Source organism: Mirounga leonina, unplaced genomic scaffold, assembly GCF_011800145.1.
Source record: "Mirounga leonina isolate KUSES-001 unplaced genomic scaffold, KU_Mleo_1.0 Mir_151, whole genome shotgun sequence".
Taxonomy (NCBI): domain Eukaryota; kingdom Metazoa; phylum Chordata; class Mammalia; order Carnivora; family Phocidae; genus Mirounga; species Mirounga leonina.
Genome location: NW_023270377.1, coordinates 50,992,509 through 51,053,456, shown reverse-complemented (window position 1 = coordinate 51,053,456; position 60,948 = coordinate 50,992,509). Strand labels below are relative to the sequence as shown.

Below are 60,948 nucleotides of genomic sequence, written 5' to 3'. Positions count from 1 at the left end.
TGATTGCTTGGGAAGTCTCCCAACAGACTTCCTTCTGTTAAAATGTGGCTACTTCGGCCATCTCTGACCTCCCAGCGCCAGCTCGAGGACCCACCGGCAGTGGCTGTGGCCGCTGCCCCCCAGCTCCGGCCCCTGTGCCCAGGGTGCTGGCCCTTTGCATAAAGGCTGCGTCCTCCACGAAGGTGGGAGCTCTCAAGGCGTGCAGAGCCAGCCGTCTCCTGCATATCATGGAGCCCTACTTGTCCATTTCCATTCCCGGTGAACTCAGCAGCCCCCGGGCACTGGGGACTGTTGAAAATCTCGTTTGTCTCATCCTAGATGATAAATAGGCTCCTTGGAAACAGACTTGTCATTTTTCTCCATTCAATGTCTAACCTGGTGACTGTCACATTTTTGTGCCTTTAATAAGTCCTTGTGGATGAAACATAATTGAGGGGGTATATTTTCTACTTCAGTGCTAGGAACTTGAGGCTTTGGCTTTGTTCCTTCTGGTAAAATTGAACCCCCCCAACCCCACCCCCGAACCCATCATCAGAGGGGCTGGCTAATGAGGCACACACACTGTTTCTGATGCTTCTGAAGCTGTTTGAGGAGTTCTTACCATTCTCAACCCAACCCAGCCTGAGCGTTTTCCTCTTCCTCTTCCAGGGAGGTGTGTGCTCATCAGCCAGGCTGTGTCCTCCCTACCTATGTCCCAAATCCTCTGCCCGGCCAGCCACGTGTCTTTCACTCCCTAGCATTGTTTCCTGTGGGAAAGGGGGTGGGGATTTTTGACTACAGAGGCGCTCATTCATATCTTAAAATGTGACATTAAGGAAATAGAAGCACACGTTTTGCATCAAATTTATTTCTACATTTAGTGTTGTTGCTCTTTGGTAAGGGGTTGTAGATATAAAGTAAGTGTCCTAAGAGCTTTATGAGTTGAAAATAAAAAGATGTTAACCAGGTCTCACATTCATACTATCCTGGGCCATTTGCTCAGATTTAATTTCTTTTTTGTTCTTAGAACAACTTTGTTTTAGACCTTAGAAACATTGTTGGCTCTTCTACACCCTCATTTTCATCAAGACAGCACCTTCCCTTTCTCTATTCCTCTGGTATCTTTTTCACAGTATAATTCACTTATCTGAACTAATTACATCCTTAGTTTTATGCTCAGGAGAAAGAATGAGTTGATAGTTACCTCAAAGCTTTTAACAATATTTTGTCTCATTTTTCTACTTTGAGAAATAGACAAATGTAATTAGTTAAAAGAAATTTCAGTATTACATAGTAAGACTGGCCATATAGTGTGGCAGTGAACAACATGGGCTCTCTACCTCATGCTAGCTGTTTAACCTTGTGTAAATTACTTAACCTCTCTGTGGTTTAGGTATTTCATCTGTAAAATGTATATAACAGTAGTACTTATTTCATAAGGATTGAATGAGCTAAGGAGTGTAAAGAGTGTAACATAACTCTGCATTCACCTGGCACATAGTAGGTGCTCCATCAATGTCCATTATGGTTTTTGGATGTACAAAATATCAAACAGCTTCTGAGCATCTTTGTTCCTTTGAAAAGGAACCCTATTTCCCGGACATTCTGACTAGCCTTGCTCTTTCTCTAGCTCTAATCTCGTGATTAAGTGTACCTACTTCACCCTCTTACAGGGGGCTCATTTCTTTAGTTTGCATAAGCATTTCCAACCATAAATGAATTTTTTAAAATGCTACTGAAGAATAATAAAGCAGTAGGTAACTTGTGTCCTGGAAAAGCCTCCTTATAATGATATTGCAGAAGCATCAGTGCTTCGACCCGAGTCCCGGAACGCGTTCTTATAGTAACCTCACGAAGCTATCTTTTATTTGCCAAGTGTTTGAATAAATCTCTCAGTCATTACTAAGTCCTCAGTGTGTTTAACCCAGTTGAGGACTGCTATTCTGGACCACACATGATGGACGAGTCTCTGGGGCTCACACATGCTGCTTTTCTTTCTCTGTTGGCCACTGCTGGGTGTATAACTGTTCTTAATCATGGACATTCGAGCCTCAAAACTTGGTTCCCAGAACAGGCAGCAGCAAGACCGAGGCAACAAAATTCTTCTTTTTTTTTTTCCCCCCGATCATCACTTTATATTTTGTGTAATTGTACTCTTTAATACCTAGATCTATCATCTATATCGATTTCTGAGCATCACTTATTTAAAAGTATTTATGGATTTATTGGTTTCCTAGCAATAATTCTTGGCGTTTAGCTTTGAGAAACTGTTTGGAGAAACCCAGGTAGGGTGGATAGAGTAGCTATGCTTCAAGATAAATCATTTGAAATGCTTTTCATTCTTAAATACATAATTCAGGTATTGGAAAGAAATTGTTTTTCTCTGGAAATGTCTCTTGATTTCTTGTTGTCTGGACCGCTCCATTTCTAATTAGCATAGGTGATCTTTATATCTTAATTCCTTTTGTTAACACACACTCAAGGGAAATGCCCTTTACTCAAATCGAAACAGTGGCGTTGTTTTATCTGACCTAAGAAATCTGTGCAAGGGGAGATTAGTGCTCATGCCCTTCCTAAGAGGTGAGCAGCCCGGGGTAAGCTGGTAGTAGGTGTTGTTTTGCAGGCAGCCCTAGGAGCCTCGGGGACAGAGGCAGGTGCTGGTGCCAGACATTAAGGATGACAACCATCTTCGGTACTCCGCCAGAGCTTGTGTTAAAAGGTCACTCTATAACCCCTCCAGAAGGGTCCAGATGAGGAAGGAGCTCCATCATAGGGAGAAATCCATGTATAGAGTGTCACAGTTTGTTTGTTTGTTTAAGATTTTATTTATTTATTTGTTAGAGCACGAGCAGGAGGAGTAGCAAGCAGGCAGAGGGAGAGGGAGAAGCAGGCTCCCTGCTGAGCAAGGAGCCCCATGCAGGACTCGATCCCAGGACTCTGGGATCATGACCTGAGCCGAAGGCAGACACTTAACCGACTGAGCCACCCAGGCACCCAGGTGTCACAGTTTTGACTGTAGCACTGTGTGACACTCAGCTGCCTTGTGACCCTTGGGAAGTCTGTGCAGCACTGAATGATCAAAGGCTTTGTGACATTCTGAGAGCGTGAGACACCCCTTTCCTACAGAGGAAATAGAAGGGGAAGAACATTCTAGATAAAGGAGGCATCAAGTATAAAGGCCTGATAGAGGTGGCAGTCGGTGAGGTTTTCAGGAGCAGAGCTGAGAGAGTTGGTGACTAATTAGATAAGAAACATGTGGAAGGGGGTGGATTTTTTAAAATGACCCTGAACCTGCTAGTTTGGAAGACTTACTACATAGTCATACTGTCAATCAAGAAAGGAAATGCTACGAAGACAGGGAGTGAGAGAAGGTGAGAGCTCAGTACTTCTGTGCCTTGTCATCTCCGTATGAGATTTCTCTGATTCCTTAAAAAACTGCAGGGCAAGAGATTTTATTGAGAAGAATTTGCTCAAGGTGGCAGAACTAAAGTGGCAGAATCAGGGTTCAAACTCGGCCCTATAAATGTTAGCCAGTGGCCTTTTGTTACACCATAATGAATAGGAACATAGGCGACCCTATCTTAGGAAGGATGCTTCTTTTGCTGCTAGTACTGAGCCCCAAACCTAAAAATGATCCTATGTACCGAAATGCCAGGAACCCAGTCACACTTTCTCAATTTGCATCAAATGCTAACTATTTAATTGAAGAGAAACTTACCCACACAATCGAATCACTATAAATACAGCACTGACGTCCTTCCTTACCTTGTGCAACATGCTGTCTCCGACCTGATGAACTGCCTCAGAGCCCAGATTGGCTCAGGTCCAGAATGATAATGGGCTGGAGGGGGGAAACCCAGCAACCTTATTTCCATTTCTCATTACAGAGAGCATAGCACCTATGTTATCCAAGATCCAAAGCCGTGTTTCTTAAGGTGTGGTCCCACAATTCATCTGTCCTGATAGCTGATTCTATGGGTGCTTAGGCCCCACTCCAAATGTACTGTAACAGAAATTACTGACAAGTGGTCCATGAATCTGCATTTTAATAATATCCAATATGATTTTCATGTACCCTAAAGCTTAAAACCACTGGTCCAGGAGTCTGTAGATAGGTCATTGTTGGAATATAGTGTCATTGACAGTGAGGGCATTCCTCCTAGGGTAAAAGCAAGAACATGCCTTGAGAGATGTTTTTCCACGACCATCTATCGTTCATTTTCTTTTAAGATTTTATTTATTTATTTGAGAGTGAGAGCGCACAAGGGTGGGGGATGAGGCAGAGGTAGAGGGAGAAGCAGACTCCCCCACTGAGCAGGGAGCCCAACTTGGGACCCCATCCCAGGACCCTGAGATCATGACCTGAGCCAAAGGCAGACGCTCAACCGACTGAGCCACCCAGGCGCCCCTCATTCATTTTCTTATAGACATTCTGAGATAGATAAGAACACAAAAAGTCCTCATTTTTATTTGCTTATGATCATTGCTGCAGTCAAGATACCTATGCTGTAGCAACAGTGTGTAAAAAGATGCCTTGGGGCGCCTGGGTGGCTCAGTCAGCTAAGCATCTGCCTGGGATCAAGCCCCAGGTCTGGCTCCCTGCTCAGCGGGGCGCCTGCTTCTCTCTCTCTCTCCCCCTGCCTCTCCACCCTGCTGTGCCTCCTTTTCTCATTCTCTTTCTCTAATAAATAAATAAAATCTTAAAAAAAAAAGATGTCTCTTGCTGGTTAAAAGGTTATGTTCTTTAGTGAGATGGGTATATCATACTGTGTTGAATTTTCATGGCATTGTTCTTTAATTTCTGTAGCTGTAATCTGCAGTGCTTTTTGTTGGAGTTAGCCAAGAATATTTTCCCCCAACTAATGCACTATTACAGTTCTGTGCAGTGCTACCCCAGTACGATGCTCAGTCAGTGAAAGTGGAAGCAAAAATATGTCCTGAGGGAGCACAGCATGCCACCATCACTCTGATTTCTCGAACAGTGTCATAAGGCACCAAAAATGGCCAAGAATAAACAAAGCAAACTGTTTCTGGGAACAGCTTTGTGGCTCCAGAATTCCATTATTTCTGTATTTACAGAGTGATCAATAAAACAATTTGATTGATGCACCTATCCATGTTATTAAAGGTGTGAGATGTTGATTGAAGACCCTCAGCCAAAAACATGTTGTGCCCAGAAAACTATACTTCGTACTAATAGTGAGTCCTTTTCAAGAGATCCTCCGCTGAGCATCTGATCAATATGCATAGTAGATCCACTCTACTCACCAGGGGAGCCCAAGTCCTACCTTCCCCAAATAACACATTTTGTTCTTTGTGATTACGATGGTTAATGTGGGAATATTAGCCAAAGCGCTGTGACATGGAATTGGTATAAAATCTCAAAGAAATGAGAACCTGATTTTATATTTTATGAATAGTTTCTGCTTAAAACATACAGCTGAAAATTTGAAAAACTTGGACAACTTGGCATTTGTCTCTACAACATTAAACAATTATAGGTTACCCTGTTATGGGTTATTTAAGGTATATGCATATGAAAAGATATCATCAAATGAATGACACACACAGAAGTACTGAAGACAGTAAAGTGACGTGGGGGTGGGGAGAATGGCTCTGCTGGAATATCCAGAAGGCTGAAGGGAAGAAGGGGTTATTGAGCTGAAACTTGCATAAAAATTAAATGAGGAGCAGAAGATGGGAGAAGACAGTGGTAATACCTCTAACAATAAAAAAAGTGCATCTGGTAGGTGATGCACTGAGAAGTAGTTGTAGGAGAACAGTTGCATTGAAAAGGAGTGAGAAATAAGTCTGGAAAAGTGAATTCTTTTTTTTTTTTTTTAATTTATTTAGAGAGAGAAAGAGAGAGAGCACATGAGTGGCGGGGAGGACAGAGGGAGAGGGAGTGAGGGAATCTTAAGCAGGCTCCACACGCAGCACAGAGCCCGATGCAGGGCTTGATCTCATGACCCTGACTGAGATCATGACCTGAACCGAAATCAAGAGTCAGACGCTTAGCCTACTGAGCCACCCAGGTGCCCCTGGAAAAGTGAATTCTTGAAAACTTGTAGGTTCTGTGAGACTTATGGGGCACATCCAATACCTTCTGTCCCGGGGTCTTCAAAATATTTGCTCCTGAGAATTAAAGTACCAGTGTACAGATGAGAGCCCCTCTCAACATCCATGAGCTTACGTACCTCACACAAAGATTGAGTGGGGACATGGTGCAGATGGGGACTTGCGGTACTGCTGTCTCCAGCCTGCTGGGAAGGTGCACACGTGGGTTGTGTCTTTTTACAGTATCAACTTTATTCAATCACAAGGCAAGAGTAACATAATTGTAAAGCAGGTTCAGGATTTCAAACTCAGTGACATTTCACTACACTTATTTATGTATTTAGTAAGTAAGTAAGTAATCTGTACACCCACCGTGGGGTCAAGCTCACAACCCCGAGATCAAGAGTCACGCTCTTCCACCTGGGCCAGCCAGGCGCCCCTCCCTATACATCTAAATTGGCTTCCTGTCCATCACACAAAGCAAAGGTCAAATACAAAGTCACATAACAAGATGAGCAAGGGACAGGAAGTTAACAAACCAAATGTGAGGTGGGTCCAGAGTGCACAGTGGAAATGAGGCCTCGGTTCTGTCCTTCTGTCTGGAACAGCTCCCGGCACTTACTGCTCCTTCTGTTCAAGCCATGGAGGATCTGTTCTGTGCAGAGATCACTCGGGCAGAGCCTTCGGCAGCAGTTGCCTTTCTGATGTGGTCAGAAGGGAAAGGATCCACGTCTGGAAATTCTGACAGTTTGCTGCAAAAGTTCTCCCTCTTTAAAAGAGCTTAATCAGTCTTGGGCCTGTGCAGGCCTCTTGTGGTTCTGCAGGTTATCAGTTCTGGGCGTCTTCAGCCTGGGCTGGTTTTGGAGATATCTGGTCTTAGCTGCAACGCCCTTGGCAGCTTGCACCGCTGCCTGACATGAGTGACTCCATCTTGCTGTCCACAACAGCAGAGCAAATCCCCTAACGTTGCACAGTCCTATCAGGCATTCCCTCTCTGGCCACTGTACCACCCGAGGGCTTTGCTGCTTCCTCTTACCTCCTCCCAGGTTTTTCCCATCTTGCTGGCTTCCCCTTCCTCCTTCACTCTGACCTTTACTCATTCCACCCAAAGGGGAAAAAACCCAAGAAATCTCTCCCGTCACCCTACACAGAGCAGCTTCCCCATCCTCACGTCGTGTTCCCTGCTCACACCGTGCTCTGCGCCAAGGTGGGGAGGAACACACAAGCACGACTTTTGCCTGAAAAAAGACAATTTCTCCCAAGGAGAAATTCTGATGCCAGATATTAAAGTCCTACGAAAAGATTAACCTCATTCTACCTACAATGCCAAACGAGGAATAGAACAAAACATATTTTCTCCTGTTCCTCTTCACCTGCTCCTGTACCTCAAGCTCTCTCCCTCCACTAACTTGGACGTTCTTCCTACTTTCTTTTTCTAGACGGCGGTCATTTTATTTTGGGTTATCAGGGTCCTCTCTATCTCTGTCTCCCTCCTTCCTTCCTTCCCTCTCTCCCCTTCCTCTCTATCTCTGTCTCCCTCCTTTTTTCCCTCTCTCCTCTTCCCTTTTCCTCTCTCCTTTCTCTCTCTGGCGCTGAGAAGAGAGCTATGAAACTCTCCCCTGCCAGGAAGAGTCACTTAAGACTTGGTGTCCTTTAGGGCGCCTGGGTGGCTCAGATGGTTAAGCATCTGCCTTCGGCTCAGGTCATGATCCCAGGGTCCTGGGATCGAGTCCCGCATCGGGCTCTCTGCTCTTTGGGAGCCTGCTTCTCCCTCTTCCTCTCTCTCTCTCTGTCTCTCATGAATAAATAAATAAAATCTTTAAAAAAAAAAAAAAAAGACTTGGTGTCCTTTAAAGGGCTCCCTGGAAGCAACTAATATTCATTACTTGTTAATGACTTCTTGCCCAACATGATGTGGGTTTTATATTCACATGCATCCTCTTATTTAATCATCTCTATAATCATGCAACAGAGGTATAATTATCCCCATTTGTATATATGTGAGAACACAAGATGGAACCCAAATGGAAAAATGGTTCTAAGACAGTGCAGCAAATTCAAGACAAAATAAGGATTTGAAACCTACTCTGTCTCCAGGGATTTGAAAGTAAGTTCATTTGATTCCTAACGACTTTCTACTATTTCAGCTTCTCTTCCAGTTTTTCCTCGGTCTTTGGCTTGAGTGAAAGAAGAATTGCAGCTGTGTGAATGTGAGCATAACCACTAGCATGTCATCTCTGAAATTACTATTAAAATTTAAATCCTTGAACGAACATGCCTCATGTTAATGATCCTTTTTATGCATTTCTCTGTACTGAAATCACACAAAGCACTTAACCAGTTTATCTTTGCTTTTCCATTTTCTAAGACTTTTTTAGAGCATATCTTCTATTACTCAGTTCAGACTCATTCCTCTCAGCTTTCACATCCATTCTCAATATATCCTTAAAACACTATGGTATTAGGTCCTCCAGAGAAACAGAACCAATAGGATGTAGGGAAACACATAGATCAAAAAGGAGAAAGGTTTATTTTAAGGAATCAGCTCACATGATGTTAGGGAGCCTGAGAAAGGCAAAATCTGCAAAGGAGGTAGGCAGGCTGGAGGCCCATGGAGGAAGTGCCTTTTCTGGGGATCTCAGTCTGTTTTCTCTTAAGATCTTCAACTGATTGAATGAGGCCAACCCACATTGTGGGGGTTTATTTGCTTGACTAAAAGTCTACTGATTTAAATATTCAGCCCATCCAACAAATTCCTTCACAGAAGCATCTAGAATAGTGTTGAGCCAAATATCTGGGTACTGTGACATAACCAAGTTGACACATGAAATTACCCCTGAGACAACCACTTACCCCTGAGCTGCTGCTTTTACTTAGGTGTACATTTGTGTGTGCAGGAAAAAAACAAAAACAAAAAACCAAAAAAAACATCCTGAAGTATACACACAGATTCTTTGCAGCTAGAGAGGATTTGTCACCCTGGGCGGTGGGGAAGGAGAGGCTAACTTTTTCATAGTACCATTCTGTATCGCTCAAATTTTGTTCAGAATGCATTAGGATTACCGTTACCTATATTTTCAAATTAGTTTTTAGTTAAAATAACTCATACATACTGTTAACATAAAATAATACTAGGAAGCTAACAGGGAATTTCCCAGGCCTCTGTTCCGCCCCTCCCCACCTCCTAATTCCCAGTTCCCACAGACATTCATTTTTAACTCTTTCATTCTGGTTTTAAACTCTGTTTCCAATAGCACATTTATACTGCGATTTCTTGGCTTTCCAGTGTGAGACATTATCTCCTGATAGGACGTTCTATCGTAGAACATGGAGTTACTGCCGCCCCTCCCCGAGGCCCTCTCCGGGTTTCCCTCATTCCATTCTCCCCAGACCATGTCACATTTGGCTTAAGTATCTATTCAGTGTTAACATTATTATGGCAGCTTAGAAGTCTTCCACAGCAAAGCAATGTAGTATTGTATGATTATATTTCCTTTCTTATACAACTTTTCTCCCCTGAGAATTCCCTAATTTTATATGGTTTACTTTTCTATGTTCTTACCGTTAACTCATTTTCAAACTGTTCGGTAGATCTCTAAAACTCTTTCTAGAATTTAGCACGTAGCTAATGGATCAGTTTCCATTTTCACTTCAAAATCCACACTCCTGGACGCTGTCTTCCATTCCAGTCTGAATCATATACTATTTATTATTTACTAATTTCTTCCCTGTTCATTTTATCTGAATTAGTTTTCTGGAACTCTTATTAATGGATATGGGAACTCCTCACTTGATTCTGTTGTTTTCTTATTTCTTCTCTGTTAGTTTCAGGGTTTTTCTGAGGTATTTTTGTTTTGTTTTCTTTTTTTAGAAACACACTTGTTACCATTTAATGAACCTCCCTCCTCAGGGCTTCAAGCTACCAGGACACAGCACCCCCCCACCCCCCCCTTACCCCTAATCTTCTCAGCTCTTTTACTGAAGAATATAGCCTTCACGAGGACAGGCTGTCTGGGGAGCCATCCCTTCCCTAAAACTCTGCAGTAGCCAGATCACACCACATCAGTGATAGGAGCAGCTCAGTCTTGTTTTTAGCAGCATTTACCTGTGTCTGCTCACTGACTGAGGTCCATAATTTACCATGGTTGACAGGTGAGCAGAAGCTCTGGTTCCTTTTTCAGTGGTCATGATTCATACTGACTTTTCCAAAGTAACCCGGGTGATATTTGTTGAAGTTGACCCTGTGGTGATGCCTGCCACCAGCCTTACCCGGGCCTCCTGGGTGCTTCCCGTGCTTGCCGATGAGGCCGTGGCTCACGTGGCCCCAAAGTTTCCGGGTCTTCCTCAGTCAGGATGGCATGTTGGCAGCCCAGATGGAAAAGCCATTTTTATTTTCTAAGCGACATCTTCCACATTACCTCCCGACCTGTTGTTGAATCTTTTATATCTGTTATATTTTTTAGTTTTCAAGAACTCTTTCTCTGTATGTTCCTTTTTCCGGTATCCTCTTCATGAATGCACTCTCTTCTCTCTCTCCTTGTGTTCTTCTTACTGCAGTGCTTACTCCATTGTCCTGATTCTTCGAAACTCTACTGTTCCTGCTTATTTGCTTTGGTTTCTGTCTTTCACATCAGAAGCTTCCCTTAAATGCCACGTGATTCTTGACTGTTCATATCTAAGAGTCAGTGACTAAAAAGCTGATTGGAAGTTTTACATGCATGGTTGTTCTTCTTGACCGTGTGGGTTTCACTAGAGGATGATAAGGATTTTCAGTGGTAAAAACGGGTGAAAGGGCCAGTATATGTAGGATTTTTTTCTTTTGGGTTTAGTTTATTAACCAAAGGAATCCTCCACTTTTCAGTTAGGAGTATAATCTTGCTTGCCAGCATCTGAGTACAGAGTGGAGTGTGGTGATGGTAAGGAATAGACTATTACTGCTGTTGGTATGCAGACACTTTCTTTAATATCCCTATTTTCCATAGATCTCTCACCCTTTCTTTAGCTGTCTGTTGTCCTGGAAGCACTTATAGTGTGAGAATAGTGGAGGGTTGTACAGGGTGTGGGTGGGAGTCCAGGTATCTAAGTGCCAATTGGACAAACTTAACTTTCCATGCTCCATTCCCAGGCTTCTGCCTTCAGAGGTACCAGAAGGTTCCAGTTCTGAGGCCTTCCCATAGGCAAAAAAAAAAATAGGTAACTAGAATTTAGTTTTCCTCTTACGTTTTCTAACTTATGTTTGATGGCTAATGCAAAAATTATAACACCGTTCGGTGTGGTTTTAAGTGTATGCAGAGAAAATATTTAAGGCAAGTATAAACAGAGGAAGAGAAAGTGATGTTATAAGGAGGTTAGTTTTCTATATTTCACTTGAACTGGTAAGAGGTTGACACTGGTAAACTGTGATGTTATATGTAGCTGATGTACACTTAAGATAATCACTAAAATGATGTGCAAAGAGAGACACAATAGATGAATCAAAATAAGATTCTAAAAAATGTTCAAGTAACTCATAGGAAGGCAAGAAAAGGAAAAGTAAGAAATTAAAAACAGAAAAAAATTAAATGACAGACTTATACCTTGTCATATCAATAAATACACTAAATAAAAGCTCTACACCAATTAAAAGACAAAGATTGGCAGAGTAGATTAAAAAACATGACCCAAGGGGCACCTGGGTGGCTCAGTTGGTTAAACTACTGACTCTTGATTTCAGCTCAGGTCATGATCTCAGGGTTGTGGGATGGAGCTCAATGTTGGTCTCCACACTTAAGATGCTTTTTCTCCTGCCCCCCTCCCCCCTCACATGCACACTCTCAAACAAAAGAAAACAAAAACAAAAACACATGACCCAACTATTTAGCTTATAAGAAGTTTACTTAAAAGGTAATTATATGGGCAGGTTGAAAGTGAAAGGATGGAAAAAAAATCTACATTATGCTAACGTTAATCAAAGGAAAATAGGAGTGGCTATATTAACATTGGATAGACTTCACAGCAAAGAACATTATAAGATATAGACAGGGACATTCTATGATGATATAAGTGTCAGACTACCCAGAAGACCCAGTAATCCTAAATATGTATGCACTAGACAGTGGAAATGGAAAACGTGTGAAGTAAAAGCTGATAGAACTGAAAGGAAAAAGAGAAAAATCTACAATTATAGTTGGAGACTTCAATCCCCCTTTCTTACCAATTATTAGAGCTAGAAAGATCAGCGAGGATATAAGAAAAACTCAACAATACCATCAACCAATAATGTCTAGTTGATATTTATAGAACACCCTATCTAACAATAACAATACAATACATATTTTTAATTACCCATAGAGCAAAAACCAAGATGAACGAAATCCTGAGCCATAAAACAAAATCAACTTTTGAAGAATTGAAGTCATGTAGCATGTGTTCTCTGACCACAATAGTATCAAAATAGAAGTGAACATAAGAGAGATAGGAACATTTCCAAATACTCAGAAACTAAACAGTATGCCTATAAATAATCCGTGCATCAAAGAGGAAGTCTTAAGAGAAATTTAAAAAAATTCATTAAACCACATGAAAATAAACATGTAACATACCAGAACTTCTGGGACACAGCTGAAGCAGTGCTGAAAGGAAAGTTTATAGCATTAAATATTTACATTAGAATATACTAGAAAAGAGGAAAAGTATTAAATCAGTGATATAAGCTCCCACCTCAAGAAACTAAAGAAAAGCAAAATAAACCCAAAGCAAGAAGAAAGGAAATAATAAAGATAAGAGCAGAAATCAATAGTATTGAAAAGAGAAAATCAATGCAAATAAAATAGCTGGTTCCTTGGAAAGTTCAATAACATTTACAAACCTCTAGGAAGACCGACCAAAAAAAAATAGAGAAAAGACACAAATGATCAATATCAGGTGGAATGGAATGAGAGATATCAGTACACACCCTACAGATCTCAAAAGTACAGTAAGAGAACACTATCAGTCACACTACAGACATAAATTTTCCAAGTTAGATGAAACAGACATATTTTTCAAAAAAAAAACAAACTACAACTCACCCAATGAGAAATAGATAACTTGAGTAGCCCTATAACTGTTAAGAAAATTTAATTCGTAATTAAAATACTCCCAAAAAAGAAATCCCCAGGCCCAGATACCTTTACAAGAAAATTCTACCAAATGTTTAAAGAAAAAATTCATGCCAATTCTATACAATGTCTTCCAGAAAAGAGGAGACAAGGGAATAATTCCAGTTTATTTATACAAAGCTAGTAATAACCTGATACTAAAACCAGTGACAGAACAATAGCAACAACAACAACAACAAAAATACAGATAACTATCCCTCATGAATATAGACATAAAATGCTTAACAATAAATATTAAATGAACTTGAGAAATATCTAAAAAGGATTCATGACCAAATGGATTTCATTCCAGGTATGCAAACCTGCTTCAATATATGAAAATCAATCAATATAGTCCACTATATTGATAGACTAAAGAAGAAAAAAATCACATCATATCAATTGATGCAGAAAAAGCACTGGACAAAATGTAACAACCATTCATGATTAAAAATCTCAGAAAAATAGAAATAGAGGAGAACTTCCTTAGCTTAATAAAGATAACCCATAAAATATCTACACTTAACATCATTCTTAATGGTGAAAGATTGAATGCTTTCCCTTCAAGAGCAAAGCAAGGATGTCCACACTCACCATCCTTATTCAAACTACTTCCAGCCTGTGCATTAAGGCAAGAAAAGGAAATTAAAAAAAGGGAATGCAAGTTGGAAAGGAATAAAGCTGTCCATACTAGCAGATGGCATGGTTATTCATGTAGAAAATTCCAAGGAATCTACAAAAAACTTCTAGAACTAATAAGTTTAGTAAAGTCACAAGATATAAGACAGACATACAAAAATAAGTAGATTTCTATATACTAACAAATGAGACCGTGGACATTTTAATTTTTTTTTTTAAAGATTTTATTTATTTACTTGAGAAAGAGAGAACATGAGAGAGAAGAGGATCAGAGGGAGAAGCAGACCCCCGCTGAGCTGGGAGCCTGATGTGGGACTCAATCCTGGGACTCCTGAGCCAAAGGCAGTCACTTAACCAACTGAGCCACCCAGGCGCCCAAGACCATGGACATTTTAAACAAGCCATGGTCCATCCATATGATGGGATATTACTTGGCAGTTAAAAGGAATGGACTGGGCGCCTGGGTGGCTCAGTTGGTTAAGCGACTGCCTTTGGCTCAGGTCATGATCCTGGAGTCCCTGGATCGAGTCCCGCATCGGGCTCCCTGCTCGGCAGGGAGCCTGCTTCTGCCTCTGACCCTACCCCCTCTCATGTGCTCTCTCTCTCTCTCATTCTCTCTGTCTCAAATAAATAAATAAAATCTTAAAAAAAAAAAAAAAAGGAATGGACTATTAGTATGGACAACAACTTGGATGAATCTCTGGAGAATTGTGCCAGGTAAAAAGAACCAATCGCCCAAAGTTACATACTGCATGATTCCATTTATATAACATTCTTGAAATGATAAAATTATAGAAATGGAGAACAAATTGGTGGTTTCCAGGGGTTAAGAAGGCAGTGGGAGTTGGAGAGCCCTGGGCATGGCTATGAAAGGGTAGCATGAGTGGTGCTTTTGGTGATGAAATGTTCTGTATCTCGACTGTATGTCAATATCTTGGTTGTGATTTTGTGCTACAGTTTTGCAGTATGTTGCTATTAGGGGAAACTGGGTAAAGGGTGCACAGAATCTCCTGTATTCTTTCATATAACTGTGCTTTAATGTACAATAATCTCAAAAACCTAATTTTTAAAAATTAAAAAACCATGTTGAAAAGAGTATGTAAATTTAATGGAGAACTACATTTGTTATGTTGTTTTCAAGTGTCAGCGCGTGTAGTAGTGAGCAGTGATGCGTTTTGGGTTTTTTTTGATGCATTTCTGTCCAAAAGCTATGAGGCTGGACTAGCCTGGTGAGAATGTCTCACTTTGTTGTATTGCTCCTTGGACACATCTTCTTCCCCATACCTTTGCCCAAACAGAACCTGTCTCTTCTGATTATTGAATATTCTAAAATATTCAATAATATTTTTCAATATTTCAAATGTTAGGTTTACAGCATGCATTCATTCAGGATATCTTTTACCCTCAACAGGATATAGTATCGATTTCATGCCGAGTTCCAGAAACTATTTACTTGTAGGTTAAGGTCTAAGTATTTTACATATTTACTTATTTCAGAACTTTTTATAAAATTTAACACCTGCAAAAGTACCATATTAGAGTTCTCCAGAGAAACAGAAATAGGACGTGTGTGTGTGTGTGTGTGTAGGTAGGTAGGTAGGTATGTGGGTACATAGGTTTTTGTTTATTAAAAGGAATTGATTCACTTGATTACGGAGGCTGAGAAGGCCAGGGCCGGGTGTAGTTACAGTCTGAAACTGCAAGGCTGCGACCCAGGAGAGCCGATGGTATAACTGTAACTGACCCCAGACTTGTTCTGCTCACTGCACGACAGGCCGATGAGCCAAGAGGCAAAAAAAAAAAAGCAAAAAACCCCCCAAAAACCCCAACTTTATTTGGAAAGCTAGCAAACCGAGAGGATGGCTGACTGTTGTCCCAAAGAACCACCTGCCCTCTGCAGGAAATCCAAGCTGTTTTATGTCTGCAAAAGGGGAAAGAGGGAGGGGGGGTTGGAGTCATAAGGTGACAGACGTATGTAGACATCTGAGGAAGGTTGTGCAACTTTATCCTTGGTGACCTTTGCATATGGGAATCTGGTCATGTTGTTCCTGTAAATCTTAGCATAGCATAGTTCATTTCTGTACATCCTTTTCTCCTTGGGCAAGGTAGGTTTTGGGTAAAGAGTGGTTTTTGCACATCTCATCTGTACTGTGCCTACATGCAAGGCTAAAAAGTTTTTTAAACTACAGGTCACAGCAGCAAGGGAAATAGAAGCAATGTGGGGTCAGATATGTTAAGTTTCTCCCAGTAACTTCCAGTCTGAATTTGGGTCTGAAGGCAGAAGGCTGAATGTCCCAGCTCAAGGACAGGCAGAGAAAATTCTTTCTTACTCAGCCTTTTATTCTATCAGGCCTTCAGTTGATTGGATAAGAGGGTAATATGCGTTACTCATTAATCTTATCTAGAAACACCCTCACAGGCCTACACAGAATAATATTGAACCAAATATCTGGGTACGCCATGGCCCCATCCAGTTGACACATAAAATTAAGCTGATTGTGACCTTTGAAATCTAGTCAATACTATGAATATCAACAAAAGAGGAGTATCAACAATAGAAAGGTTTTATGGGTCATGAAAGAAAAGTTGGGCATTCCAGTGCATTCCACTTTTAGGAGGGTTGTGGGCAGAAGCAGCCTGTCCTAGCCCGTGTCTCACCTGCACTGGGCTTCTTTCCTTTGGTGATCTTCCACATCTGCCCTTCTCCTGTCCTCTGACCTCAGTTTCTCCCAGTCTTACCCGAAACCTGTGGTTTTTTTCCCTTTCTAAACCTATTTTCCAGCTTTCCCTGAGTACTCGGGATTTTCTCCAGGACCTCTTCGAGATTTTCATTTTGTGGGGCTCCCAGGATAACAAAAATGAAAGCACTGCCAACTCATGTATATTTAGCAAATGAACGTTTTAACACAACAACTTACCATGGACCTTATTTTTTAGGTTTAAAATTTATTTAGTTTTGGATGGGGTATATATCCACACGGTTTAAACTACAAAACATCTCCTTCCCACCTTGGCTTCCAATTCATCCAGTTCCCCTCTGTGGATGTAATTTTTCTGGCTTCTTATCTGTCCTTCCATGACAAGATAATCTATTTTATTCTTTATGTGTGTGCCATAATTTATGTAAGCAATTCTATTGACCAACAGTAAAGCTATTACAAATAATTATAGACTCTTAGGCCAGCATATCTGTAGGTTCTATAATGTGGGACAGTTCTCTAGAAATTCACCCACCTTTTTTTAAACAGGCAGTTGTTAAATCAACCATAGAATTTTCATGTACTTGATAAATACAAAAAGCAAAAATGGTTTTAAGTAATGTTTTAATTTTATTTGATAACATCCTATGAATTTTATGAGGAAGTAGATCATAAGACCTGGAAATTTTATGTGTACTTGTTTTTCCTTCTTTTCTTCTTTCCTTTTTTCTTTTTATATTCTCTCGTCTGTTTTTCTTTTTCTCCTCCCTTTCTTCCTTTCTTCTTTGCTCCTTCCTTCCTTCCTTCCTTCCCTGTCTTCTTCCTTTATTTCTCCTTTTCATTTTAAAATATCCCAACAGCTACTGTTTGGTTTTTATTAATGGGCCGATTGAGAGCTATGTAACCACTAGGTGGTGGTACAAGAACATAGGGAGAAGTATTTTCGTAAACAGACGTGGAATTAGTTTTGATTTCCTGCTCAGTTTTTAAATTGCTATACACTTGGGTCCTTAAATACCTCCTAGGGGATGTCATTGTGATTGCTGTTTAGCAGTTGAGCCGACATAAAATTGATGTTGGGCTTTACAACAGCTGTTCTAGACCACTTTATGTTGATGTTGAGACTTTTTAAAAATGCTCGTTGCTTGAAAATGTTAACTCTTCAGTAGGAATCTGTTAAGTTTTCTGAGTGATTTGAAGGGCTTGCTTATATTTCTGACCGATTTACACATCTTACAATGTTACAGTGGAGACTACTTAGAATTTATAATCCTGCTTTATTTAGCTGACTGAATTTTCAGTAAAGAAATGACAGTTTCCTAGCTACTTCCTATGGAAACGACAAAAGGCATCTGCTTACTATGGTTTTACCCTATCGACTGCAATCTGGTGTTTTATTCAACCTCGCAACATTGATCTTCATCTAAATGAGTCAAACATGTATTTAAAATGATTTTGGAATTTGACGTAAAAGTTATCTTCTGTGGGTTAGCTTAATTAATTTTTGGAAGTCTACCTTGTCCCTTTTAATACTCTGAATCTCCGCTTAGAAATTTTGGATTGGTTAATTTCCACACACACACACACACACACACACATACACACACACAAAGGAATCCAGCATAAATATTGAAGGATCTCTGCTTACATTGGAAACGTCTGATCATTTGCTTTGACCTTCTGCTGAAATTCCGTGTAACGTATTCAGTACAGGAATGTGGTTGCAGCTACCTGAGAACATTCTGCTGGAAGCCAGCACGTGTATGCGCTCATCCTATTTGGGTCCCTGTTGGATTCATAGAAGTATATATACAACGGCTCTCCTCTGTCACAGCACGTCTTGTCAAGTGGCAAATCCACATCTTCCCAAAAAGTGACCTTATAACAAAGTTCCTATTGACTTGCTTTGATGGGTTGGTTATTTTTGGATGAGCATCGAGGTCCATCACCTCATTTCCATAGCTATGGAGAGTTCTACATATCATTTTTACTAGTGCTTGCTGGGTTAGCACATGAAGAAGCAAACATTTTAGCTAAATATCTCACAGGTTTTGATGATAGTAACACTGTCTTACCATTTAACATGTGTGGTCTTCCTAATGAAGTACTATGATCTGGTATCCAATAGTGGTCTATTAGGACATCACACCGGAAGCCTTCATGTAAGGCATTTGGTGTTTAACTAAAAGGAAAAATGGCTTCTTCATACCTGTTAACACATTAGGAAAAAAAAAGTAATCATCACAGGGTTCAGTTCAGTGGAAGAGCACTAATTTGAAAGAAGCCTCCCTTAGATGATGAAACTGTTACAACATTGTTCTAGGAAATAAAATCAACTACAGCCGATTGCTTGGTTTTATTAGGAAAGATAGCCCATTTTGTGATCTATAATGTTTAAATCAATTGAACGACCCTGAAATCTCTCCCCTGAAATGCCTATTACACAGCTTGCAACCTTTTGTTCAAGAGATTAAGTTTGCATCTCCTCACATGATCTCCTTGTAATTGGAAAACTTTCATTTTGACAGAGAAGATGTGCCAGTATCCCTGTGAGCTTTGCCGCGAGCCAGTGCAGAATGCCATCTGGAGGATGCATGCCCAGGCCCTGCAACAGCCTCCTGTCGGCTTGTATCTGGAACTTTGCAACAGAACAACTAATAGCATCTTAAGCTCCATTTGTCTAGCTTGCTAGTGCTCTTGGCAGAGGTCATAACCAGCAGTGGTTTTGTTGATTTGCTCCATCAAATGTAATTAGGTGAAAGCACTCACCGACGGAGGCTCTGATAATGGCATCAAAGCCTCAGGCTTAAACTTACCCATTGTGTCAAATTTAAGTTTAGATCAACAAAGACATAAGAATTTCATCATCGGGACAATAGAACTTAATACTTTTTAAAGATGCTTATTTGAGGCAACAAGATTTGTTTTTCTTTTGGACTTCATAATTATTTCCTTTATTTTTTTTCTGTTTCTTTTATTTTCTTAGTCACTGGCTTCCAGTGAAGTGGTTGATCTTTCCTGCAAGATCATGTGATAGGTACACAAGCCATCCGTCCCTGCCGAACCTTACCTTTGAGTTCATGATGGAAAATGATAAGCCATTTTTCCAGTTCTGTCAAACAACTTTGAACTCTATGAAACTCAACAGTTTCGTACTTGTAAGGGGAGCGGTAACATTATTACTGGGCCTTTAACTCTTGCTTACTGGAAAACTCCAATAGTGCCAGAAGCCTCTTTATAAATGAGTCAGTTTCAGGCTCTGAGTAAGCTAAAGAAACCATTACTTGGGGTTAAAGTTAGGGCAAGGCTGGGCCCAGAGCATAAGATAGGCTTTAGCTATTATTAAGAGCCATAAAGAAACTACAGAAGTTTTCTGCTTACTGCAGAGAAGGAAAAATTCGGCAGAAGTAAGGTTGATCAGTTTCATGCATAAATGTTGTCGAACAAGTCAGCAGGGGTCTGTGTTGGAGAGGGAGAGTTTGGGCCTGGTCTCAGCAGGGGGGTAGCATTTCCCTGGAATGGTTGTACTCAGGGTCTGGATGAGGCTCTTTGAAGAACTTAGCAGAGAAGTTGAGTATGATGTCATATGTAAAGTAATAATGATATGTGAAATGCCTTTTTTTATCGACTTCTAAATTTCCTCTCACTTTTATGGGTTCTTGACTATACCTCCGATCTAGATCTTACAAAGAAATCACTCTGAGATTTCCAGGGGATGGCAGTCATTTCTGTGGACTTTGTACCTCCTCGTGGAAGCTGTCTTAGTTGGAGCTTTCCAGGTATGCTGCTTTGGATAAAAGCAGTAGGCATATGTGAGAATGAGGTTAAGTAAGTGTTTATTTGAGGATTTAATATCGTATAAACTCTAGGAGTAAAGCAATTATCATGCTGTTAATTTCATATTCATGTATGGCTTATTTATTTGTTGTTTACCTCTCTGCATAATGAAAATGCCATGGAAATCTGCTTCTTCTGGTGCTCTAATTTTAAATGAAGCTAAATGTCATGTATAATTTTAAGTTACAGATTGCTAATTCCATTCTATTTTAAATACTCTATGAGAAGCCCTTTTGTTCTTCCAGAATCCTTTTTCAGAAGAATTAAAGCATAATTGTCTAAGTAATTATAAAATAGGTAATTAATGGATTAAGACATGAATCTGAGGCAGTATAGGTAAATTTTGAACCATATAGTTATCTGAGCCTTTAGGTGCGTGTGTGCATGTATGTGTATTTCTAAGATTCAACACCTTAATTACTTTTCTGACAAATATAATGTAGTCAGAAAATAATAACACACTGCCTCTACTGAGAAGTTATTTGTATCTGGCCTACTTGTAATCTGGTGGCAGTCACTGTTTGCTGAAGTGCTTCGGAAAGCTCCAGGGTAAGGCCGTTGTCCTCTGTTTACCCGACATATTTTTAAGAACCGGTCACTGGCAGAATTCTAAGTTCATCTTCTGGGAATGTGATTTAAAAAGGACAGGAAAGGGAAGGGAAGGAAAGGAGGGTGGAAGGAAGGGAAGGGAAGGGAAGGGAAGAAATGCAATCCATAACCAATGCATGTGAAGCCCCTCTCCAGTCTGGGAATCCATTCAAGTTACATGCCTCAGATTCCACTTCCTGACCCATCCTGCTCTTCTCTGCTTAATCCTAGATCCCTATCTGGAACTAGAGTGGTATGCCATCCAAGTTCTTCTAAGTATTTTATTAATGGGACAAGCATCACTGTGGGCCACCAGGTGCATAGATAAGGTCCCGACCCCTGGGTGGCTGTAGCCTGACTAAGAAGATAACTTACAGATGTAAAATATTGAGTCAATAATACCGCAAGTCAGTATACATTTAGATACTCCAAAGGCAGAAATGGTTGAGAGGAAATGCATTTCTGAAAACACTTAACACAGTCCGCAAAGCTTGCTATGTGCCAGTTGTTCAATTTCCATTGTTATTTACAAAAGTGAAGCTTTGAATTAAGAAAAAAATGCACCATCTGCCTACCCATGTAATAATGCTTGGTTTTATTCCCAAGCATATCAACCACTGGCTTGGCATTTTAACTAACTGAAGCACTTTTTTCATTAGAGTGTGTCTGTGTCTACAAAGGGCCTTTTCTTCTGGTTGCTCATTTTCATATTCTTGCACCCTTACTCTGCCTTTTGCAGGACTCGAAGCCTTCTCTATATAAAGTATGGCAACCTTGTCAAATGTCCTCTGCATTCTAGGTACCTCAGGAGCAGGCTACACCTGATGCCTCTCTTTGGCCAGTTACTTAGTCAAGCAATTCCTTTTTATCAACTGACTGTATAATCCATATTATACTGAGTGCCTGTTTTCTGTGGACACACAGGGCATATACAGCCCTTTAAGGATACAAAGAAGTACACTCTGATACCTGCCCTTGACTAAATTGCAGTCAAAGGGAAAATACATATAAAAATACTCCATTTTAAGCAGAATTTTCTAAGTGCCAGAGTGAATGCTACACACTTATTCATTCAGTCAGTCATTTACTCAACAAATATTTATTGAGTGTTGTGATGTGTCAAGTACAGTGTGATTCACTGGAGATATAAACATGAATAAATCATACATGGTGCCTGCTCTGGAAGTGGATACCATCGTAGAAGAAAATTTTGTTACTCAAAGCGTATCCACGGATCGGCAACACAGGCATCCTCTAGGAGCTGGTGAGAAATGCAAAATCTCAGGCCCCATCCAGTTCTATTGAATCCATATCTGCATTTTTTTAAAGACTTTATTTATTTATTTGATAGAGCAAGAGAGCACAAGCAGGAGGAACAGTAGGAGAGAGAGAAGCAGACTCCACGCCAAGCAGGGAGCCCCATGCGGGGCTTGATCCCAGGACCCTGGGATCATGACCTGAGCCAAAGGCAGATGCTTAACCATCTGAGCCACCCAGGCGCCCTGTATACCACATCCGCATTTTAACCAGATGCCCAAGTGACTTGAAGTTTTAAAAGCCCTGGCTACAAGGAGTGTAGAATGCTTTGTGAGGTAGCTGAAATAAGAAGGAGTCACCAAGGCTTCTAAAAAGAGGAGGGAAAGCAAATTTCATCAGGTTAAAGTCCCTATTCTGTTGGGCTACTATAACAGCGTGCCATAGACCGAGTGGCTTATAAACAACAGTTTATTTCACACAGTTCTGGAAGCTGGGAATCCAAGATCAAGGTGCCAGGAGATGTGGTGACTGATGAGGGCTTGCTTCCTCTGTCGTCTTTCTGTAACCTCACGGGGCAGAAGGAGCAATGGGACTCTCTGAAGTCTCTTTATAAGGGCACTAATCCCATTCATGAGGGCTCTGCTCGCATGACCTAAGCACCTCTCGAAGGCTCTGCCTTCTGATACCATCACACTGGGGAATAGGTTTCAACATGGATTTTGAGGGGACACAAACATTCCGCTGTAGCAGAGGGGATTAGATATAATCTGAATACGATTCAAAAAGTGAAATTTTGGAAGCTAGCTCTTTAATGATCTTGTAATTTGTGATGATCCACAGAGAGTAGTGATTGATAAAGTATGATAATATGAAATTCAAAGCTGTGAGGAAGGAGAATGGCTTAGATTCTAGACTCTAGAAGTAGGGATGGGTTGCCAGTGGTGATGCAGCCTCTGGGAGCAGGACTTTCTTATCCAGAGCCTGTGGAGATAACCATTAATACACTCAAAGGTGATTTTTAAATTAATTTTTAGGCCTGATGTTTTTTGAATCCCCAAATTAGAGTGACAGTCAAAAAGCAGATACAAATCAAGGTATAACATTTTATATATACACCGATTTTTCTAAAACACATCTAATTTAGTAGACCTTAGATATGGGAGAAAAGGAGGTATTGGGATCAGTAGCCTTGCTTCAAAATTAATGGAGGATGTTACTCAGGGGGAAAAGACTGTTTACATCTTTACCTAGAGTTCTATCTTTGTAATCAAGCGAGGTCCTCCACAAGAGTATGAGAAAATGAATTTTATCTGTAGTGCCTTTATCTACTTCAGTCATCCTTTCTGTTACCTGCCCCCCCAAACTCTGTGGTCTTTAACACATGAGAAAATGGGGCACATGGGTGGTTCAGCCAGTTAAGCGTCTGCCTTCGGCTCAGGTCATGATCCCAAGGTCCTGGGATCGAGCCCCGCATCGGGCTCCCTGCTCGGTGGGAAGCCTGCTTCTCCCTCTCCCACTCCCCCCTGCTTGTGTTCCCTCTCTCGCTGTGTCTCTCTCTGTCAAATAAATAAATAAAAAATAAATAATAATAATAAAAAAAAACATGAGAAAATGAAGATAGCATTATGGCAAAGGCCAATTAGGGTAATACAGGGAGGGACTAATGACCCAATCAAGTACGTTGTTTTAAACCACACTGTGCCACGTGGTTTCTGCCCTTGTGTAAGGTCCGTCTTCTACACAGGAATCCTTCCATTCTCAGGTTTGTAAGAATTTGAGGGGCCGACTCCAGTCAGCCTTATGACAATCAAAAAAGTTTACATTTGCTTATTGGGCTCTTAAGACTGCCTCAGCAGATGATTCTGTTTCTGAGATGTTTGAAAATGACATCCATAGCTCATGTTTTATGGGTCTTCCATGAGCTTTACACACATGACTTATCTGCACACAGACCCGAGCTGACAGGGAGAAGCCTGCAGCTCTCCAATAAATGACAGACTCAGTCAGTGAGACGTAGAGCCCAGAGCCGCGTGCCTGACAAAGTCTACTTTACAAAGCTCAGAGAATACCATTTGAAAATTTTCATTGCTGCTGTTTCAGAGGTACCCGCAGAATGGTGAGAAGGTATTGTTGACTCTGAATAGAATATCTCAAAACAACTTGATAAATTGAGGATTTTAATTTTTAGCCATAAACATAGGAAGCTGGAGAAGTAAATGTGGCTATGTAGGGGTTTGGAAGAAGAGTTTTCTAGCTGGAAGTAAGGTCCATAGGTGACGTTTTTGTAGCAAATTGAAGGATGAATGGATCTAATAACTTGGAGTAGTATCTTTAAAGTGGAATTATTTTATTATAACTTAGATAGACTCTGTTTTGGGATGAGCACTCTCTACATAGTCACAGAAATGTCCCCTCTCGTCAAATGAATTAGTAGCTATGTTGAGCATTAGTAAATGGATAGTGTTTAAAGGCCAATAAGACGTGTCATTATTTTGAGTTCCATAAGAAAGCATGTTGCACTACAAATATGAGCTATGTGGGCGGGTGAGTATTTTGCTGGTGCTATTCTTCAATATTTAAGGTGGATTTGATATTTTACTTAGGAAGATCATCTTGGAGCCATATATGATAAATTAGGTGGTCAATTTCTAGCAAACTGTTTTAGGTCAAAAGAAAGATGGAAGGAAGGGTGAATGGAAGAAAGAGAAGGGAAGGAGAAAAGACCCTGTAACTACGAAGAACAATTTTACACTTATGTATTGAAAATTCTTGCTTAGTCCCAAATGGTAGCAGCACTGGCCTCACAATCCCTTCCAGAGAGACTGTGATGGCAGCAAACAGTTGAATATACATCTTCCAATGCGTTTGTCCCAAATAGGTTTCGTTGTTCTTCAAAGTCAGATTTAATGCATATGAATTACTTAATTTTAGCAAGCATTCCTCAATTATTATTTCTGTAACGAAAACCACACAAAATACACAAGTGAACTATTTCTCTCATTACTGATAATAGAAGTTCTAATTTAGTTTTTATGTATGAGAATGAGAATTTACAACACATCATGTAATTGGAAAGTAACAGCAAGTAAGAATATCTTTTTAATTCCTCAAAGAATCACTGCATTTTATGAGGTAATTTGTTAAAATCAACAAATGCCATTTCTGAAAATATGTAGAGTCCATTCTTTGCTAACAGACACTCCGTGGCCATATTTTTTTCCTATCTACATGGGACATCCTTTGCCTGAGACCACATCAGCTCTGTATTTTGTCTTTTTTTATGCTATTATTCGGTGTCATACTTCTTTCCCACCGTGTCAAAGTCCCACCAGTGAGAATGACTCAAAATAGCTTTCCCAGTTAAGGAAAATCAAAACACAACAGAACAAAAAACTGGCTGCGTCGTGACTGGCTATTGGAGTTCAGCCAGTGAAAGAGAAAAATTTGGTAGCAAAAGTGGCACCACGTAAATGATTATCAGTGGAAAAAATGTCACACATCATGTGGCCTCTGTCTGTTCATTTAATGTGATGCACTTGAGTGTAAAAATAATGGGCTCTGTCAGCCTTATTAATTATCTATGCTTGTTCTGGAAGTCAGGATTGTGAAATGCCTCCGAACCACCTGATGTAATGGGCCATTTTAGAGCTTTACATGCAAGCCTCCTGCACAAGCAATTGCAATCCCAGTGGCTAGCTCATCTGCAGTTAGGGATGTTGTACTGAGCTGGACTCACATAATAGCGATATTGGCCGCAAGATGACGGAATAATCAATCTTTCTGTAGTGGATTTCTTTAGCTTGGTGGGACAAATTTCCTAGTTAATGAAACCATTCTGATGCCCGGGGCACTTCTTGAGCTCAGGCTGCCTCTGTTCATCCATTATAGTTTAAATATACGGCATTTATGTTAATGGTAGAAGCAGATTAGTCTGTTAAAATTCCTCATGTGCACTTCTTTGGTGTATTCTTTAATATGGCCCTCAGAAACCTGGGAGACAAGCTAGCCAGATAGCGCTCTAACACTGGGAACTATTAATACCTTCATGTCTGAGAATTTACTAATAGAACATTTTAAGAGGGAAATGTTTGTGGGTGAGATGGCTATGAAGAAAGATCTGGCTGCTGAGGGCCATTGCTTCTTTCATTCTTCAAGCAAGCTGATCCATTTTGGGGTGTGTGTGTGTGTGTGTGTGTGTACATTTACACTATGAACTGCTGAAGGATAAAGAACATGTCTCTTTTTTCTGCCCTGGATCTTGGCACCGTGTTAAGTACCCAATGGCTTTGTAATACTTGTTTGTGAGGGGATGGGTGTTCTAGTGAAAATACATAAAGATTGAGATGATAATGATGATTATTTATTAAATGGACTTTAAGATCTGATCTAGCCCTATAGATTTTAATATTATGTTGATCTTTCTTACACAGTTTAGGAGAGTATTTTGTTGCTAATGTCTTTTATGCAACTATCATGTATCTTGTATTCAAGGAATAGAGTCTTCTTAGATCATTCATGAAGGAAAAAAACATTATGAAGGGTTAATGTGGAAACTTGATGTCAAATATTCAGGTCCACATGCCATATAAGAATTATGAAACATTCTCATTAGATAAAGATCATTATTTATATAGTTTCTTCTCATAACTAGATCGATAACCAGATTTAGTTATGTCACCTAGATGTATGTCTCACCAACATGGAATAATTAGTCAATGTATACCAACAAAACTTTTCCCTTTACTTTTTTTTTTTTTTTTAAAGATCTTATTTATTTGTTTGACAGAGAGAGATACAGCGAGAGAGGGAACACAAGCAGGGGGAGTGGGAGAGGGAGAAGCAGGCTTCCCACCGAGCAGGGAGCCCAATGCGGGGCTCGATCCCAGGACTCTGGGATCATGACCTGAGCCAAAGGCAGACGCTTAACGACTGAGCCACCCAGGCACCCCTTCCCTTTACTCTTTAACAGTGAAAGCTAATTGTTCAGCTAAAGTCATGGGACATTGAGTAAGTCGGTTAACACACCTGAACTTTGTTTTTGTTGGATACAATGAGGGAGTAACATTGAACGATCTCTAAGGCCCTTTTTAGCTCTGAAAGGATTTGGCTTTGTGATTTTGTGTGTCTCTGAGAATGTCATAAATAAATGATATTACACTGTTCACACCAGGGAAAGAATCATCTTCAGCTCTCTGAAATGGTTCTTTTCAGTCAGTTATTCTAGATTATATAACTTATTCATTTTCTTTATAGCCTTTACCACAGCCTCTGATTATCTTGTTTATTTGTTTATTTTCCTGTTTAGGGTTTGCCTCTCCATGAGGCTGGAGACTCTCTTGATCACATCGATGCCCAGTGCTTAGAAAAACTGAGTGCCTGGCACATAGGGAGTCCAATAAATATTTGTTGAATGAATGAATGAGTACATGAATTCAGCTGTGTCCCCAGGGTATACCTCTTTACTCTTTAAAACAACTTCACTTGGAGTTCAGTGGGATAAAGATGTGGTTGAAACTACCATTTATGTAAAATAATCACTAGAGGATACGATTGAATGTTTTGCTATATATATTCATATATGAATATATATATCTAAATGAACCATCTGCATTTTATTTATTTATGGCCTTATCACTTTAGCTAATCAAAAGTGGGATTTTCATCAGTAAGTTGTTTATGTGCTGGTTTTTTTTTTAGCAACTAAATTTAATTAGCTATTTTGTTCCTAAAATTTATGATTAGCTGTCATACCTGAGTACATAGTAATGTCTAGGTACATTTTTACATCCTGTAAATAAATTTGCCTGTTGGGGGCATGCATTTTCATGTGAGAGAAGAATTTTTATCACCATGAAATGTGAATTGTAAATTTTAGAATTCATCATGGAAAGTAGTACATCTTGTAATTTCCTACCAAGCTATTAGAACATCACCTGTTCTTCTATACTTCACTTATGTAATTTCCCATAACATGAAAACGTTGGAAAATCTTGTTTATCTTTCATGAACTGGCTGAATTACTCCTTGCTTCAACATACATTCAAGTTAAGGTCAATCTGGGTACTGTTTTCTGAGCTGTAAATCTGTGGCAAAGGTAGATCCTTCTTTGGGAGACATGACATTGTGGACCTTGCCTCCCAGTGCAGTGAATCCTTGCAAATTAGGAAAAAAAAAAAAAAAAAAAGCCAATTTTGTTGGAATACAGGATTTTGTTTTTGTGTTTTTGTTTTTTAAAGATTTTATTTATTTGAGAGAGAGTGAGAGAGAGAGCACAAGTGGGGTGAGGGACACAGGGAGAGGCAGGCTGAGCCCGATGTAGGGCTCAGTCCCAGGACGCTGGGATCATGACATGGGCTGAAGGCAGACGCTTAACCGACTGAGCCACCCAGGCGCCCCGGAATACAGGATTTTGAATATCAGTGAGAACAGAGTCTGTTAGTCCCTGTTATAGGGCTCTATAATCACTCTCTTTTGAACAGTTAAAGGGAGCATTATCTTTCATTGTCCTTGTTGTTTATATACAACATGAAATAGTTTTTCTCACAATGTTCATTTAATCTATGAACTAACATATTTTCCTCAAGGAAAAGCTCTCAGAGTTTGATAACGTGTATTTATGACAATTTGTTGGAGACAAACCTTTGCAGCCTTTGATTATGATTTGCCCCCTCAGTAGATCTGGGAACCTTTCCCAGCAGTAGAGCTAAGCCCATGTGGGTTTCATAAGCACACTTGAGATTACAAATTAGCCGGGAGGTAAGAGCAAACCCAGTGACATACTAAGGAACACGGGTTTTGGTGGCATGGTCGGGGGGGAAGAAGGAAGGAAAATAATTTGCATTTTCTTGCCTGCAAGAAGTTTGTGGTGCCTCAGCCACTGTGGGCAAACGCACTCGGCAGTACATCCTTGCTGTATAGCAAGAGTTGAACAAGAGACTCTCACCACAAACTTTAGCCAGTATCACACATGCACGTATATGTATTTCCATGGTACTTGCATTTTGACGATTCTTGAACGGCAACACATTGCATATTAATTAAGTACAACCGGTTCTGAATTGTCTTTAAAAAGGTGCAAATTATGGCTTCAAAGTGACCTGGTAGAGGTGCAAATGAACGTTAGCACAACATTTCTAAAATGGAATCATTTTAAATATACATATATAGATGTGAATTCAGAGTCCGTCTACTTCATTTTTTGGTCGGGAGTTTACTGCCTTAAAATGGGAAATAAATGTGTGAATGCTATCGAGGGTGTGAAATCCTCCATTTGTACAGACTGGAAACTTGGTAATAATTATGAATATAGAAATAGGAGAAATTATACAAAAGTTTAGCCACATTTTAATTTTAAATGCAAGTATTTCAGGGGAAGAGTTTAAATCTGCTTGGAGAGATTTTCTTGCAGTCTTTGATACTAAAAATTTAGGGATTTCCAACCAGCTTTTATAAATGCAAATTTTCTTGTAATTTTAAAACAGAAAATTGCATTGACTAATCTTTTTTTATTTCAAAAGCTGCTTATTCTAAGTGTGTCTGAATCTGATAAACTCATGAGCCCCGACTTAACCCAACCTAAATGAAACTTAACCTTTTCTCTCGTCTCACATGAGTGGACAATGGGTCTCAGCTGCAGGGAGCATTGGAGAAGCCTGTCCAATCACTAGGCCAGCTGGAAGGCCAGGCTCCCCTGCTTTTCAGCCAAATAGACACTGGCGCTGAGTTACCCTAGGGCAGAGGTTTAACATGGTTTGAATGAAGCTTGGATTTCAAAGTATCCATCCCTTTAGGTTGATGTCACTGGGAGTCCAAGACTCCTCTTTCATTAACTGGCCTCTCACATCGATGGCAATAGTGACAGAAAACAGCCAACCACTAAAACAGTTGGTTCTTTTTTATTATTTGTAATTTGGTCTATTTGCATGAGAGCCTGGCAGCATATGGCCTGATGAATTAAAAAAAACAAAACCCTGTAAAGTCTCATCTACGGGCCAGAGCCTCCAGCTCATGGCATTAGCAGGGGCCAGTGGTGCTCCACCTGCCACTTGTCTGGAGGGTGGGGGCATAAACTGATGACCTACTGGGTTACCACAGCCAAATAGCACTCGGCTGATGCCATGATTTAATTCCTAACAGTACTGTCACAAATGGCTAGAAGTGGCAACACCCACTGTTTCAATAGTAAATCCGACTGGCAAGCTACCTGCTCTTTGCTCTACCTAGTATTCTGTGCTAATCATGCCCTATCAGGCTAACAGCAATAGAGAGGAGCAGAAATGCTTCTAACCCAGTGCACACAGGTCAATTTTGAAGAGGAACACGTGGGGATGTATAGTCAGTCACATTACCATCCCTTGCTAAAGGGATGAGCAGCAAACCAGGGAAAGAAAAAAACATCTTGGCAGTGCATCTGTTTACTTTTTCTTTCTTTCTTTCTTTCTTTTTTTACACTCGGTCATTTCAAAGTCAAAGATTTATATAGTTGTTACATGTTGGTTTTTCTGAAATAGCCATTTTCTTTAGCTGTCAAGTTGGGTCAAAGGAATATATTTTATGATTTCTGCTGAGGCCTGAACATTTCTTTGCCTGAAACAAGGAAATTAAAATTATTTAGATTCCTACTTCAGAGTTAAACAAATTACAAACCTTATTTTTTCCTTAATTTTGTGTGCACATGATTATATAATGTCAAACAAACCATACAAACATAGAAACAATGTATAATTGTTATGAAGGTCAAAAAGAGTCATCTTGAAAGTCCATCTACTAGCCCATCTTGATGTAGTTTAGAAATCTTTTATTTCTCCTGCATTTTAAGATTACTAAATACATGCATACTAAAGACATGTGAGTCAGAATTGCCAGCAATCAAAGAAAGGAAGAAATAATTTTGGGGGAAAAGCTTCTGTGATCTTACTGAGTGAGAGATTTTCTTGATAAACCACAGCAGACACATTCAGCACTGTGAGGTTGAGCATAGATAGAACAGTTTACGACAGAGAACACAAATCCCTGCTAAATGTTAAGCATTGCTAATCCCACTAATCCTAAGAATAACTGTGTGAGGTGTTTTATGTTTATTATTTTATGTGTAACAACCAGTAAAGCAAGGGCACCGACCAATCAGAACAGCAGCCCTGGAGTAGAGTCCCAGAAGCCTCTCTGCTGGGTGAGGTTTTGACCCTTTGGTTCATGAATTTGGAGGAGGTCCCGAGGATCCTGGTATTGGGGGGGGGGGGGGGGGTACGGGGATTGGTGGGATTTGGGCAGTAGCCATTTACCAATGTAGGAAAGTGCTTCAATTACTTATTAATCAGTATTAACTCTGTGGTGGCTGACCGTCCCAGAGGTAGGCATTATTTTACAGATGAAGACCTTGTGGTTTAGAGAGGTTAGTTAATTTATTTCAAATCCGTATCTGTCTCCAAAGACCGAATGCACTCTTCTATGTCATGCTGCTACTGTAACGCACTAAAGAGTTGAGTCAGATTTTTGCTGCTACTCCATCGGAGTAATGTGGATAAAGATATCAGATATGCCCTAGCAAGTGATGAAGCTTGCCTGAGAGTAGAGAAAGTCTATTTTAAACTCAGTGGCCTCTGACATTAGCTTGGTATATGTTCCTACCTGTAACTGATGCTTGATAGTTTGTTGAATTAAAAGAAAACCTGTGTTGTTGTTGCACTTTCATATAGAGAGGTGTGTAGGAAATAACACCAGCACCTTTTTAGATGAAATTCTAGGTACGGGCAAGATATTAAACTATTGAAAATATTATTTGTTTCCAGTTGAGGTAATTTAGTTTAAACTGAGCTAAGTGGACAAGTTTTATTTCAGTTCAAAATGAATATAAGTAACTAAAGCTTAAATCAAAAGGAATACTTTAAGGTTTAAAATTTTCATGTATAGACGTGAAATTTTCCAAGAGAGGAGCATGTATTAGGTGCTATATGGTAGTTGATTTCTTCCTAAGGCAACAAAAACATTGTGCAAAGAAACTGGAAAGAGAGTTTAAGCTCTGTCCCTTCTTTATGGGACCAATTAAGGAAAGACTATAGATACACTCAAATGTATAACCACATTTTATTTAGAAAAATAAGTTCAAGAACATTGATTTTACTGGATAAAATGTAGCTGAGAACATTCCCTAATATATGAACAGATTTTGTTCCAAATGTTTATATGTAACTTGGTGTTCAAATTTCCATACATAAAATTGAAATGGTAGTAGCTTTGTCCTCAGTCTAAATAGTAAAATTTATTTTACCTGTAATTTACCTATTTTTTATTTTACCTATAATGTTTAAGGCTCTACTGTCTATATATTGTTAATGAGAGGAAAAATATTCTGAGTTCCAAGGTAATTCCTGGAACATACAATCTTGACATAAAGCAAGCAAACAAACCAAAACCCATAGTTTAGATCACATCCTCCCATATTTTTTCAGGAATAAGACAGAGGTTCATCAAGGAAAGTGCTGAAGGATGAGCTTATTTGTTTAGATTTGCAGTGGGGCGCAGGATTGGGGTGGGGCACCTGGTGGCAAAGTCTGTTAAGCCCCACACTCTTGGTTTCGGCTCAGGTTGTGATCTCAGGGTCTTGAGATTGAGCACTGGCCGGGCTCAGCGAGGAATCTGCTTGGGACTTTTTCTCCCTCTCCCTCTGTCCACCTACCACCCCCCCGCTATATACACCACCCCCCACCCCAAGTGCATGCAAACTCTCTCTCTCTGTCTCTAAAATAAATCTTTTTTTTTTTTTTTGTAAAAAAAAAATAGATTTGCAGTGTAATTCTGGGAAAACACTTTGAAGAATGCTGTAAATGTAAGTATTCCAAATTCCAGCGATTGGCATAGATTGTAGTACTTAAGAGTTTAAGAGCTGGGTAGGACTTCCAAAATCACCAAGTTAGACATATCCTTCTAATTTGGATAAACTGAATGAAGTTCTTTTTCCTCCCTCTTCCTTTAATTCACAAACACAGGTTAGGGCTAAAGAATCTTTACAGCTTTGCCTGGCCCCATGTTTCTTCTTGGTATGGTCCAAGCTAGCTATATAGCAATATTTACAGAATATTTGAAGCCTACATGCTAAGAAATATTTATTTTTCATTGCAACCTTCTTTCATTAAAGCATCCATTCTGTTAGTAGCGTCTACTCATTGTGCAAACATTTCTTAAATTTCTGTCCTGTGCACAGTATAATCTTAGCTAATGGGTAAATACAGAAATAAATAAAATGTGGTTTCTATTTTCAAGACGATTATTTTCTAGGGATGTCTGGGTGGGCTCAGTTGGTTAAGCATCCACCTCCTGATTTTGGCTCAGGTCATGACCTCAGGGTCAGCTCCCCGCTAGGCATGGAGCCTGCTTAGGATTCTCCTTCTCCCTCTTCCCTTCCTCCACCCCCCCCCCCACCCAAAATCATTTTCTAGGCAAGAACAAAAGCTAAAAGTAAGTCAAATAGCAATTCAAGAGCTTAATCAAGAAAGTAAATAAATGCATCCAAAATAAATCTCGGATGAGAGGGGCCCTGAGTTCAGAAGAAGGAAGGAGCACTGTAGTGGCATTGAGATAGATTGATCCATGAAAGGGCAGGGCAACTGAGGCTGGTGTGTAAAGTATTTGAGCAGATGAAAATGGAACAGAGGCACAGAGCATGGGCCAAAAAAGGACTCAATACCAATGGATGATTTATTGGAAAGGGTTACTAAGGGGACAGAGTCCAGGTTTAGTGAGTGATACCTACGTTAAAACCATAACCATCCACTAACAAGCTGGTAGGAGCAGTGAAAACCTCCTTATGATGGGATGACCCTGAATTTGGTGGAGTTGGGGGGATGTTGTCAGGAGACAGAGGTTCATCTCTGCCACACGCCAGAAATATGGTTTTTGAGGAGAGGCTAGACATTTCCTGTCTTCAAATGTCTTTTCCATTCTTCAAATGTGAAGGGAGGGGTTTGCGTTGGGTGGTCTCCAAAATCCCATCCAGCTCATTATTTCCAAGTGATCCATTAGATGAAATGAGAGTGGTGGGGTAGTTGCTGAACAAAGGGATGAAAGGAGTCTAAGGAAAGGGGGTTCTAGAGAGGACCAGAAGGGAGGGGGACTGACTGGAGCACATTAAGAGGTGGTGAGTCAAGGAGAGGCAGGAGTGTCTAGCGGGGCGTTCCTGTAGTTTGAAATGGCATCTGGGTCTGGCCTGAGAATTAGCACCGCTACGTCAGACTGCCTTCTGTAAAGTACACCTGTTCATTAACTACTCTCTTTTCTCTCTTGCACTTCCTTCAGGGTCCTTGCTACCCCGCCCCCTAGCCACCCACGTGTACCCAAACCGTAGAGATCAGAGCACAGAGGAAACGGTTTATCTGCCTCCCAGAGCTCTTGCTTTTCCCTTTTAGATTTGCACAGTTTGAATTGCCCTTGATGGTGGTAACTGCAACTCTGCTCCTTTGGTTTGCGTGTCCAGGGCCTCAAGCTTGAGGACTATATCCTTCCAACCTTCCCAGACACACCTAGAGACAACACTGTCAAGTATCTCCAGCTCTGTGTGGGACAGAGGAAATGTTAGTTAGGAGCAGGGACCAGAAAGAGACCTAGTGAATGCAGCTCTAGGGATCCCAAGGGAAAAAGACTACTTATCAAAGGAGTAGTAGCAAGTACAGCTGCAGAGCCAGGGTCAGTACACAAAGCATTTCTTATTTGCTAAATGCAGCCTTATATGGTACTTCCATTAACATCTGTTTACCGAGTATCCACCATGTGCCAGATACTATTAAACCTGCTGTAATTTTCTAGGTCTGAGACTAGGTCTAAGTCATTATGTTAAATGAAAATAAAGTGGATATAGTTTCTTCAAAAGGGATTAGTATTTTAAAATCTCTTTCTATTTCACGAGTTAGCATTTAGAACATTCACCATTGTGAAAATCTATTACTATCCTTTTTTTTCCCCCTTGGGCATAAGCTGTATTATTGAAAGCACCTTGATACATTTTTTTAACACATTTCTTTAAAGTGATCAATCTTTAAAATATTTCTTAAGTATTACATGATTATACTTGCCATTTATTTTTCTTGTGAGAGAAATGCCTCCTGACATCGAAAATCATCTCGTTAATGTCTCAGTCTCATCCCTAGTCAGGATCCTCTGCACTCCATCAATATAGAACTGGCTGCAGTTCTTGGAACCCACCATACTCTGTTGTCCTCTGGATCTTTGCATACACTGCGCTTCCAGTGGGGAATGCATTTCCTTGCGTGGAAAATGCCCACGCAATATTCTTACAGTAAAAAAAATCTTCTTTCACCCCAGTTAGATTGCCCATCTCCCCATCAGGGCCCAATATATTCTATGTAAACTTCTATTATCCTCTCACATGCTATTCACAGTTACTTGCTCAGTTTTCTTTCCCCAGCTAGATTTTATGACCTTGAGGGCAGGCACTGTGTCTTATTTGTGGTTATATCCTCGGGGCATGAAGAAGAGAGGCTTAATATATATACAGCTAATAAATTAGATGAATGAATAAATGGATGAGTGGATGAACAAACAAGGAAATGACATATGCGTGCATACACCTTCAACTCCTAGGAACACATTGTGCTTGTATTGTGAGGAAAGCGAAGAAAGACGCAGTAGCAATGCATTCTAAGAGATGCATGGAGTGGCTCCTGGATAACAGATCTTGAAGGAAGAAGCCTTCGCTTTCTCAAAAATGCAGTCTATCATAAAAAGTCTTCGTAAGCTGGGAGAAATATTTTTAAAAAGCAGAACTCTGTGGTAAAAATTACACAGTCAGAATGCTTCACTCCTCCATGTGTGGATGGAGTGGAAACACTTAGCCGCCTGATGTTACACTACCGTTGACTTCTCAGTTTTACTATTTGGTCGCTGACCTGAACTTTGCACGTTCCGTGTTAGATTGCTCAAGCTGTCTGCTCCACAGAAAGCCACCTCCCTAACCACTACTTGCTGCTTTCTCTTTTCGAGTTAGCCTACACCCAAAGCCACTGTCAGATGTCACAGGGATGAGACTTCACAAGGTAAGTTAAGACAAAACAAAACAGGAACAAATGCTTTTCAAAACAATCTGGTGAAAGCATTGGTGCAAGAACGATAAGAAGTACCTCTTTGCAGGGTTCCCTAGTTGGGGTGTGGAAGGGACGTAGAGCCTTGGGTTTTGGGGAATCAAAGATGGTGTGAGTGAAATGAGACAGAGCCTGGGGTCCCAAGTGCCCTATCTGAGAAGGAAGCAGGTTATGTTGTCTAGACAAGAGGAAATGCTTTATTTTTTGTTGGAAGATGATTGGAATTTCAAAAGTCAAATGACTAGAAAATGTAACTGAAGGTTTATTTCTTCTTTCTGTTTCATTCTGAAAGTCTATCTTTAAGGCCAAAGTGCAAATTTAAACTTATAAAGCTATCCACAAAGATACAGGCCTGTTGTTCAGCAGGCATCCTCTTTTTCTTCCCCCATCAGGAGTTGTAAACTTGGGGTGGATTCAATACCATGTCTGATATTTTTCTTACTCTCCTTTTGGTAAACACAGAGTACATGGCTATTTTAAATGGGGGTTTTTATAATCATCTAAAAATGCTATAGGTGTCAGTGTTTGAAATAGTTTCTTTTTTCTGTATCATCAGAATTAGATTATTAAGGGATCCTTAAACCTTCCTTTTCAAGAAAAAGGAACATAGACTTGACAGGTATTTGCTGTTCGTGTTCTTCAAGACCCTGCCTCTCATTGAGCTGCAGGGCTATTGGGCTTTTTCCAGGCTGCTTCCACTTTTCCCCTTTCCTCCCTCATAGAATGTAAAGTAGATCAATTGAGAAAGAAGACCAGAGGTTCTGAGAAAAGATTGGACAATGAAAATTACAACAAGGTCCTTTCAGTGTTGATTTTTACACATTTTACACATTTTCATTCCTTTAAACTATTTTATTATCATTATAGCTGAAAGTCAGCATTTTGGCATATTTAAAAGACAGTTTCCTACCAACCTAGATATTGTATTTTGTGTTGATACATGTTGGGCCTCTTAGCAACCTCTCCTGGCCAATAGCTTTGTGTTATATTTGTGCCAATTTAAAGTCTCCAGTTCTGGCTCTGCCATCTATCTGCCAATGGACCTGAGATTACACCAGAATTTCATTTTTTTTCCCCTCAGCCTGAGATGATACTGTTTTTCACAGCGGAACTGTCCTATTTCTCACTGGTGGATCTAATATCCAGACCTCCCTTTGGATCTGATAGACATATAAGCTAAGGAGAATAGTCTGCATGTGCATAGCTTTTCTGTACAAATATTTTATTCTCCTAATACCTTTTCAGGTTATCCGCAAATTTTATAGAATAGCAAACTCAAATGCCTGGCAAATAGCTGTGTGGACTCTAGAGCCAGACTGCCTACATTTAAATTCCTAAACCTCTACTACTTAGTTATGTGACCTTAGGCAAGTTACTTAACTGCCATCTGCCTTAGTTTCCTCATCTGTAAACTAATGGTTTCTACCACATTGGGTTGTCAAGTGAGATAATTTATGTAAAGTGTTAACAACAGTGCATGTCACATAGTAAGTACTCTTTACCTTTTTATCAAACAGAAATAAGTAAGCAAATGCTCAACTTCCCTAAGAGGGAAATGAAAATTAAAGTAACAAGAAGATACCACTTTACACACATCAAATTATTAAAAGTTAGAAAAGTGCACTTCGTATCAGGGAACTGTATACTCATAGACGGCTTGTAGAAATGTCAATTGTGACAACCTGTTTGGAAACCAATCTAGCAAGATCTGTGACGTTTATTGTGGCATTTTCTAAAGTGCCCACCACAGCCTACCATGCCCTACAGCATCTGGGCCCTGGGCGCGACATCTTGCTGATGCCTTTGCCTGCCTCCATCCTCGTGTTCATTGCGCATTGGTCACAACGATGTCGCCCATTGTCCTCAGTCACTCTGCGCATGCCCTCCCTTCAGAGACTTGGTGCTGTTCCGTCTACTTGATCGTTATTCTCTTACCACACCTCGTCTTACCACACCTCGTTGTTTACTCTCGCAAGCCTTTCACGTTTGTGATCAGTTATGTCCTCAGAGCGGTTTTCCCTGACCACCGCGTTTAAAGTAACAATTTCCTCTAACCTTCTCTTTTCTTATTTAGCTTTATAAAAGTATCGCATTTTGTTACATAATAAATCATTGTCCATCCCTTCTTCTCGAATGGATGTTCTGTGAGGGTGGGGACTTTGTTCACTGCTGTTCCTAGAGTTCAGTAGGTACTAGAGGGCATGTAATAAAGACATGTTGCCTGAATGAATTTTTTTTTTTTTTTGTAGTTCAAATGAACAAATAAAAGGAATATGCCCATTGGTAAGAAAATGGTCTGATGAACTGTGACATATCAATAACATGAAGCATTATCCAACTCCTCAGAAGAATGAATTAGAGTTATATCATTGAGGGGTTTCTAAAATGTATTAAGGAAGAAATACAGGTATAGAAGTGTGTATATAATACGACCCCAAGTAGTGATCAAACCTTCCATCTATCTATGATTTCATGAGAATGGTTACAGAAATACACTCGCCAGGTTGTAAATGTTGATTATCTAGGGAAGGGTGTGCAGGATGATTGTTGAGCAGGATGTAGAAAGGAAGCCAGAAGGAATAGTTGGCTGAAAGGCAAATAAAACGATTGCCAGTGTGGGATCCAGCTTCACACCAGCTTCAGTCATATCCTTCTCCACCCCCACTCTTACCTTGACTTAGTGTCAGGCTCTCCTCCTGGTGGCTGATTCACCCCCGTTAAATACTCTCCTTTGAGAGTCAGTGTTGATGTTCTGCTCGAGGTTCCAAGAAGTGAACTCAAGTCTTGCCTTTGCCTACCACTTGAAACCTTGCCTTCCTTGAAAAAGATATCTTCTACTATGTACTTTACTTTTGTTTTTCATGCAAGGAGTCCTTGATGCTCTGTGGCTATTGCCTATCACCTTTCGGGGGTTCTGAAGAAACACTATGAAATTGATTCCTGAGTGCTTGGGCCTTTTATGTTCACTAGGGCCCATAAGGCTCCTGAGCCAGGGAAGCGTACCTGGGGGGATGACAACATTGATTAATGGTAATGTGCTTTGCATACATAAAGAGAACTCTATGGAGCTTTTAGAAATTTTGGGAAAAAAACATCAAGTAGAAATGGTAAACATTTTGAAAATAAAGCAGCATTGTCTTAGAAATACAAGAAAGCAGAAGCAAAATATATGGTTTATATCATTAACAGTACAATTAATGACCAGAAAAAAACATTTTCATGTAAGAATATATTCCCTTTATCATGGGGTTCAGACATGTGAGCTTTATATTCATTAGTCTGATTGTATTTTCTACCAGCTCTAAGGATGGGGCTGTGTCCCATTTTCACTGACACTGGATGGCAGTTTTCATTCACCCATTTGTCTTGACTTTAAATATAGTAATTTAGGGATACTAATTCTAAACTTAGGCTTCCTGAAGGCAAGATAACATTTCATAGTGACTTATTTTAGAAGACACAAATGGTTTTGCTACAACATAAGTGTGCTACGACTTCTATCTTTACAGAGTTTCTAGCTTATTACTGTCTTAAAAGATGAACATCAATGGTATAAGCTTGAGAAAGACATCAAAAATTATCCTAGTACAAAAAGAAACTGGGCCAACACATGCCACAAGCCGTTTTGGACATTTTAAGTTAGTTCAAAAATTATTGTTCTGAGAGGAGAAAAAGATGTTTAAATCCTGAAGTTCGGAAAAAATTCCTAAGAATATTTTTCTGAGTTGTAGGTTTTCTTGAGCAATTTCTTCTATCAACATATTTATAAAGCCCAACTCTTTCCTTTTCTCAAAAAAAAAAAAAAGTACATAATATGAAAAGGAGACATAGGGGGTGATAGACTAACACCATGTAAGAATTCTGAATTTCAAACGTGCATGTTTAATAATCATCAACCAATAACAAACATCAGATATTAGTAATTGTTTTCTTTCACTGCAAATGCTGGGCTTTAATAGTCACTTGCTTAGGACAGAGTCTTTTGATTATGTGAACTGGCAAAGTTCAAAAGAAATACATCAATAAATCAAAAAATGGAAATACCCTATTCACTTTTTTTTTTTTTTTTTTTTAAGAAACATTGGAGGAAATCAGCAGTATATAAGGGCGGTAGGTCAGACTACTGCTCTTTCTGTGGTCTCATGATTGACCTTTCACCTTCTGTTGCTTTAAGTTAACTCCTCTGAAAAGCTGTTTTTATCGGCAAGGAGGGCGGAGGAAAAAGAGTTGGGGGGGCTTTGTGGTGTCCTTTTCAAAATTCATGAGCTAGACTTGAATAAGAAAGCCATGCTGAAAGCCCATGCTATTAGAATTATGGGGGAAGTTTACATGTGTTGATTAGCTGAGAAGCTTACTTTCAGTATTAACATGCAACAGTCATTCCAGTTGTGTTCTGATAAAAGTCAGTATAGATATTAGACATCAGCTCAATGACTCCTGACAAGACATGTCTCTATAGAGAGAACCCTCCAGCGCCCTAGGGTTTTGCTTGATTGTTAAGTCTAACATCTTTACCCTTTTTAAGATCTTCGAACCTAAAACAAATAATGCACTTCAATCTTATCAGTAGAGAAAATAGTAGAGAAAACTAGTAGTAGAAAATGTATTGACTAACGACAATGGCCTTTCATCCTGAACACCTAGAGTCACCCTGGAGAATCTTCATGGTAATTGAAATAAAAGCCTTAGTGGGCTCTTCCCTGGATTATAAATGTGTCTGCCCAGCAATACGATCAGAAGCACATTAATGGACAGCTGTTTAAGATAATGTTCTTTATAAATGTCATTGACCTATCTACTCCATATTTCTAGTCTCTTCTAAGATTTATAATTTTCTGTTCTCATGTTAAAACTACATGAATATAATTCATTTCCAGTAAAGCGTCACCAAAGAATAATAAACAGAATGTCTTTCTTTTAACTGTACATACATACTGATGTTATCTGCTACTCTATAAACAAGAGGAAGTACCGAGAAATAGGTTGAAAAGCTCACTAAATGTTTTAATGTGATTAAGATATGAAAATCATGAAACTAAAAAAATAAAAATAGGCATGTTATTGGGAACATAATGAGCAATATGCAAGTATTTTTACCTGTGAATATGGAGATCTTGAAAACAAGCATTTAAAAAATTCATAACTAAAATTTACTGTGTGGAGTAAAACTTTTAATATTTTATTTTATGACCCACACATTATTTTATTACAAAAATATTTGAATAAATGTTTAATTTCTGTACCACCTCTTAATTCCATTCTCTTTTATAGTCTCCCTGTGTGTGCGTGCATGTGCGAACGTGCGCACACGCGCACACACACACACACACACTTTTCTCTTTACCAAAAGCAAACATGGACTATTTTGATGAAAATTGAAAGATTGAGGTCAATATATAACTTCAGATAATGGCAGCTATAAACACTAGAATTTTATTTAGAAAATGCAAAGGAAGTATTCCTAGGAAATGAAAAAATAATTATACAGGCTAATTTTACATGATTATGGAACACATGAATACAAATTATATACACTTTATTACTCGTAAACTGTGATTTTGATGAAGAATTTCTTCAGTGAATAATTTTATATAGAAATGAAGAGCAATTTGCTTTTGTGACAATGAGACATATTCTTCCATTAGTGGCATCTACATGGATAAAGACTTTCCAAATCCTCTGGGTTCCCTAACCAGTAAAAGGGATCTCACTGTAGATATATCTGGGCCTTGTCCAGGGTGGATGATGCAACAAGAATCAGCGCATTAAGTCGGTTTTATGTAGGACAGTGAAGAGTCCCTAATGTGAGGAATAGAGCTTCTCTGGGCTGCAGCATGATGGTATATTCTCTGGTGCAAATTATACCTTCATTTACTTTTGCTTACTTTCAACTAGACAGGATGTCTATAAGATTCATGTAGAATGAGCCCTGGCTCTTGGCCAAGTGGCAAGTTCAAATCCTTTCTTGTATTTTACCTTCTAGAACTTTCCCCCACAATTTTTATGTACTTCTCAGTAACCAACAACCACAAGTTTATATTTGCTTTTCTGAAAACAAGTTTATATTTGCTTTTGTTTGTTTTTCTGAAAACGAATGTGTTAGAAATTGGAACTGATTATCTGGTTGTCACTTGACACATTATTATGACATAGTTACAGGTATTTCCCCTTTTGGACGGTCTCTTTGTGCCATTTTGCTTTTACTTAAGATCTATATTGGTACCTTTTTTCCACTGAGAGAAATCCGAGGGGAATTTTTGCTTTCACACACACACACACACACACACACACACACAAAGGGAAAAAGCAAAAATAGCATCAGCCTTTGTTTTGCTGAGAGGGAGCCACGATAGAGAGAGGCAGTGTGCACCCCCAGCAGCGAGAGCGACCCCACCAAGCCCCTTCAGGAACCACACCCAGCATCTCAGCGTCAAGCTGCCAGCCAACTCTGTCAGAGAGTATCTGGCTTTGTCTAGATTTGTTTTGTGCTTCCATTAACAAGATGTGGCCTAAAAGAGGTTATTTTTGGGGTCTGGGAATGTTCAAAATCTTTTCCATATAAATTAATGGTAATTGCATCTTTGTCTTTCTCCATCTGGCTAACAAAAGTTTTCACTCTGCTTTCGGAGCATGGGGGCACCTGTATTTGGTAAAGTTTATCCTTTGCTAACAGACTTGCTTATTGTTGAATGGACATGACTTCTAAGCCGCTAAAAATAACATATTGTCTTAATCTGCATCTTCCAGATCCAGTAAGAATTAGCCAAGCAATTGAGGTAGGCAGGGGTGGTTCTGGTTCCAAGAGGAAGAATAGTCTTTCTTTCATGGAAATACACATAAGTGATGAAGCTGGAGGGAAAAACATGGATGCGGATGAGATTGTCCAGGAGGAGGGAAGAAAAAGAAAAGGGTAGAAAATAGAAGCCTGCCAATTCGGAATTTAAGCTGAGAAGGAAAAACTCAGAAGCTGAAAAGGAATAGCCAGCGTGGTAAGAGAGGTGGGATCCCAGAAGTACGAAAAGGGAGCTGTGAGAAAATTGGAGCTATTGTGGTGTCAAGTGTTGGAGCAAGCTTAGGAACGGGAGAAGAGGGAGAGCAGACGCATTCTCAGGGAAGCTGGCGCCTGAGACTTCACGGGGGCTTCGAGAGAGCAGTTTCAGAAGAGCGACAGGCTGAGAGGACTGGGAAGTGAAGCCAGGGGCCATGGGCAACACCTGCAGAAATAGCTGGTAATGGGCAGGAAGAAGCAGTGTGAATAGGCTGAGCTAGAGAGAAGACTGAGGGAAGAGACGCATTGGTTTTTTTTGTTCGTGGACATAAAACTCCAATTCTGATATAAATATGAAGATTTCATCTAAAAAGTTCCTGTAGTATCTAGAAGGTGTCAGGACTGTCGCTTTAATATAACAAACAGCAATGAACAAAATGGACAAAGTTAATTTAAGTCACTTGATAAATTATATTAAGCTTAAACACAAAATTTGTTTTTGAACTCTAACGAGCTTAATTTAGGATACACTGACCCTTATGAATATCAATCAAATTGACAATGTTCACACTTTTGTTTCTGTGAATACTTTGTATCAGTACTCTGTTGATGAGACATGACAAGTATAATGCTCTTAGTTTCACATTAAGTTAGAATGCATTTTATCTTCAGAATATGCTAGCATGTTTCAGGGGCGCCTGAGCGGCCCAGTTGGTTAGCCACTGACTCTTGGTTTCAGCTCGGGTCACGATCCCAGGGTCGTGAGATCGAGCCCCGGGTAGAACTCTGCACTCAGTATGGAGTCTGATTAAGAGTCTCTCTCCTTCTCCCTCTGGCACTACCCCCTGTGTGTGCACGCTCTCTCTCTCTCTCTCTCTCAAATAAAGAAATAAATCTTTTAAAAAAGAGAATCTGCTAGCATGTTTCATAGAAATATAAGAAAATACTTTCTCTATGATGGAGAGTTTCGAATGGAACTTCTGAAAATAATAACATTGGGGAAAAAGCAAAAGGCAACTTCTGTAAATTAAGATCAATAATAGTCATGTTAAATACTAGGGACTAATGAAAAGGAATGCGTATAAAAAGACACAATAACTGTTAAGTTATAAACTGTCTTAAATAAATCTGTATTCCTCCTGGTTCAGCCTGTAATGAATACAATGATGATGAGATGCTTCAAACTTGATATTGGTTGGATTTAAGCAACTTAAGAAAACAAAGAGTTTGTCATGAACCTCTTTCTCTTAAACATCTAAAGTTTGTTTTTTCTTAAGGCAGTATCCTAGCTCCCTGTCTCTCTTCTGAGTACTCTTTCCCTATGTGGCTTCATTCATTCCCAAGGTTCGGCGTATTGTCTACACACAGATCACTACCACGTCTATATCTGCAGCAAACACTGCTTCTCCAAACTCACGGTCTACTTCCTTTTCCTGCTCGTCTTCCTGCATCTCCTCCTTTTTCTTCTCGCAGCTTAATCAAGAAATAATTGGCATGCAATAAATGGCCCATATTTAAAATGTAAAATTTGGTAAGTTTTTACATACGTATTTGCCCATGAAACCATCACCACAAATAAAATAGTGACTATATTGATCACCCCCAAAGCTTCCTCATACCTTTTCCCCCACCCCCTCACTAGTCCCCAGGTGACCAAAAACCTGTTTTGTCATTGTGTATTGGTTTACATATTCTAGAATTTTATATAAATGGAATGATTTGGTATAATGAATGGAATGTTCCTTTAGCATTTAAAAGGTTTCAGGGCTATAGCTTTAAAATGACAAAACACAAACAAGGTTAATTTAAACATCCATTTGAAATAAATTTTTCAATCTTTTTTTTTCATCTGGCCTTTTTTCACTCATCCTGATTACTCTGTGATTCATCCGTGTTGCTGCATTTATCCATAGTTCATTCTTTTTTTATTGCTGAGCGGTAGTATTCCATTGTACTGGTATTGCATTGTATGAATATCCATTCACCTGCTGATGGGTATTTGAGTTGTTTCCAGTTTTTGGCTATTACAAATAAAACTGCTATAAATATTTGCATAAGCCTTTGTATGGACATATGTTTTAATTTATCTTGGGTAAATACTGAGGAATGGAATGGCTGGATCACATGGTAGGTATATGTTAAAATTTTGAGGAAGCTTCCAAACTGATTTCTAATGTGGTTGCACCATTGTTATTCCAACCACAAGGGTATGAGAGCTCTAATTATTCCTCATACTTATCAACACTTGGTATGGTCAGTTTTTAATTTTAAACAGTGTTTACTGTTAATCTCACTGTACTTTTAATTTGCATATTCCTAATAACATATGATGTTGCGTGTCTTTTCTGTGTTTATTTCCTAAATATGTATCACTTTTGGTAAAGTATCTCTTTAAACCTCTTGCTTATATTTTAATTGGGTTGTATCTTACTGAGATACAAATCCATTATCAGGTATATGATTGGAAAATACTTTTTCTCAGTCTGTGGCTTGTCTTTTTATTCTCTCAATGGTGTCTTTCAAAGAATAGATGTCTTTAATTTTGATAAAGTACAATTGACTGATCTTCTCTTCTATATCACATTTTTGGTGTCATGTAAAAAAAATATTTGCCTAAACCAGAGTCACAACAATTTTCTCCCGTATTTGCTTCCAGAAGTTTTATAATGCTATATTCTACATTTAGGCGTAGGGTCCATTTTGATTTTTTTGTCTTTTGGCATAAGGTATGGATCAAAGTTCATTTTTCTGCATATGGATATCTAGTTTCTACATATGGATGGAACCACTTTTTGAAAGACCATCCTTTCTCAATTGAGATGCCTTTTCACCTTTGTCAAAAAAAGCCCAGCTGTCTATCTATGTGTAGGTCTATTTCTGGACTCTGTTCTGTTTCATTGATCTATTTATTTTCATGCCAATACCACACGACTTTCATCAATGTGGCATATATCCATATTGAAATCAGCTAGTGTTACTCTTACAACATTTTCCCCCCAAGGTTGTTTTGACTTTTCTAGGTCTTTTCATTTCAGGGCATCTACCAGATTTCCCTTCCCTGTGCCACCTTGTGGGAACTCTCTCAGGGATTTAAATGAGATCATCTTAAGACTTACCTCATTTATTTCCTGTATCTTAGGGATCATTCTCCTGTTGCCTGATATCAAGGGTCTTGAAAACAATTATTTTATTTATTTGTTAGGTTATTTTGTTGTTCTATTTTGGTTGGGTGTGGAAGCCTTCTCTAGCCAGCTTTTTGATCTCCCTCCTTGGATGATTCACAGTTGTCTTAAACTTAATATATCAAAAGGAGAACTCTACCTTCTATAAAAACTCTTCTTTTCCCATCTCAGTATGTGATACCACATAAGTTTAGGTTTAAGCAAGTTGCTTAAACTTAAAACCTAGAAGTCATTCTTGATTTCTCCTTCTGACCAACACCCAAACCTTCAGCAAGTCATAGATTACACCTCCATAGTATACCTTCAGTCCATTAATTTCTCATCATCTCTACTCTGTCATCCCAGTTGAGGGTGCAGTCCTCTTTCACTGAGATTCTTGTAATAGTCTGCTAACTGATCTCCATATTTCCTCCTTTGCTCCCTCCTTTACCCCACCATAATCGTTCATTATAGTAGCATTGTTGTGAACTTTAAAAACTGTAAACTATGTCAAATCACACTTTTTAAAAATTCTTTAAAGTTCTCATTGTACATAAAATAAAAATCCAAGCTCCTTATAATGTCCTACAAGATACAAAAGATTTGACCAACTTTACCTTGAACTATTCACATCCTTCTTAACTATGCTCTAGTCACACTAGCCTCTTTACTTTCTAGAAAATTCCAAACTTTTTCCTACCTTAGAGCCTTGCCACCATGTGGAATGTTTTACCCTTAGTTTTGTGGTATGACTGATGCTCTCTCATTTTTCATGTCTTGACCTAACTAATAATAACTCTACAGAGAAGCTTCCACTAACTTTTCCATTTAAGTACTTTGTTTTCTATCATCATACCCTGCCTGTTATCTTCATGGAACTTGATCACCTTGCAATTATATTCTGTAATTATTTAGCTATTTATTTACATATTTTATGTCTGTTTCTACTAGATTGTACACTTTGGGAGGTCTGAGCCATACCTCTTTCCTCACTGCTGTATACCCGCTATTTAACATTGCTGTCATAGAGCAGGTATTAAATATTTTGCTGATCAAATGAAGAAAATGATGGAGTTGAAATCACATTTGCTGTGGTTTCCTGATGCTAGAAAAACTATCATTGCTACTTTTTATAAATTGCTGAAATCCTACATTTAGAGAATAATCTCTTTAAGAGTTAGTACTTCAAAAAAAATTAGACTTTTTAGATTTTCATTTATGAGATCATTTCCTGAGGATTAAAATCAGAGGATAGAGTAAATATGTGAATACTGTAAATATGTGAATATGAATAAGATATTCAGGGGAGAAAGAATGGGAGAGTGGAAGAAAGGGGCAAAAAAGATTTTGGAACATAGAATACAAACACAAATGATGTCATATTTACTCACCTAGGTGAATCCTAATCATTATATTATTTTTTAAAAGATTTTGTTTTAGAGAGAGAAAGAGAAGAAGCATGAGTGGGGGAGGGGCAGAGGTATCGAGTGAGAGAGAGAATCTCAAGCAGACTCTGCTGAGCATGGAGCCCATCCCAGGGCTTGATCTCATGACCCTGAGATCATGACCTGAACCAAAATCAAGCGTTGGATGTTTAACCGACTGAGCTACCCAGATGCCCCATTATATTATTTCTATATTTATATCTACTAGATCTTCCAGTGGCTGTAGTATATTTAATATTTATATAATAGCTACTGTATCTCATATAATTTTCAGAACCCAGTGAAAAAGTTATCTTTATTATTCCCATATTATAGATGGGAAATGTAGTTCAGAAAGATTTATATTATTCCCTCAAAGAAGTCACAAAACTAGTACTTGCTTTCATAGTATGAGCTTTTTGTTGCTCAGTCCTACTGCCAGACAACCTGGAGTTCTTGAAGGTCTTTTCCAAATATCTACAAAGAATATTCTGGAAAATATAGGGACTATGAAGGACAAGAGATACATCTGAGAGATCAGGTTGTATTCTGTGTATGTTCAAAAGCACTGCTCTCATTCTCCCAAGAGAGCTCTCATATTAGAAATGCCATTCTTATGTATAAAAATTGTCAAGATTCTGTTATTTGCCAAATCTTAAGTAGCTGACGTTAGCTAATTACTAGTCCCATGCTCCTTTGATATTTAGAATTGCTAAAAGCACAGTTACTAAGCTAACATCAGCCTTTGTGCTGATTATTGTTTACTTTTAATATCTGACATTCTGCGTAGACCCTAATTTGTCAAAGTTTATGATCTAAGTTCTTGGCCCTTTCTTCCTTTTAGTACGTACCAGATTGCACTGACTAGATTAGAAGTAACTAGGGTTTAATCTTTATTCACTTTGAGATACCTTGATGCCCACGAAGCCTTCAAACAGTTACCATTTGGGTGGGCTGATCTTACCTCCAAGTTGAGGTTAGTATCTATGCTATATAAGGGTGTAGTTTCTATTGCTCTCTTTCCTACCTTACCACATTGTCCATCATGTTCTAGCTGCTGGGTGACCTACTTTAGTTTCTTGTTTTCCTGTGAAGTTTCATCCATTCATAAATATTTATGGAGTGACTACCATGTGCCAGGCATTTAGTGCTAGATATGTGGGTAGTAAACTAAAAGATAAAAATATGTGTTTGTGGTTTATATTCTAGCAGGGAGATAAACATGAAACAAAACAAATAAGGAAATGATGTAGCATGTTAGATAGTGTTAGAGAGAGTTAGAAAATACAGCAGGAAGGGGGAATTCAAGAGCCTGGAGTGGTTTGAGATGGGAAGAGTTGCAATTCTAAATAGGATAATCAGGGAAGGCCTCACAGAAAAGATGACAAGAGGTAAGGGAAGACTCCATGTAGGCAAGAGCTTTCCTGTTAGGGGAAACAGCATGTGCTCTGAGGTGGGTGCATGCCAGGAATATGCCAGATGCAGCAAGGAGGTCAGAGGGGCTAGAGTAGAGTGAGCGAGTAGAAGGAACTATAAGGTGAAGTAAAAAAAAAAAAACAAAAAACAGAATAATAGATGGTTTAGGCTTTATACAGCATTGTAAGTACTTTCGCTTTTACTCTTGAAGTAAGAGGCCATTGGAAGGTTTTCACGAGAGCAGTGATATAAAATGATGAATTTTAAAGGATCATTTTGGCCTCTGTGTTGAAAATAGACTCTAGGGGCCAAGGTTGGAGCAGTGAGACCACTTAGGAGGCTGTTTTAGTGTTCTGGGCAAGATGAAGGTGGCTTGAGTCTGGAAGGCAACAGAGAAGGTGATCAAATGCAGTGAGCTTCTGGGTATATTTTGAAGGTGGAGCTGACAGGTTTTGCACTAGATTTGATATGGTTCTGAAAGAAAGGGCAAGGCAAGAATGACTCCGAGATTTTTTGTTCTGATCAGCTAGCAAGGTGGATTTGCCATTAACAGAGATAGGAAGACAGAAGAGCAGCTCTTGGAGGGGAGGCTCAGGAGTATGGACATGTTTAAGTGGAGATAACTCGCCTGGATGTTTAATAGATACTACGTGAGCAGTTTTTCAGTCAGAATTTGGAACCAAGGGAGGGGTCCAGCCTGAATAGATTGTATCGAGAGCTGTGAGACTGAATGAGACCACTTAAAAAAAAAAAAAATACAGATAGAGAAGGTGTCTAAGTCCTGAGCTCTGGAGTATTCCAAGTTTGCAAGTTCATCTAAATAGATGAAAGGGAAGATGATTAGTGTTGACATGAAAGCAAGGTGAAGAAAGGAGGAAGAGGTAATCACCATTGTAAAATTTTGCTGAAAAAATAAGTGAGAAGAAACTGAACACTAACCAGTGCCTATGGCAATATGGGGGTCCTTGGTGGTCTTAGAAACAGCAGTTTGGGTAAAATGGTCGAGGCCAATGCTTGAGTGAAGTCGGTTTAGGAGAAAATGACAAGAATATGAATATGGGCCATTTGATTTTAAACATTAGTGTCATTTAGAAGGTTCTTATTCCTGACAATGATAAAATCCACGCATGCTCTTTTCTGGAGTATTTTGGCTTACCCATCACTTTAAAGCACAGTTTGGGCTCTCTTTCTGTCTGATCATTATGCATGACCTCCAGCACTGATTAGCAGTTTTGTCCTTGAGGAAATTCCTATTTTCCCCAAAATTTAGATTATGCAATTTTTTAAAAAGATTTTATTAACTTTAGAGAGAGATAGAGCATGAGCGGGGGTGGGGGGAGGATGGAGAGAAAGAATCTCAAGCAGACTCCCTGCTGAGCACTGAGCCCAGCCACGGGGCTCCATCCCAGGACCCTGAGATCATGACCTGAGCTGAAATCAAGAGTTGGACGCTTAACCAACTGTGCCACCCAGGTGCCCCTAGCTTATGTGATTTTGGTGTGAATATCACAGAAGGGAGGCTATGTTTTTGTACCCTATTACATGATATTGCATAGCCCACTGCTTCACATTATTTATCTCAGTATTGGTGATGTAACTATCTGTTAGTTAAGGTCGTGTTTGTTAGGTTTCTGCAGTTACTGCAGTGTGCAGTTACTCATTTCCTTTCATAATTTAATCACTATTTGTATGGAGTTAGGACCCAGGATCCCAGGACCCTGGGATCCCAGGACCCTGGGATCATGACCCGAGCTGAAGGCAGACGCTTAACGACTAAGCCACCCAGGTGCCCCTTGGCAGAGAATTTTTTAAAGACAGGGATATAATTTTAAACATTTTAACTGCAGTTACTGCAGTTTCTGCAGTGTGCAGTTACTCATTTCCTTTCATAATTTAATCACTATTTGTATGGAGATAATTTGAAACTCATTCTTTATTGAACTTTCTCCCTCGTCTTAGTATTCATTCATGTTTGTTTTTTTAGATTTTATTTGTTTATTTGACAGAGAGAGAGAGAGAGAGAGCACAAGCAGGGGGAGAGGCAGAGGGAGAAGCAGGATCCCTGCTGAGGAGGGAGCCCGATGCTGAGCTCAATCCAGGACCCTGGGATCATGACCTGAGCTGAAGGCAGACACTTAACCGACTGAGCCACCCAGGCGCCCCTTGTTGATGTTTCTTTCCTGAATTATTACAGTGATTGTTGACAAATGGTGCTTTTTCTAATTCCATCATTTATTCTGCCTTTATTAGTTGTGGTCTACCATGAGAAAAATGTTTCTATTTTCCCCATTTGATCATTTATCTATTTTTATTAGTATGAATTCATGGGTTCCTATTTTATTCAATGATTTATTATTTACTAATACCATTACTTATTTTGATAACTATTTTGTCCCAGATTTGGCCAGGGGGAGTCTAATCTGGTTTCTGTGTATTTTTAGCATATTCAATTCATTCACTGAGGACTTTCTTACTTTCTGGCACAAGGAACACATCTTGTACTTTCTGTGCCCTGGCCCTGGAATTAGCTTTTTCTCCAAGCATCTCTGCTTCCTTTCTTAAAGGATGGTATTTAGAAACCAACGTCTGGGTATTAGATGTGTTTATTATTGCTGGAGTGTCAATGCTCCCAGGTTCTCCTAGTTGACAGTGTTAGGGAATATATGCATAGAAAAAAAAATACATCCTTTGTATTTTCATATCTGTCAATGACTACTGAAAACCTTGAATTTGCCCTGATACTCCAATTCTATTCCAATACCATGAAGTTCATTTCAGTGTTCTCTGTTTCCATATGGAAATTGTATGTATAGTGAGAAACCTGGCCCACTATACTAATATGATCTCCCCTGTATGTAAAATCTCCTACCTCCCTAGCTCACTACTGCTGCCCCCCCGAACAGTAACTTCCTTAACTTCTGCTCAGGCTCCATCTGTGCTCCAGGCTGGTGACCACCATCTCTCCCTCCTCCTAGTCAACCTCCCCATCCCTTTTGGGCTCCAACACCACAATACTATGCATCGGGCTGGGCAACTACAGTCATATCACTTCCCTGTCAACTCCTTCCTCACTAGGAAGGAAGGAAGGAGGCAAGGAGAGAAAGATAAAATGTATCCATATATAGAACATATTCCATGACCTTTTAATGAACCATTGACATTCATAATTCTGAGTGTTCTTGAATCTACAAGGACGGCAAATTTAGGAAGCTGATGCAATTTTAACTCACGTCAATCGTATGATTACGTTTTCCATAGTAAATTCAGTAAATGTAATCTCATACAGATACATTTATTCCTTTCCAGCTTCAAAGTCTTTTTTCAACTAACTTCATGAAATACTTGTATGTTCATCTCCGTGAGAAAATAAGCATTTTGTTCTTTTATCCCATGCAGTCTAGTTTCACTAATTTTTCTGATACTTTTGAGTGGTGGTGCTGTTGGGAAGCCATCGCAGTTTCTATCTGAAGTATAGTATCTGAGAAGACAGTAACATATATCCCTCAATTTTAGTAATTGTGGAAAAACATGCCACTGTTCCCTCTGGCCCCAGTCCAGTCAAAGAAGATTAATGTCTCTGTCCCTTGATAGATCAAAAGGAAGACCTGGGGGTCAGTGGCATTTTGGGTATGAACACTTATTTATTATTCTTTGTATTTCCCTCTTTATTGTTATTTCCAAGCATAGGTAATCTATTTGCTCTTTAAAAAAAGTAACATATGTTAATTCCACACGTAATACAACAATGAATCCTATAACTTAGCAGAGAATTTTTTTTTTTTGAAGATTTTATTTATTTATTTGACAGAGAGAGACACAGCGAGAGAGGGAACACAAGCAGGGGGAGTGGGAGAGGGAGAAGCAGGCTTCCCGCCGAGCAGGGAGCCCCATGCAGGGCTCGATCCCAGGACCCTGGGATCATGACCCGAGCTGAAGGCAGACGCTTAACGACTAAGCCACCCAGGTGCCCCTTGGCAGAGAATTTTTTAAAGACAGGGATATAATTTTAAACATTTTAACTAAATTTATAATTTTGTTTTATTAATGTCATATACAGTCAATATACTACATTATATATATATATATTTTTTTAAGATTGTATTTGTCAGAGAGAGAGAGGGAGAGAGAGAGAGAGTGCAAGCAGGGAGAGTGGCAGGCAGAGGGAGAAGCAGTCTCCCCCCTGAGCAGGGAGCCCGACGCGGGACTCGATCCCAGGACTTTGGGATCATGACCTGACCCAAAGGCGGAGGCTTAAACCGACTGAGTCACCCAGGCACCCCTACATTATATGTTTTACATGCAAACATTTATTAACATCATCTGTGCTATAGAAAAATCAACATAAAAAAGGTGAGGAAATAGTTTAAATCATGAATTTAAAAGGAAGAGAGTTCAAGAGAGCTTAGCTTCTATTTGGAAATTAGGTGATGGTGGGAGTCCATTGAGAATGCCAGTTCACTTGAACAGTATGGAGAAAAGCCACATTCTAGGAGATAGGTCAAGGTGGAAAAAATAAAGATTGAAGCTGGTCCAGATACTCCTCAAATTTCAGGTGACTGGGGCGCCTGGGTGGCTCAGTTGGTTGAGCGACTGCCTTCGGCTCAGGTCATGATCCTGGAGTCAAGGATCGAGTCCCGCATCGGGCTCCCTGCTCGGCAGGGAGTCTGCTTCTCCCTCTGACCCTCCTCCCTCTCATGCTCTCTGTCTCTCATTCTCTCTCTCAAATAAATAAATAAAATCTTTAAAAAAAATTTTTTTTTTCAGGTGACTGTTCCAATACTTCTTACAGGAAGCGCCTGAGCCCCCTGCTGGCCATTGCTTCCTTAGCAGCCTGCACTCTTTTTACCATATCACTCACTAGATCTTTATTTTGTTTTTCTGTAGTATAGGGCAAGGACCATATCTTGACTCATAAAGCACATAACACAGTGCTTGGCCTATAACAGGTGCTCAATAAATAATTTTAGCCTGAAAGCAGTAGAATAAGAGTTTGAAAGAGCAACGTGGTCCTATATTCAACTATAGTGAAATAACCCAGAGAAACACTTTGTTAATTTCCTCCATTAAGATCTTTTAGATACAATGAAAGGAGAATGAATTGAAAGAAAAGTTTCCAAATCAAGCAATGAAATTAAGCAAAACTTGAGACCCTGTCAGTACTATTATAATAGTGTTGTATGGTGACAAGATGGTAGCTATACTTGTGATGAGCATGGTATAACATATAGACCTGTGGAATCACTATGTTGTACACCTGAAACTAATGTAACATTGTGTGTCAGCTATACTTAAAAAAGAACAACTGAGGCACTAATGCTCAATGTTCAGGTTATAGTAAGTGTTAAAATGAAGTAGTATACAGAAATGAATGAGAGCACTGTGGAATCAGATCATGTCAGTTTGAATTCACACTGCACTTATTAGATCTGTGATCTTTTGTTAAACTTGTGTAAACCTCAGTTTCCTCATCTTTAAAATGAAGATCATAACGATCTAATGACAAGATTGTCGTTAGGTGTAGATATGTGCACAACTTGTATATATAGTAAATTCTCAACAAACACAAACCGTTCTTATGCCTACCTCCATTTTCTAATCTCTGTTCCTTATTTGGTTTAAGATGATTGAATTTGTACAAGAAAATAAATCTTCCAAAAGGTACTGATAACTACTATACAGAAGCTTTCATATTTTGGACTTTAGAGTAAAAGAGGTGTGAGGTCCCAGAGGAAAAGAACACTGTCTCATCCTCCAGTTTATCTCATGTCTGGTATACAGTATGTACTACATATGGAATTTTGTCACCAAATAGACAATAAATATGAAAATATTCACATTTTTTAAACTTCTGGTCTCTTTTTCTGCAAGTGTGCTTTCATATGTAGAAAAATTAAACCCGAATGCAAGAGTACAACTCCTGATGAAAAACTGAGATTAGTATGAAATTAAAAGTTTGAAGGACTTAAAACTGAAGTACTGAAATAAACCAGGTATGTGGTGGTTGGTAGGTCTGCACTTTTGACATTGTTTGCCAACTCCAGTTTTGATCTGTTAGATAATCATAGTGCAATTACCCTATCTACCATCTAACCTCACCGTCTCGCTTGAGTATTAGAGATAGCTCAGGTGTCATTTTTAAAAATTGAAAAACAAATTGATTTTGTATTTCTGCACTGCCACCACCAAGAACCAGTCCCGCATGCTTTTCATTAGTAGAACTGTGTATATAATTTACATGTAAAGCTATCATAGAGTTATCATCCTAGACAGTATGCCTGGGGATAATGTGGGAATTATGCTCTTTTGTGTAACTGGGAAGGTCTCCAAGATGAGTGCCATTTCTTGTAACAGCAAAATTCTTTTCTCACATGAGCTACATGACAGAGGAGTGTTACACAGCTCGCCCATGGATGCTGGCAGCTAAGTGACACCCAAACAGAGTTCTGATTCTGCATTATGTAATTGGAAATCCCTGCAGTGCAATAACTTTTCAATGTGCACAATGATCTAAATTAATGTCTCACTTTTACTCAGGGAGAACTAGGCTGCCAATGATTTCATTTTTTTTTCCCCTCTTAGTTGAGAGATACAATTTATCTTAGAGAAAACTGTAATGGATGTTCCCGCGTGTCTGTTTTGCAGAATGAAGATATGTTCTGGGCTGTCCTTTTTGTTTTTCTGCTTAATCCTTTGTTATGTGTGAGCTTTTCAGTGCTATTTGTGTGCTGGTGTGTGTGTGTGTGTTTGTGTGTGTGTGTGTGTACTTCTGCGTTCATTAAGTTGGTGTGAGGTACTACGAAGGTACCGTAGCTTTGTATATGTTACTTTTATGTCTTAGGCATGGTTGCTTAGTGGCCAAGGTATGGGAGAAGCTTTTGCTACGGCAGCGAGCAGAGTCTTCTGGCAGATTCCAAAGATGATGCCATTGGTTATTTTAGAATTATTACTACTGGGTCTGTTTCCTATGGGCCTTTCCCTTTCCTGGATGTGTTTGTGTTTCTTTCAACTTCAATTCAAAGGTATTAGTGCTCTTTGATCTCATTTTTCATAAGTGATTGTTTACCCATGGCATTTTCACACTAAGAAGAGTATTTCAATGGAAATTACTTCCTTTGGTTCATCTTCAGTACGTGTTTTACGGTAATATTTTGGCTTTCACCAAAGGGAGATGATACTGATTATTTAGAAATGGGCATTTGGATGGTTCCCTCATTGAATTCAAATGTGTGTAAAAACCCTTTTTACCCACCATTAGCCTCTACTTGGATTCTCTGGAAGATTTCAAAAGAAAAATGTCTTTACATGAAAAACGTGACTGTGCAATCGGAGAAGAACGTATGTTTTCTGGAAAACCAAGCTCTTCCTTTATCACTTGTAAACACATCGAGCTCAGCTGCCCTAATCTAAGTTTTCACATTCTCTTTCTTGAACCCCAGCAACAGTCACGTAACTGGTTTCTCCACAACTGTTCTGACCCCCTCTAAACTGTTCACACACAGAATTCATAGTGGAGCCTGTCAACGTCTTCCTCTCCTCAAAACCAACCACGTACCCAGGCTTAAAATTCCTCGGTGGTTTTCCTTTGTTTCTTATCCTGGCTTTCAGGGTGCGGCTCAGTCCCCAGCCTCATGCCATCCACTCCACGCTTCTCCTTCTCTGAGGGCTAGTCTCCGCCTGTCTCCCTTCAGGCCCACAAGGGGCCAAGTTCCCTCCTACCCATACCCAGATCCTTAAACTTGCAGCTCAGTAGCTTACACTTCTTATCCTGTTAACTCCACTCTTTCTTCTGATATTAACTCAAATTTCATTTCCTAGGGGAAGCTTTCCCCATTGATGTAATTTGTTCCTTTCCCTTTAATGTCAGACTCCCACAAGCACTAGACTTTTCTCCTCTATAGGACATTTTACAGTTGTAAGTTTATATTCATTATGTGGAGTGATTTGGACTAATATCCATCTTTCTTAAGACACTAAGGCAGGGATTATTTTTGGGTGACTTTATATCCCACCACCAAATACAGTGCCTGGAATGTGACAGGGGCCTCCAGAAATACATATAGATACACACACACACACACACACACACACACACATATATATTAATGAATGAAGAAACAAAGCCACATGGCAAGAATTTGGAATAAGCCTTTACTAAGTCTGTTGTGATGGTTTAAGGCTAGAAAATATGGCTATTAAGCTATTAAAGTGTGTTAGAGCTTTTCTTGGTAAGTTGATTTTGGTTATCAAGTTCACCAACTGCATTGGAAATCAGGATCACTTAGATTTCATCTGAAAAGACTTTACAGGGCAAGTGCCCCAACTCATGAAAGAAGATGAATCTGCGGTGCGTTCTTAACCTCCTTGGTGTTTATAAATAGAGTTTGAAAAGTGGTCAGCGTGTCTGAAATGCCTATGGGAGGAACTATATAATCATATTGTAACAAAAAAGTTTATTGAGTTATTACTAGGTGTCAGACAGTGTGCTAAACTCTAAACCTTCGATAACTCATTTATATTCATAAGTCTTCCAAGACTTTGGTACTACTATTATCTGCTTTTCACAAGTGAAGAAACTGAAACATGTTAAGTAACATACCCACAGTCCCAGAATTAGGTGAATTCGAGAGGTTTGTAGGATTCAAAGACCCAATTTCTATACTGCCTAATTAAAAATAACATATCTGTGTGTTTTGTTGAGCAAGTAGAAGATGAACATTTTGTGTTTTGCCTAAGAAGTAGGAGTAGGAGATGAAAACTAAAGAACAAAAATCTTTAAGAATAAGTGCAGTGCCTGGGATGAAAGTTCATCTTTAAGAATAAGTAAGTGACTCAGTCAGTTAAGCATTCAACTCTTGGTTTTGGCTCAGGTCGTGATCTTGGGGTCGTGAGGTCCAGCCCCGAGTTGGGCTTTGCGCTTGGTGAGGAGTCTGCTTGAGATTCTCTCTCTCCCTCTGCCCTTCCCCACTGCCCTCTCTTTCTCAAATAAATAAATGAATCTTTAAAAAAAAAAAAAAGTGAGTGCAGGTGTTTTTTGCTCCTCTCCCAATATAAATATCATCTGTGTTATATTTTACAATGAAATAAAAATTAAAATGATAACCTATTTTATTCTGTCTACTCACTTTTAACATTTTTGGTATTGTTTGAATCTATACACTACAATCTTAATATTGTCCTTGGCATTAAAATTCAGGTACTATTAATAATAATAATATGATACCTTACATTTATGTGCCATTTTGCAGCTTATTAGGTATTTTCATTTACATGCTGAATTTAATTCTCCCAAATACTGCCTAAAATAGGAGTCATCTCCATTTTAAAGACATGAAGTTGAGGATTCGGCTCTTAGGCATAGAGTGGATGACTAGATCAGGGCTGGACTCCCCATCTTCTGACCCCAAGATCAGTGCACAGCCCTCATTATCACAGGGCCTCTCGGTTACCCCCAAATCAGAGGATAATCTGCTTCTGTGACACATATTTCCATCAACAGGACCTGCGTGCTATTCAACATACGCTGAAATACTTTGCTGCATTGTGTTCTGTTTTGTTTCGTCTCTCGGTAAAATTTAGGTAAAGTTCATTAGACATGGTTTCTTTTATGAAAAAGAGAAAAACTGAAATGTTTTATTTTTTTATCAAAAAAGTTTAACCTGTCAAGTTAGACACACATACAAATTTACTTCATATATACTTTATACATAAGTGTTAGTCATTACTTTATAAGACTGCAAGGGAAGTATGATTAGCAACATTTTCCTTACACCTCATTAGTATCATGATTTCTAGTAAAAAAATGGTCTCAGACTGAGCTTGACACTGTTTTCTTATTGTTAGCTGCTGGGAATCACAATAAATACAAAATGTTTAAAATATGGTAAAACAATTAAAATGGCATTTTTATGATAGGTCCTATTATCCTGGCACAAATGATGGTATTTTCAATGTAATAATTATTGTGTCTCATTTTTTGAAAGTCTGTTTTTGAAAAGCTTCCTTTTTAATCTTGCTCTGTTTACACCAAACAATTCAAAATTTCTTCAGTGTAACATTAGCACAGGAAATTAGGGACAACAGGGTAGCCTGCCTGACCTTAAGACCTCCAAAGATTTTACTTTGAAGGCCTTAGAGGGTGCAGTGAAATTTTACCAGCATATACCCCAGTGCAGGGCAGATAAACTCAGAAGAGACTTCTTCAAGGTTGTATTTTTTTTTTCTTATTTGAATAGCCCAAACTATAATATGATTTAGATTTCCCATCAAGTTTTGATTCTTTTCTATAGTGTGTTATATGGATATGTTACCACATCGCCTCCCATGGTGGCTGGGAAGATGGGAATTTTACAAGCAGGCAGAAATAGAATAAAGAAACAATTCAATATTCTTTCATTCAAGCATCCCTAGATGTAAACTGACAAGGTCAGCCAGGAGTTGTATTGGTAGTTACAGTTGGTTATCTAAAATCAAAATGACAGGACGCAATGTTCTTAAGTTCTGAGCTGAAGGCTCAAATGTTGCAATGCATGTGTGTTTCATTTTGCAAAAGAGTGCAGTTCCTTTGCACTATTGCAGTTTTGACCTTTATAAAGAAATTTCAGGAGAGACCAAGAAAAAATAAAATAAAATAAAATAAAAGCATGTTGTTGGACTCCTTCCTTAGCAGAAGAGTAAACTTTATTATATATCTTATTTTCCACGACTGTGGAAAGCCTTTGCTGTGTGGAGAAGGAGAAAACCCAGAGTCTGAGAAGACACGAGGTGTGTCAGAGCAGTGGACACAAGCTCAGAAGACCTGGCATGGAGTCCTAGGCCTGCCACATACCAGCCTTGCAACCAGCCCTTCCCCCGCCGTACAGTTCATGATCCCCAGCTTACCGAATTCCCAGAGTTATGCTAGGGCCACGAGGTTCTGTAAGGGAGAGTTCTGTGAAGCCTTATGCCAATGTCAGGTGGTATCTCCATCGTTTTAATCCTTTACACAAATTAACAATTCTTTTTTCTCGTTTCCTAACATCAAAGTCGATGATTTCTCAGTTGCAAAGTGAATGTCTCAGGAAGTGCAGATCTGGAAAAACCAGATAACTGCACACAAGTTTGGTCAGATCAGCAATGTTGTTATGGTATATGTACTTCATTGCCGTCTTTATTTTTACTACCAGCCCTTTGTAGTGCTTTAGGGAGCAGAGTTTTTGAGAATGGATATCCCTATTACACTGCTGAGGGTCAAGGTTAAGCTTTATATAGGATGGTGGTGATTAGTTATCGGCCATGGCTGGTTTCCTCATCATGTCTCTCAGAAACTGTCAACAGTATTTAGGATTTTGCTAATCCTCAAGCATGGACACCCACCTGCCTTGTGGTGCTGTGATTCTGCCATGGTGCTATCATTATTAACATAAAATGTGGGGGCGCCTGGGTGGCTCCGTCTGTTAAGCATCTGCCTTCGGCTCAGGTCATGATCCCAGGGTTCTGGGATCGAGCCCCACGTCTGGCTCCCTGCTCAGTGGGGAGCCTGCTTCTCCCTCTCCCTCTGCTGCTCCGCCTGCTTGTGTTCTCTTGTAAATAAATAATATTGTAATAAAAATATTGTAATAAATAAATAAATATTTATTTATTGTAAACAAATAAATAAATAAAATCAAACAGAATGTGGTGTGTTTTCTAACTTCTTTTGAGTTAGGAAACATAGAAG

At 39.3% G+C, this 60,948-nt stretch overlaps 1 pseudogene; it reads right to left on the bottom strand.

Annotated features, from left to right (window-relative positions):
* Nucleotides 1–9,950: 9,950 nt before the first annotated feature.
* On the bottom strand, nt 9,951–10,396 carry LOC118012265 (annotated as a pseudogene).
* Nucleotides 10,397–60,948: the final 50,552 nt, after the last annotated feature.